The sequence below is a fragment of the Brachypodium distachyon genome, chromosome 3 (assembly GCF_000005505.3).
Source record: "Brachypodium distachyon strain Bd21 chromosome 3, Brachypodium_distachyon_v3.0, whole genome shotgun sequence".
NCBI lineage: Eukaryota > Viridiplantae > Streptophyta > Magnoliopsida > Poales > Poaceae > Brachypodium > Brachypodium distachyon.
This window is the reverse complement of record NC_016133.3, coordinates 2,993,949-3,047,698: the sequence shown is the minus strand read 5'-3', so window position 1 is coordinate 3,047,698 and position 53,750 is coordinate 2,993,949. Positions and strand designations below refer to the sequence as shown.

Genomic DNA, 53,750 nt, shown 5'->3' with positions numbered 1-53,750 from the left:
ATGATATTTGAGGGATATGTGATTTTCCGGAGAAAAAAAATCAACCCGGCTTGTTGTTTTTTAGCGGAACCCGGCTCTCTGGTAGCATTGCGAGACGTGATTTTTGCGGTAGGAGACCATATCGCCGCACACTGAGTTCAGCCTGGACAAGAAAGCAGCCCATAACAAAAAGCCCATGTTCTAACCCTAACCTCACCTGGGCCAAGCCTATTTTCGCTCTGCAGTTTTATCTGAACACCGTTCACAGCCCTAAACGAAAAGGGAGCGTCGGTCCAAACCATTAGAAAAACAGAAACAATTCACCGGGGCGCGGGCTGTGGGGTAGGGCAGGGGGGCTCCCCCGTTTTGAAATGCCGCCCCATTCCACCTCTCAAAGGAGCCGAGGACGAGACTCAGCCGAGCACCCCGTGAGGTTTCCGTTTGCCCACCACTGCTGCTGCTGCCTCTCGCGTCCGCCGCCGCCGAGGCGAGGAGGAAGGAGACCGGGGATGGAGATCGCGGCCGCCGCCGTGGGCTGCTCCAAGGAGCACCAGAAGATCTACGCCGACTGGTTCGCGCTCGCCGACCCAGGTGCGTCCTCTCTTCGCCCCCAAAATCGGAGGATTAGGCGCGACTTGCCTGATGATTTGGTTTGCTGACACTTCGGTTCCCTGCAGATGGAGACGGCCGCGTCACGGGCTCCGACGCCACCAAGTTCTTCGCCATGTCCGGCCTCTCCCGCTCCGACCTCAAGCAGGTGAGCCGCCACTTCCTCGAGTGTTTCCTCCCCCCTGGTTAATGGACTCTAACCCTTTTTTTTGCCGATCGATTCAAGGTTTGGGCGATTGCTGACTCCAAGCGGCAGGGGTACCTCGGTTTCGGCGAGTTCGCCGCCGCGATGCAGGTTTGCCCACACTTCGCCTCCCCTCTTATGCGCGTCGATGTTAGTTCGTTAGTCCGTGCTGCTGATTGGAGAAGATGTGTCTGCGCGATGTTGATTATTTGATTATCTCCACTGTTGCAACCCGCAGCTCGTTTCTCTGGCGCAAGCGGGGAAGGAGATCACCCAGAACAGTCTCAAGCTCGAAGGTTGTTGTTTACCCTGTTATGACGTGCGCTGTGAACTGAGCTTCATCAGTTCGCCTTTTTCTTGTGCGAGCTCATCTCTGTGTGATGTTTGAACTAGATACCCTGTTGTGGTTGTTGCAGATCTGAGTAGCCTAGACCCGCCAGTTATGAAAGGTCTTGATGAACTACTTGCTGTAAGTCTATAGTTATAATCTGCAGCTTGTGATGTGTCGTTTGAGTGCATTTACCACTTGTCACACTAAGACGCTATCTGCAATGGATATTTGTTTTTTTAGAGATCAATGGCGATTGTAAATGTGGTTCGCAAAGAAGAAAATGGTAATACATAAATCCTTGCCCCCTCCGGATTAATATGTTAATAAGTTGTGTATGATGCTAATCATTTCTGATGTGTTCAGATACCCCTCAGGTCCAAGCACCTTTTGCAAACAACTGGTTCGGCTCAAAATCAGCAAAGAAGGTACTAAACTTATGTGCGAGTTTTACATTTTCTGTAATTTTGTTATTACGAAGCAATGAAGCATATAGTTTTGCTCTTTTGGGTATGTAGCTAAACTCCTGTAACTGAATGGCTTTTACCTTTGCTTTGTGCTTTGCAGATGCAAACCCCTCTGACTGCTGTTACTTCTGTAGTTGATGGCTTAAAAAGACTATACGTCGAGAAACTGAAGCCTTTAGAGGTTGCATACCGGTTTAATGATTTCGCTTCCCCATTGCTGGTAAAGAATTGTTCACACCTTAGTTTCATTTTAAGTTACATATGACAATTTTCTCAATTCCATGTTCTTTCATCCTGATTGTGTTCTTGTGTCAGTAGTTGCATGTCATTTCTGTTTATTCTGCCATTTTCCAGACGAACAGTGACTTCGACGCAAAACCAATGGTTATGCTCTTGGGTCAATATTCTACAGGGAAAACAACCTTCATTAAGCACCTGCTGAAAACAAGCTACCCAGGTTTTGGGCTTTGTATAATACGGAAAACCTGAGTTTCAGTGTTGGGCACAGCATCCATTTTGATGGTACTTTTCTCTGATAGTATTTGGAGCTTAACTTCAGTTGGCTTTTCCATTTGCAGGAGCTCATGTCGGACCAGAGCCAACTACTGACAGATTTGTAGTTGTCATGGTAAGAATCACATGAATATTGGAATTGCATGAAGCAGCGATAAGGCATTTGCGAGATAGTTATAACTTTATTACTTGAGCAGATTTATTACGATTAAAAGCTGTTCCATGTTATTGAATTAATTTACGTTGATTGGAAAACATCAGCTCTTTCTTTTGTAAGATATAAAAGGATTGGCTTACTGTACTCACTAATCGGGTAGGCCGCGGGGTACATATATTGACCGATGAAGTGCTATGTCCAGCAGCAGGATAAATGGACAAGGGCTGCTAACAAACTCTTAACACAATAATTACCCACATTTATCATGATTGGGTTGTGTTCTTTGTTTGCTGAAATACCACGGGGCACAAAACACAACTGCTGTTTTACTTAGTGACCAACGATACTAGATTGTTGTGTTCAGCTTTATCAATTTGTAGCATACTTATTTTCAGAAGCTGTCCTATGATGTGAGAATTCGATAACTGTTGTTTCCCTTAGCACAGTAATTATCAAAGAGTTTGAGAAGGATAATTGATTGAGTTGTGATCTTTGTTTGCTGAATACCACGGGGCACAAAACACAGCTGCCGTTCTACTTGTCCCCCCGCCGCCCTCAGATTGTGGCACTATAAGTTTTCATCAAAGTTTCCTTTCAGGTCCAGAGTTCAATGCACACATGTAGAATATTTATTGATGCATTTTTGGTTTGTCAAACACGATTTGCTGGTGATATTTGGCACCACCTAATAATTTTGCTCTATTAACTGCTATTGCTAGTGCCCCTGCAGATTTATTCCATTAATATCTCGGATTTTTTTCCCACATCAGTCAGGACCTGATGAGAGGACTGTTCCTGGCAACACTATTGCTGTTCAAGCCGATATGCCTTTCAATGGTCTCACTACATTTGGGGGCGCATTTCTATCAAAGTTTGAATGCTCTCAGATGCCACATCCAGTAAGCTTTAATTGTGATTCTGATACACGTAATGCATTCATTCCAGAAACTGACAGCTGCCTTGTTTTCTGAAGTTACTGGAGCATATCACGTTTGTTGACACTCCCGGTGTTCTCTCTGGTGAAAAGCAAAGGACCCAACGAAGCTATGATTTCACCGGTGTAACCTCCTGGTTTGCTGCTAAATGTGACCTTATTCTTCTTCTGTTTGATCCTCACAAGCTTGATATCAGTGATGAGTTCAAACGTGTCATTTCATCTTTACGTGGGCATGATGACAAAATACGTGTGGTACTGAACAAGGCAGACCAAGTTGACACTCAGCAGGTATAGGTTTTTGTTGCAATCTAATTGTATTGCCCATTGTGTTCATTGTTGTGGTGTTAATCCTGTCCAAATGATGCTATGAATCACATTTTCTCCTTATGAATGCCACAGCTTATGAGAGTGTATGGTGCACTGATGTGGTCGCTTGGCAAAGTACTGAATACGCCTGAGGTTATGCGTGTTTATATTGGGTAAAATCTGATGTCTTGTATTCTTTTCCATCTCTAATTCTTTAGCATTAGTCAATCTTATTTCTTGACTCTGCAAGTCATACAATTATTGTACATTATCAGTGAAAGGAATTATATATGCAGAATATTTCTAGAAGTCCAAAACAGTTACAGTCTTCTGAACCCTGAACAAATTCGTTAGCCATAAGTAGCTGAGCCCTCCAACTCCCATTTCTTTTGTATCACTATTTGTAAACAATTGATATGTAACAATTTGTGGCTATACTTTAACTTGAGGGCCATTCCATGATAATCGTTACTCTTATATTAAATAAGGTGCAGAGTTATATGCCTTGTATAAGTACCAGAAGTTCAGAACCACCTTAAGTGTAGCCCCATGCTGGATTTTTCTAGGTCGGCACATTATCTTTCAGTTGACTAGAGATTTGGTAGATAATGGCGTCCCCTGAATTTGTCTCCATCTTCTCTTTGCCTAAGCAAATTTGCGAGATTTGACTTTTTTTGAGAGAGCATCTGGATTGTAATCCTGTTACCTTGTTTTGGCTTTTAAAAGTTGTAATTGCTGAAACATATCTCTGATGCAACAGTGAGGAAAGCTTGAGTTTATCAGATCTCAGGTTTGAGAAACCTGTGGTTTATATGCCAAGCTACATCATAAATGATATATTGGTTTGAGGATCTTTGAAGTATATAAGCAAAAATGTATGTATGCAGCGCAAGTTCATGCGTTCTGCAATGTAACCTGAAACTCACTTGGAAATTAATATTTTCAGGTCGTTCAATGACAAACCAGTGAATGAATCAGCTGTTGGGCCAATTGGAAAGGACTTGTTTGAGAAAGAGCAAGAGGATCTCCTTGCTGACCTGAAAGACATACCTAAGAAAGCCTGTGATCGCCGGGTATGTTATCATGCATCGTCTGTCCGAATTTCTTTGCAAAGTGCAGAATTTTCAAATGAATGCCAACATTCGATTTGCAGGTCAATGAGTTTGTCAAGCGTGCTAGAGCTGCCAAGATCCATGCTTACATAATTGGCCATCTGAAGAAGGAGATGCCTGCAGTGATGGGGAAAGCCAAGGCTCAACAGCGACTCATAGACAACCTACAAGATGAGTTTGCAAAGGTACTTAAATGTTAAAAGACAAGCAACCCAAGATAAAATGTTTTAAAATCTTCAATCTCTTCCACCACGAAGTGAAATCATCAAATCAAATGCATTGAACTGCACGATCTTCATGTACTCGCATCTGGCCTCAAACAGTTTCAGTTCCTCTTCTGCTTTCCCTGCAACGTTGTCACTCCACTGACGCCCTGAAATCTGGTGGAAACAGGTCCAGAGGGAATACCATCTTCCAGCCGGCGACTTCCCAGACGCGGAGCATTTCAAGGAGGTGCTGGGCGGGTACAGCATCGACAAGTTCGAGAAGATGAAGCCCAAGATGGTTCAGGCGGTGGACGACATGCTGGCCTACGACATCCCGGAGCTCCTCAAGAACTTGAGCAACCCTTACCAGTGAGCGAGCTTGCTGACCTCTCGTCAGCTGCAAAGTGTCGCCCGGCTGTCGTCCTTCCGGACCCTGGTGGTGATGGTTCTTGAGGGGGCGATAGCCCTCGTGTGCCAAAACATGGACAACGTGTCGCAAAGAGTCGCAATGTTCAGAGATGCATAGGCTGTTTCTCTTCGTCTCCAGCTCTCCGTTGAGACTCTGCTTGTGCTAGGTGTTTGGTAGGGAAGAGTTTTGAATGAATTGTAGGAACCGTCAAGAGTAAAAGAATTTCGAGTTTCGAAAATCTATCGAATTTGTGTAAAAGACCCAGGAGGAATCGCTGCGTTGCAAGCAGACGGTTTTCGACGTCGAAGGTGCGCTGCGATTCCGCAGCGGAATATGCCTCGCGAGTTGTTGACGGTGCGCTGCGATTCCGCACCACGAAACCATCAAAAGAAAAGAAAAGAAAAGAAATCCGTCGGCAGCTGCAGAGGACGCGCGCCGTGCCGAGATGCGACGATGCGAGCCCCCCGACCAGGAGTAGAGGAGCTGACCCGAGCCCGACCCCGGGACGCGGACGGTCGGGGAGCAATAAACAAACCGACGCGACGCCCGGGGTCGTGGTCATGGGGCCCGCGTCGTCAGCCAGCACTGCAGCCGTCCATTCGTGCTGCCGACCAACCAAAACAAAACAGGGGGCGCGGAGCACGGAGTAGTCGCCGAGGACACGAGGAGACACAGAGGCCCAGAAGAAGATCAGGCGGAGACACAGGGCAGGAGAGCGCAGCACGCGATGCGGCGCGCGAGGCCTGGGCCACCTCCGCCGGCGCCGCCGGGGCCGGGGAAGGAGGAGGTGAAGTACCGCGGGGTGAGGCGGCGGCCGTCGGGGCGGTACGCGGCCGAGATCCGCGACCCGAGCAAGAAGACCCCGATCTGGCTCGGCACCTTCGACTCCCCCCAGGACGCCGCGCTCGCCTACGACGCCGCCGCCAGGAACCTCCGCGGCGCCGCAGCCCGCACCAACTTCCCCTCCCCCTCCTCCGCAACTCCGCCCTTGCCCCCTCCTGCCCCGGCGACCGTCGCGGCGGCGGCCACCTCCAGCCACAGCAGCACCGTAGAGACCTGGAGCGGCGGCGGCGGCGTCACCGGATTCCCCGTCCCCTCCGCCGCGATCGGCGCTGCACCGGCCGTCGAGGAGGACTCCCGCAGCTACTGCGGCTCCTCCTCCTCCGCGCTGTGCGAGGAAGGCGCCTCCGCCTCCGCTTCCGCGGCGCCCTCCCCGCCGCAGCTGCCGTTCGATCTGAACCTGCCGTACCCGGCGTCCGCCGCCGACGAGATGGACTGGAGCTGTCCCGACACCCTGCTTCGCCTCTAGGTCTTCACCCCTGCCGGTACTTGGCCGTCGCGCTCACCCCCTGCTCCTTTACTTCTACTCGTGCTAACGCGGCCAACTCTGCCCTGCCTTGCTGCTGCTCCTGCTGCTCCGGGTACTTCTGAATTTCTGATCGATGCTCTTATATGATGATGTGAATAAGCTTTATCGTCATGTAATCCGCGGGTAAAAAAAGGACTGATAGATAGTATTATCGCTGCTGTTATTCTGATAGTTGTACGACCCATTAGATATGTGATGGAATGGAAGAGATCAAGAGGAATTTACGTGTAACTTCTTTAAGCTGCGACATTTGCTTTACTGATTGTTGGCTGCTGCTCACACTTGTGTTTTAGTACTACTACAGTAACATCTGCTGGGCAGAAGAGAGATTTGGCTCTTATAACTGATAAAATTGGGAGTGCAAAGATCTCCATCTTTAGCTACCAAGCTGAACTGAAGAGAACTGAAGCTTGTGGTCTGATTTAATTCGCCGTTCTCCGTCGCAGCATTGTGTATAGCCAGAAGGCATTTTGGCAAGAGCAATCGCTGCCGCATTTTGTGGTCTTCATGTCTACATGATGCTGTTGCACCACCGATCCATCAGTTGATGGATTTCAGTTCACGGATTATTATTTTTAAACGCATCGTACTAGCTAGAATTTTCAGATTGGGGTTCACTTTTTCCTTTTGGTAATGTGATGGCTGTGGGGAAATGGGTATACACTCCTTTGCTTCTAGATTCAGGGGTGTTGGTTGTATGTGATCCTCCTTTCAACTTAGACATGTGCTGGCTGTTCGGAGAGGAGCTAGAGATTGTAGTTCAGGAGGTGTGGGCTTGATGTAGGTGATATGAGTGGCAGTTTAGATTAAGATTAATGAGGAAGAAGTTGAAAGGCTGGAATAGAAATGTAGAAAGTGCTTACAGGAAAGAAAAGCAGGAGCTTTTAGCTTAGATTGATGCCATAGATAAAGCTAGTGAATTCTTTGGGCTTTGTGCTCAGGATTGTGCAGAAGGGGTAATTTAAAAAACATGAGTAAATATCACAAAACCCCTATAAGTGAATGAAGTGTAAAACAAAACTACATCTTTTGCATTTCTTCTTACATAATGCTGACTCCTAGACGAAATTGTATTAGAGAACCCCTAATCTGGCTTCTGCTCGGCTAACAGCGACAGTCATAGTGGGCCCCACATGTCGGCATCAGCAAGAAAATTGGCTTAGCTTTAGGGTTTAGGGTGGCCTTGTTGTTTCATCTTCTGCTAGCCGATTTGGGGAGTGTGGTTTTCGGTGACTTCTTCATTTCATGCCAAATTGCTCTACTTATAGATGCCTCAGGCCGGACCAAACCGGTAGAATACTAGACCAAACTACCTAAACCAAAGCCATTTTTTGCTCTGAGGCCGAAAGGGTGTGACCCACTGTCAGTTTTGATGTTAGGCGAGCAGATAGCCAGGTTAGGAGTTTTTTGATGCACTTTTGTCCAGGAGTCAAGTTTGTGAGAATCCAAAATGTGTATTTGTGTGTTACACTTCGTTCAATTCTACATTTACTCTAAAAACAGAGCTTGAGACACATAATGCAAGGAGATGATGTTAAATGGTGGCATAGGGCTAGGGAACATGATTGTTGTATGGGGATGGGAATACAAGGTATTTTATGGCTAAAGCTAGTATGAGGAGACATAATAGGATTGTTAGGTTGAAAGATGATCAGGTAATCTCTGAAGAATTTTTTTTAACCAAACATATAATTGATTACTATTGTAAACAATTATTTGGTATTGGGGTGAGTTCTAGTCTTGGCATTCGCTTTCATTTTAGTAGATTAGTTAGTTTGGAAAAGAATTAATGGAAGAATTTTCTATGAAGGAAATTGATGAAGTTGTGTTTCTATGGAGAGAGAAAAAAAAGGCATGGGCCCTTATGGATTCCTTGTAGAATTCTATCAAAGGTTCCGGCATATTGTTAAATTCTCACTGAAGAGAGTTTTTGGTGATTTAGTTATTGGTAAATTAGACGTATATAGATTAAATTATGGCACAATTTGGGTCTCGAAGACTCCAAATGCTGAGTTTGTCTATGGGTGTCTAGGACTCCAGATGCTGATTTTGTCCAGAAATTTAGGCCTATTTGTTTGCTGAATGTTAGCTTGGAAATTCTAGCTAAAGACTGGGAACAATAGAATGATTGAATTAACAGATGATGTTATTGATGTAGCTTAAATTGCATTTATTCAGAGGTTTATTCTAAGGGCCTATTCGTTTCGCAGGAAAAATGGAGGAAGAATGTAGGCGTACGATTTTTTTTTTCCTTTGGTGGTACTGTTCATGCATTTGGTTCATAGGAATGCATCATAGGAAAAGTAGATGAAAATTTCCTTTGAGTCCTCTTTTAAGGCCAAAACACATGAATTTTAACGTCCACTCAAACCTTATTTTATATTCCTCTATTTTCAAATCCTCTGCTTTCCAATCTTTTGTTTTGCACATGCTTCCCTATCCTATTCCTATACCTTTTCCTATTCCTATGTTTTGGAATCCTACAAACCGAATAATCCATAAATGGTTTGGTAGTGTTGCATGAAAATTTAAATGAAATGCATAAATCACATATTTCGAGGATAGTGCTTAAGGTAGATTTTGAGAAGGTTGGAACATCCTTACGAAAGTTTTTCTCAAGAGTGGGTTGGTTGTGTTATGGGCTTTGTAAGTGGTGGTAGATTAGTTGTCAAGGTCAATGATAAAACTAAACTTTATTCTAGGACTTATGAGGGGTCAGACAGAAAGATCCCCTTTCTCCTATTTTATTTTACTTAGTTGTAGATGCTTTTGGAGTGTTGGTCAGAAAAGCTCAATGATAGGGTTTAATTAAAGAGTTACCTTCTCATCTAGTTCTTGGGGGTTGTGTCATACTGCAATTCACTACTAGAAATCACAATTTTTCCTAGGGCAAAAATCTTTACCTAGAGTGATTTCTCTTTTCTAGGTAAAGTAAAGGTAGAAACAGTGTAACTCTAGGGAAAGAAAATTTGCATGCAAAAACAAATGTGAAGTAAAACTATACCTAGTAATACTTTTGGCCCTAGGTAAAGAATGTCACCTGGCTGAAAAAAGATGCACATGCGGAGCTGAAATATTTCAGCTAAGTCCTGAGGCACTCCCGCGAGACAGCAACCTCTCGAAAAAAAAAAATCTAGGTCTCTCTTCCCCTCTCGCCATCTCCACGCCGCACCGCGCCTCACCGTCGTACCCGCGCCATGTGCCCCGCCGTGCCCCGTGCCGCCGCCACCTTTCCTGCGAGGAATGCCACCCTACTGAGCTCCCTTCTCTCCCCCTTCTCCCTACCACCCTTTCCCTTCTCTCCCCTTTCTCCTCCCTACCGCCCCCATCTCCCTTTTTCCTCCCTACCTCCGCGGCCACCGCTCCCGGGCCTGCTCACGCCGCGCTCCTCCCCAGATCAGCGGTAGGGGGGATCAGACCCCCTTCCTCTCCACCAGATCCGACCATCCCCGACCCGGATTCGGAGGACTGGGCAGCAAGCAGGTCTTCCCCTGCTGCTAGAGGAGGCCGTCCGCAGGGCGCTGGTGGATCTAGCCATTCCCCTGCTCCGACGCGGTGGTGGTCACGGTCCGCTGCTCCGACGGTCGCCGGCGGCAGATCGCCTCCTTTCGCAAGAGCAGGAGCAGTACCAACGGCAGTATTTGGTCGTCGGCATCTCGATTGATGCATCTGCTAGCAGCGTTTTTGGTTGCTTATGATGGCTTTGGTATTTTCTTTTTGCTTGGGTCTTATTTTTGTTAGGCAAAGATCGAGAAATTTGGCTCAGCCATATGATAGAGTTGAACAGCTCAAGAGCGGTCCCTTAGATGATTACTTATTAGTTATTATCATCATGACTTAATTGTTTGTTTCCCTTAAGCGTTGTAGCTTCAGAAGATGACATGCATGAATCTTGAGTAAAATATGCTATGTAAAGTAGATGGTCTTTGTATCTCCAATCTTTACTACTCTTTAATTTTTTTTAGATGTGAACCTCCGACATTGGTCTTCGTGGAGACAAGGTAAGAGGCTGATTCACTCAGGATTTGGCCCTATGTCCACGGTTTCTAGCAACAGCTATCTTTGGTGATAGCTAGCTCACTGCAATCTTTCGATATCTTTAGACGAATGGGAGATAATAGATGTTCTGAAATTATGTATCTTTTAACACCATCCATTTCTTGTAGATTGTGGCTTGAAGGGAAGGAGCAGAGGTTCGATTACAGTCACAAAGCAAGAAAAAAGAAATATTGCTCCTTATGTATCTCTGCAATTAAATTCTATCTGTCCAGCACATATTTTACTTTCCTATGAATCTGAAGTACTCTTGTTGTACACATATTCCTCTTGTTAGGCATCAGCTATCATAACATTAGCCACTATTCAGTTCTACATAGGCCTGCAATCTGTCCTTAAACTATAGCAAAATTTGTGAGCTTACAAAACTCTTCCCCAAGAGTTAATCGTTTCACCTTTTTGCTTGCTATGTATTTTGGGGAAATCTGTTTTATTACTTACGCAAGTTGCCGTATCGCTGGACATTGCTTACTACTTAAGAAATCAAAGCTTTTTTTTTCCATTTGAATACTTAAGAAATCTGTTTGTTGGTATTATTAGATCTGTATGAATGGTAAATCCAACAATCTAGGAGTTTACTGTTGCATCTTCTGATGGCCAAATTGTTATATTTACAACCATTATGTTGTCCAAATTATGTACATGTATTCATCAAACTCCTAAAAAGTCGTGCAATCTTATTTTCAGGAACACAACGTCACTCAGATGTTTCTGCCCACGAGCCTTCTGCAGATCAAGACGGGTTGTTCGGAGCTTTTCTTCCATGAGTCCGGAACAGCATTTACTTTCTCGTCGCTGCTCACGGGCATAGCAAACTCTAGCCATTTACTTATCGAATACTTAAGCTGCAATGATGATGTTTTTTTGTGTATGAACAACACTTGATATTGGTCATGAACGTGTTATTTGAATGAAGAGCGAGATTGATTGAAACAATTTATGTTTTGTGCAGTTTCTATTGGTTATTAATTCTGCCTCCATTTGAATATATTGGAATTATGGTCATGACAAATTTGAATATGGTCAATATAAATTCATATATGGTCAATACGAATTCGAATATGGTTTCCTAAACTGTATTTTAGATTTTGGTTGGTAAAGTCCTCTAGGGGAAGATGATGATGTGGCATATGCAGTCTTAGAAATTATTTGGGTTCAAAATAAATTTCGAGAAAAGTGATCTATACTATTTGGAGGATGTTCAAAAGATTGCTATCAATCTGGAAGAGATTCCCACTTGCAAGCATGGGACTTTTCCTTTTAGATATTTAGGTGTGCCTTTGCATGTTAAGAGGTAGGTCAACAAAGATTGGAAATCCATAGAAGATATAGTGGACCAGGAGGCTATCTAGTTGGCATGGAAAACTTCTGCCTCGAGGGGATTGTTTAGTGTTGATTAACTCCTGTATGAGTTCTATTCCAAAAGGGTAGTTACAAAGTTGGATGGTTTTATAAAGACTTTTATGGCAAGAAGGGGAAAGACAGAGGAAAATTCATGAGCTGAATTGGCCGGCAATCTGACATCCAAAAGACCCTAGGGGTAGGTGCACTTAGGGATAGCTGATCTTGAAATTTTGAATGTTTGCTTGCTCTGTAAGGGGATCTAGAAGTTTGACAATTCCACTAGTATTTTGCAGAAAATCCAGAGAAAGAAATATTGCAAGGGGAAACGTCTTTCTCATATTTCTTTCAAGAATGGTGACTCAGTTCTGGGCAGGGATTATGGAAGTGAGAGGTGTATTCCTTAGTTTTGCAAACATATTTTAGGAAATGTTAAGAGAACTAGATTCTGGAAAGATGGCTAGATAGGGGATAAACCTCAACCTCTGGCAATTCTATTTCCATGTGTCTATAACTTAACTTTAGTGTTGATATCACAATACACAGAGTATTTACTGAAGGTTGGGGGTATTAGATTTAGAAGAACCAGAACCCTGGTAGGTGAAACTTTTGTATAGTGAGATCAATTAAAGAAGTTGTGCATGTCGGTCACCTTAACCGATAAGAAAGTCAAATTGTACCTGAAATTGGAGACCAACAGGGAAATTTTCAGTTGGTTCTATGTACAGAGCTCTAGAAAGGTCTCATGTTCTTTTTTCTTACAACTATTTTGGGAAAAACTAAGATTCCTCTGAAAATTAGTGTTCCCATAGTTAGATAGCAAGGGGAGCAATCTGACTACAGATGTGCTTAAATCTAGAGGCTAGGAGGGGGATGATATGTGTGGTTTTTGTTCCGGGAAAGAGAGGGAGCCCCTTGCTATATAAATAGGAACCTAAATTCTTCTGTAAGGACTTGAACCTAGGTGGTGGGATTGTACATCCACTCTGCCGAGCAAGTGAGCTAGGCTCACTCCTAATTTTCAGAATCATTTAGATTGCAGAAAGGACATAATTATGATCTTTGTTTGGGTAGTTGCTATTATTTGGATTCTGTGGACGACTAGAAATTATGGTAGCCATAGGAATATCACACTGCATCAATCTTGTGTTGCCGTGTATGCAATTTGTTCTAATGTTGCTTAGTTGGCTGGTTTCCAGAGAGCGGTGGTTGTGGCAGAGTCATGGATGAGGTGTTTCGTTGATCGAAAGGCTCAACTCAAGTGACTCAGAGGTTGACAATCTAAACTTGGATCGACTACTATGGTTGTCTGTATGTCTGTGTTTTGGTCCCATGGCTGGGGATCTTCAGACATTTTAGTTTTGTCAGACATTTTTAGACTTGGTTTCGTGACATATGCATCTTTGTAGTTCTGTGATAGAAGTTCAGTCAGGTGATCCTGGGCTGGACTGTTGATCCCCGGTTGCAATTTGTTTTAATGTTTATCGATGCATGAGATATTGTGGTTTCCTTTAGTGAACTTTGAGGGTGGGAGTTGCCCAAAAGGAAAAAACGCATACCTAGATTCGATAGCTTTACGTTCGCTATCCTGATCATGATTTTCCTACCCTTAGTGTCAGCCCATAGGCAAGGCAAACCGGGCGTCTGTCTGGCCCCCGGCCCATGTAGTTCTATACTAATAGTAGAGATCCCCGTATTGTACCAACAAATGGATTCCAAGAGACCATCGAAGCCCCGTATTGTACCAACAAATGGATTCCAAGAGGCCATCGAAGCTAGTGTTATAGGTTGCAACGTTCGACCTATCGTTTTCATCAACGACTCAGCTCTTGCCTTTCCTTCGCCTCCCAATTCTCCAATCCTCTGCGCGTATGCTATGCATTTTCGAGGTGTGAGCAACCATTAATGGAGATGTGTGCATGCACTTAGCACTAATAAAAAAAGTAAATAGTTGTATGCATCGATCGATACAGACACTAGAGGAGGGGGTTCATTCCTTTTTGAAAAAAAAAGCTATAACCTAAAGGAACACAGAAATCGAGCAAGGGGTGCACAACTCTGCCACAAATATTTCCCTCTCTGTGTTCTGTCCTGTCAGGTTAGAAAGCTACTCCCTCCATTCCATAATTCTTGTCGAAATATTACATGTATTTAGATGTTTTTTAGAAATAGATACATGCATTTTTGAGCAAATTTGAGACAAGAATTATGGAACGGAGGAAGTAACTATTTCATTCGAAAAAAATTGAAGAACCCCCTCAATGGTGCTAATCTGAAGTCTTGAGGTCAGATCATGTAGGCAGGCAGTCTCGTTAATCTTCTTTTACCGTGCTTCAGTTCTATTAATTGAAAGCGAATTGTAACGAACTTCTCAAGACCATGTTCATGTTGTGCTTTCTGAGATATTTTTTTTTTGAAAGTGGTTTTAAATTACTCAGGAACAAAGTTATTACAATCGTACTCCAACAGGCACTCCACGCAGGGAGGCACACCTCTCCTTAAAACACCACCTGAAGAGACACTAAGACAGAATATAGCAATCTCGTGAGCCACACTGTTATTAAGCCTACTAGTAAACTGAAATCTAATTCCAGGAAACAGCAGGGCTAACTGACGGATATCCAGAAGAATAGAACGCAGGGGGGCTCTCGAAGTATCAGAGTCCAAGATCAAAGAAATGAGGCTTTGGCAGTCACCCTCAACCACCAAAGGCAAGTTGCAGAACTGTCTCACCAATTTAATCCCCTCTAAGCAGGCAGTACCTTCCGCCGTCTCCGCATTCGGGCAATGATTGATCAAGTTCCAGGCCGAGACAAGGACACTGCCATTCTCATCCCGGATGATCGCGCCCCAAGCAGCAGCACCAGAACTTGCAAAGAAGCTGGCATCAACATTCAGCTTAATCCAGCCCATCTCAGGTGGTTTCCACTTCGACAATTTTTGCGCCGCCGGCATCAGAGGAGCAGCACTCGTAGCAAAACGAGGAGATTTCCCTTTGAGGTCTAGCAGGGATTCGGTCCTTGAGAGAAGACAGAGCATTTGCGTAGCTAAATAAGAACTGAGCAGAGGCAGTAACAGAAGCGTCACCTTTACTGAAAGATTATTTCATTCCTCAAGTGCCAGGCTCTCCACCAAAGAAGCATCAGTTTTCCCCTACAATCATCATCTACTCTGCTCAGGGATAATAGAACCCAATCTGGCCCAGACCGAAGTAGTTCATTGTCGGGAGGAAGTGTCCAGTTGCTTCTAACAGCTTGACGGAGCGCCCGAGCCTTGGTGCAATTTCCTGTTCTTTGGAACAAATAGAGCACAGGGGAGACACTTTCTTAAGGCGGCGGTGTCTATTAACTTGAACCGCGAGCGTATTTATCGCCAACCTCCACGTGAAAACCTTGACTTTCGGAGGGACAGAAGCCTTCCAGATCAGATCCCAGAGGGTGCGTTGACCATTTGGGGTCGTGCTGCTGCCGATTTCGGAGGTTCAGGCCGAGGCGATATGCACTGCGTACAGAGAAGACGCCGGATTTTTCATGGTGCAGAATATCATCACAAGGCTCGCGTGGGATTCTAATCTTGATGATTTCATATGCGTCGAAAGGATGCATCACTTCACGAATTAAAGGAATATTCCATTCTCTCTCATCTTGCAGCATGAGATCTGAAACTCTTCTAAATCTGGTTCTTGTATTACTTCGTGACACTTGGAGACTTCCCCTAGGTATCCAGTTATCTCTCCAAATCTGAACTTTTGAGCCGCCGCCGATCCGTCATATTAAGCCTTGTTTGAGAAGTTGAAACCCATGCATTATGCCTTGCCAACAAGGGGAAGGGTCTCTGACAAAGGCAGTGTCCCAAAGGTTTCCGGCCGGAAAATATTTGCCCTTCAACACCCTAGCACAGAAAGATTCAGGGGCGGCAAGGTGCCAAGCTAGCAACGCCTGATTAAAGATTCCGAGATCACGGAAACCAATCCCGCCTTGACATTTTGGTTTAATCATTCGTTCCCAACTCATCCAATGCACCTTTAATTAACTTGGGCGCACTAGGTCTGTCAGAGCTGGGTAAAATTAAGCCAGATGCCACATTAGCACATTCCATACGAGTTACACATTCCATACGAACGAGTTGGCACATTCCATATCAACGAGCCTGAGAAGTTCTATATAATCGAGTCCGACGTGGTAGACTGTTTTTTTTTTCGAATACGTGATAGACTGGTACTAGACTACTAGTAGCGGTGTTCTCGTTTGTTCTCGTTAAGCAATTTAGCCCGTGCTAATCCACAAAAGGCCCAGCAACAAGAGTAAGAGATTGAAGAGCCCGATAAGGCCCATCCAGAACAGAGGTAAAGCAAAGGTGAAATCTCTGTGATGGGCCTGCTGGCAATTTATTGAACTTTTCTCGAATTGGATCGATACGCAGCCACGTACGTAAGACGGAAATGGGCTTCGTATCTGTTGCGCTTTCTTGCAGTCGTTCACGCGGCGTCGTGGCGGCTACAGATGTTTGGCTGTTGTTCTTGGTAAAGAAAATGTCTAGCTGCCGTCGGTAAAACTTTTCCTCAGAGTGCCATCTGCAGAGGCTCGCATTGCATGCATGCCCAGCCGTCCGGCCCAGGCCCACGAGCTTTATTTTCTCTGCTGCATTCCCGGCACTGTCTTGCCCTGCTGGCCCGGTCCGGCAAAAAATTACGGCCGCCGTTGTATCTGTGCTGTATACGCGGTGCTCATTGCGGGGTATACTCCAGCCGATCGTTAATTAATGGTCGTATGTTTTTGAGAGATACGGTAATTAATGGTCGTTATTCATTGCGGGGTTTCCTAAATTGAGTGGGCATTAAATGGTTCCTTCCTCTGAATATTTCGCACGCGCCAACTGTGCATTTCAAAACCGAGCTCCAGCACGTCCCCAGCTAATTCCCACCCAAGCAAATCAAAAATACCACGCGGGGAAGGATGCATTGCATGCCAACGGCCAGATTTTTTGTCTTTTTTTCTCAAAAAAATAAATAAATAAAATCCTCGAGTTTCACCGAGGTTCTTCTTGTTCTGATTGGGGAATGCCAGCGCATTTCGCAGTAAGCACACCCGAGCGCCGCCAAAATCGGACGGCCCTGATCGCATCAGAGTCAGAGGCTCGTCTGCGCAAGCGGGCCCCGTTATCCAGCGAGACACGTACAGTGCATCGCCACTTGCCAGTTGCCACCTTCCCCAGGAGACTCTCGGCTAGTATAAAGCCAGCCCATGTCCCCGGCCAGCCAACCCTGCCGTCTCTCTCTCTCCGGCGCACGTTTCTTCCTCCCCCTTGCACCGCGCCGCTTCCTTTCCTCAACACCTCGCGCTCCGGTAATGGCTGCGCCGACGACGAGGAAGCTCAGGGCCGACGCGCGGCCGTACCTCGCTCCCCCCAGGCCGATCCAGCTCTCTCGTCTCCCTCCTCCTCGCATGGCTCCGCGTGCACGGTACCCCGCCGCCAGCGCGCTGCCTTTCCCCGTCGTCCCCGCGACGTACCGCTACTGCGCCCCGGCGTTCCGAGTCGCCGCTAGCGCTCCCCGGCCCGCCGCCTATGGCTTTATTCAGCCGGGGCTTCTCCTCTTCAAGCAACCTGCGAACCTTCTCGCCCTTTCGCCGCCGCCGCCTTTGAAGTTTAGCTCCAACAACAAGGCTGTCGATTCGTCTACATCAACGGCCCAGGCTTCGGGCCCCAACGCTCCCTCTCCGCCGGTCCAGGCTTCGAATTCACTGCCGGTGCGGCCTCTGAGCCCCGAGGCTCTCCCGGTGCCGGACGGATCTTCCCCTCCGCACAAGCTCATCTCCCCCGCGTGCGCCGGCGTGGAGGACGACGCGAAGCAACTGCAGCGGCAGACTGCGGCGGCGTCGGCTTCCGCGAAGCCGCCCATGGTCCGCAGGGGCAGGCAGGTAGTGGGGCCGGGGATCTCGACGCTGCGGGAGAGGTCCCCGGGGCCGGTGTTCACGACGCCGGCGCGGCTGCCGGTGCCCGCGCCGCTGTGGCGCGACCGCCACCTCACCACCGTCATGATCCGTAACATACCCAACAAGCTCACGTAAGCTCTCTCGCTCTCGCTAGCTCTCTCCATGCTTTGATCTCCTTCTTGTAGCAATTAAGCAAGAATAATTCTCAACCTGTGTTTGTTCTGGTTGATTATTCGATTGGTTGAGCTGCTGATGGATATCGTCTTTTTCATTTCAGCCCGGCCGATCTGATTCTCTTGGTAGACGACCACTGCGCCCGCGTCAACAAGAAGAACAAGGAGCGCGGAGCTCCGCTCGCCGCCTACGATTTCCTCTACCTGAGGATGGATTTCAGGTGAGGAATATATGCCGCGACACAGACATGAGCGTGAAATTACTGTGCCCGTATTTGGATCTCTCTCTTGTTTTCTTTGCGGGCGAAACAGCGTTCTTTTCTCCCTGCCGTCCTTCGTTCGGAAACAACACACACATGGGCATGAAATCACTGCCTGTGTTTCTTTTGTTTCTCTGCATCCCCTGAGGAGGGGATCGATCACAGTGAAAATCGGAAGGAAAAGGGTTAACTTTTCCACGAAACGGATCGGAGCCAAAATTTAACTTCTTTTTTTTGTTATCTTGCCCCTTTCGTGCTGTTGGTCTGGGGAAAAAGACGCTAGGTGTTCGCCAGCGATGGACGACAGAAGAGCTAGCCAAGGTTAAACGTTCCCTTTTCTATTGCCGTCCTTCATCTCGAACCAACACGCAGCTGAGCATGAAATTACTGACTGCATCTCCATTCTTATCTTTGTTTTTCTCTGCAAAAGAGTACTGTGAACGTAGGAAGGAACGAAAATTAAGGTTTAAATTTTCAAGAAAATGGATGAAGCGACCGCCCCTTACTAGGTTTCGATCTCTGTGCTTACTGTGCTAGTCCCTGAATCGACTCACTAGCACACACAGTTTCATGATGAAATATACAGAAACAAAGGTCAAAAGTACTTTATTACATCGCATCATTCAGGATTTAAATAGTACTTACAACCTCGAATCACCTCTCGGGCCAGCATAATCAAATACTGTTTCAACATCATAAAACATTGTTTTCAAAAACTGCAGCGGAAAAGGGTAGAACATAAGGGCCTCAACTGCTCCAAGGTGAGAGCATGTTGGCATGTAGGCACATGACCCACAACGAAATGACGAACCTCACTCATCGTCGGTTCCACCTGCATTGTTAATTGCAGTCAATACATTTGAATGTATTGGCAAGTTCGTCAGAGTTATAAAGGACCTACCAAGTACATGCATAATTTGGCTAGGTGGAGTTTGGCCGTTTGCACAAAAACATCATAGTTCAATCCTATCATCTTTAAACAAATAGTTTTGATTTCTATTGGATACGGGGTAGAAACACCCATGCTCCTATTAACCTAGGTACATTGAGTAGAAACATCAATGCTCTTACCCAGTTCAAACCATCAATTTTATTAGGAAATTGGAATGAGTGAGACCTTTCTTACAGTCCCAATATCTAGTTGCTCATAATTATCCGTAACCGGGGACACGGCTAAGTACTTAGTTTGACACTCTCGAGAGGTGGTACACTTTCCCCACAAAAAATCGACGTGTTAATCCCTTGCTGTCCTCAGGGTAGAGTAGCAACGACATCGACTACAGGAATTTTCAGAACATAATCTCCCAGACCACCTGAGGGACGCGCTCCCACCTACACTGCTACATACCGATGTCACCTCAGATTAGGGTTCATATTTCTTACATCCATCCTGGCAGAGCCCATAATACCATGTGGTTGTACTGGAAGCTACTAAACAAGAAACTAGTCCAGTCTCTAGTTACCCCGGGTGGCATTCCTCAATTGCAACGCAGGCGCTCCCATAGAAATGGCGAGACGACTCATAGAAATGGACCTGACGTCGCATAAATCTCGACTTCCTCAAAGCAGCCCACCCAGGACGGTTCATTGAATTACTTGTTTTGCCATACACTAGGAAAAACCATATTGTAATTCAATAGTATCACATTGTAATAATACCACCCTCGTATATTATCATAGCATAGCATTTTACTACTACGATGGCAATTGGTGGTGAGGTCATGGCAAAGGTATCCTATACTACTAGGAGAATCATAGCATAGCATAGATACAATAATAATCCTAACAATGCAACTAATAAAATCTATTGCATAATAAAGTAATAGGTGAATGATCAAAGTGAACTTGCCTTGGTAGTAGTTGGTATTCAAACACTCTTCGCAATCACACAGTTCGCTCTTCGAGAAAACTAATCAAATACAAACATTGCATACATAAACACACAATACAATCAAGAGTAAAAATGTATGCCATGATACAATGTAAAACATGTGCCATGAGCTTGGTTTATTTTATTTGGGTGATCTACTGATCCTAAGCATAAGTAAATTAAAACAAATGCATTAGGGTTTTAAATATAAAGTCAAAGGCTAGGGTTTAAACCCTAAAATAAGGTTTTATTTGCATCTGCAAAGAAATTTAATTCAAAAAAAATAAATTTATTTCTCTGTCCTAATGGACAGAGGATAATAAAATAAAATTTGGGCACTGGTTTCATTCAAAAAGGACTTCTAAATAATTAGTTATGATTTAAAAGGTATTAAACCTTATTCTGTAATTTGAATGTGATTGAAAAATTCAAATTTGAAATTGGACAGTGCCAAAAGATTCTACATTTCCTAAGGATTCCAAAAAGGTGTGGATTATTAAATTTATCCAAACAGATTAAAAGATATGATCTTTTGAAGTTACAGTGGCTTTTCTGCAAAAGTGACATTTCTAATTATTCCAGGAATTAAAAGTAGATTTTCATTTTAATTTTACCGTACCACGTGTCACGTTCTAATAGGCGCGTACCGGTTCGATTAAATTAAAATCTAGGATCTAATCTCGGCCGTGGGATCACGATTGGACGGTTTGGGCGGGCTAGGGTTTACCTCCGCGGCGTCGGCGGCGTCGGAGACGAGGGAGACGGTGGAGCGGGCACGGGCGGGCGGCTTCTCCGGGGAAGCGGACGGCGCGGGGAGGTGCAGGGTCGATGCGGCGCGGCGCGGCGAGGGCGATGGCGGGGTCGGCGCTCCTCGAGGACGTCGACGCACTCGCCTAGGACAAAGACGAGGCGGCGGAGCTCCAGCGAGCTTCAGGCGACGGCTGCGGGCACGAAACGCGACAAGGCGCACGTCAAAAGATGCGCACGGAGATGAAGAAGTAGAGGGAGAAGAAGATGGCGGAGCTAACCCTTAGGGTTGCCGGCGGTGACCAAAACGAGCGGCGGCGTCCGTGCGGCTCCGGCGAGGAATCGGGCGGCGGGGGTGCGAGGATTCGGGTGAACAAGAGAGGGGGAAGAGAGGGGGGACTCTGGGCTTTATAGTGGTGCGCTCGGGCGGTTCTGGGAAGGCCGAAATCGGCGGGGCAGCGAAGGCGCGTGCGAAATCCGGCGCAGACTCGGCGGCGGTCGGGCGGCGCTTTTCTAACGAAGACGAAGCCTGACAGGTGGGCCCCACCTGTCAGCGTCTGCGGGCGCGCGCGCGGACCGGCTCGGTCGGGCGAGGCTTAGCGGGCCGGCCCAGTGGGTCGGTCCCTTCTTTTTTTTTCTTTAGCCTTTTCTTTTTTTTCCTTTTTCTGTAATTCCTTTCTAACTTTTGATTCTGAACTCCAAATTGGTCCAAAAAAATTTCAAAAAATTTATAAAATCATGTTTTATCATGATTCAACTTTTGGGACTAATTTCCCCTCAAAATAAAATATATAAAAATACATTTGCTCTATAAATGCCTTTAGGGCTATATAACTATTTAAATAAAATACTTTTTCAATTCCAAATAAAACCTTAAAAAATTATGAGATAGCTCATATATGCAATAGACCCCATTTATAGTTAAACCCTATTGGTTTGAAGATCCAAGGCTCAAATGGGTGTAAACCCTAGTGTTTAAATTGAAAAAAAAATCTTTTAAAACCTTTTGAGATTCAAATTTGAATTCAAAAATGCAATTATGACATGATGCTCATGGATGCAATGCATATGTATAAGTTGAAATTTTGGGATGTTACAATGGATAGGTGCCAATGCTATTCCTTTTGTTTTATTACCCCCTTTCGTCCTTGCACGGCCTTGAAAAAGCTGAAAAGAACAGCGGGACAAACTAGTCAGGAAAAGAAGGATGTCTTTTAATTTTTGTTTGAGATGGAAAAGAAGGATCTGTAGACAGTAGTCCCTAGGCCAATCAAACAGTGGCTAAACTATTAGTAGTACTGTAGGCAGTACAATTTTTTTTTGGGAACTGTACATTTTCCTAGTCAGTTTAAATTTGCAGTCAAGAATAAGAAAGAGCTCTCTATGACATGCTTGACAGCCTGAAGAGCAGCAACATGGGGTATGCCTTCGTGAACCTGACGACGAAGGAGGCTGACCTCGGGCTGCACCGCGCCCTGCAGGGCGCGACATGGAAGGTGAGAGCCAGCAAGAAGGTCGTCCACATCTGCCCCGCCCATATCCAGGTAAACACCACATACATATCCAAGTAGTATAGCCAGCTCTCCTAGATGATCACATGGTGTTTAATTGGTTTGTTTGGCAGGGAAAGAAGGCGCTGGTGAAGCACTTCAGCCGCTCAGTGTTCCCGTGCCTCACCGCCGAGTTCCTCCCCGCCGTCTTCACGCCGCCGCGCGACGGCGCCGCCGACACGTCCTCCTCTACCTGTTACGTCGGCTACCTCGTCGGTCCACGTCCTCCTCGTACGCCGCGGCCGGCACCGCCGATGCACGTATGGAAGCTCAAGCTAGCTGGCAACAGCGCCCAGGAGCAGGAGGCCGAGAGGCCAGCAGCAAGCGAGCTTCAAGCATGGCCGTGTAGTCAGCTAGCCGTGTGTGGTAGCTGTAAGTGGTTGTGGTCATTGTGCGTTTTTTTTTTACATTCATATTGTGAGAGCGCGGCAGGGTCCAAGTCTGACCATGCTTTCTCCTTCTCATTTGGTACAAGAAACCAAACCAATGCAACAGAATGAGGGGAAGCCTGGGAGACTTTGGACAGTGCATGCTTCTCTATAACATCTCTCTCTACCAATTATTTGCTATACTTGCTTTGCATGCCCTGTGATGCTGTCTGTAGACTGGTGTGTGCTTTTACCAGTTCTTGGCCTGTAATATGGGCTGTGTATTGTGTTAGTAGCATCAGAGCTAGGATCTGAAAACCTGCGATGCCATTTCAAATTTGTGATTTCAAATAAATGTGCTTTTGCTAATTTTATAAATTTTCTTCGTGATCCCTGCCACTGCGTAGCATGTGTGATGTTGTGCTCTCTGCAACGGGAAAATAAAATAAAAATTGTGTTTGTTTTCTTGCAGTACTCCCTTTGCCCAAAATATAAGTCGTATGATTTTTTTTCTTACTATCAAACTTTCTGTATTTTGACCAACCTTTATAACAAAGTACTCCAAACGAATACACTGTAAATATATTTCATGACCAATCTAGCAATATTGATTTTAGACTCTAAAATGTTTATAAACTTTATACGGTTTTATTTTGGAATGGAGCAAGTAGGACACTAATATTGGAGTGGCATCGTTGCTCATGATCTCTGGTTACCTTTCATGCAGGAATAAACTAGGTTTTTTTTTTGCCTCAGTTAACCCCCTAAAATCAGGAATTTAATTTAGCTCTTGTCGAAATTTTGGTTGAACAAAATCGTGGTACCTAAGACAAATGTTAATAAAACAATTAATCTATTGTATATAAGCCATAAACTATACCTATTTTCTAAATTTTGTAGGTGTTATTTGTCTTCACTCTTCCGGTAAATCGCCGTGGGAGTTAAAACGGTCCAAATGTGATGATTTGGAGGATTAAATCTGGCCAAAAATAATTTGAAAGAAAAGTGAGCCAAACCAATATTTTTATGGAAGAAATTGGACTTGGTTCTTATTAAAATCACATGCAATCCAATAATGTAGAACCGAGTAGTTAAGTATTTCTGCACCCCTTTTTTTTATACAACCTACAAACTTAACCATCTAGGAAATACTCGGTCATCTTGTAAGCAGCAAACCCCTGAAACCCGTTAATTATCACTTTGAGATCATGCCTGACTTTGAGATGACCGAGTAGCTCGGAGTATATATGTGGTCGACTCGATCGGAGGTAGGGCGCAAATTTTTGACCCTCAGGTATCCTCTGACCCTCCTTAGTTTAAACAAATGAATTAGTTTTCCAAAAAGTTGTGTCATTGTAAAATTTTAGTACATTTGGTTAAACTAAGGAGGGTCAAAGGGTACCCTCGGAGTCAAAATTTGCAGCTCTAATCCGAGGACGGTTGCTTATTACACTCTACTTCTGTTCTTTGGCCAGCTGACGAAAAATGACAACCCTGCTTTTTCCTTGGTTCTGGTGCTGCCTGCAGCGAGCTTACTCCTGTTCAGCGTGCATGACATGCCGGCCTGCTTCCTACTAGAGTAATGCATGAACAAAATTCGCAAATTCCCCTTCACTGTACTCCGATCCTTTGCACGCATAAAATCTACTGGAGTACTGAACTACCGATGACTGATCTCCATCTACTCATCTAGCATGCATGCATGTATGCTTGCACCCGTTTTTTCCTTGGCACCGTGCATCTACCGGCCGGCCGCTGTGATCAAGCGGACAATGTTTCGGGCTTTCGGCCTAGCTTGCGTCTTTCGTCTTGTTTTGTTTTCAAAACTTGCATAGTTGCTACGTAATTAAAAATATATATTACTCTCTCCGTGTCATATTAAGTGACTCAAATTTGTCTAAAAAACGGACGCATCTATATACTAAAATACGTCTAGATACATTTAATATTTCGGCACTTAATATGAAACAGAAGGAGTACATGTATGAGTTATTTTAAATACTCACGGGTCGTGCTTTCTAATTTTATGCTAAATGAAAATTCTGAAAATATTTATTTAATAAATAGTTATCTCAAAAGTATACATCAAACCAATCAAAAAATCATGAACATAAATGTACTAAATTGAAATGGGTGGCAATCAAGTGACGATCATCTAGCTACGAAGCAGTCCTGGTATAGGGTGAATTGACGACCACAGATCTTTATAAGTAAAGAAAAGACACAGCCAAGCCAAGCAGGAGCATCATCGTATTCACTGTTTACACTCCATCATGCGTAGGTCAGTGCTCTGGTCTCCTTTCATTTTTCGTTTTTCAGGACGTATGAAAAACTTGCTCTGGTCGATCTATTGTTATGTCAGTGGGTCATGGGTCACACTCCCAAGCACAAGGCGTCCATCTCCATATCGATGGAGCCCGATCCCCCGATTTCACCACGATTGGCATGCACTGGACAGGAGCAGACAGAACAGTTGTAGGCGTAGTAGTACAAGACTCGGCAAGTCAATGTGGTGACTGGTGCCTGGTGGTCGTGCAGTCCAGATGATGGGCTTGGTTTGTTTGAAGCGAGAAGCTCCCGATCGATACGTATTTGGGGTGGTCGCGCAGCTCTCATAACTACTGAGAAACGAAAAACTGGGCACTCCCGAAACGTATTTGAAAACACAGTACTAGCAGCGACGACACATATCGGAAGGATTGTTGTGTGGACGCTACACAATCAATCAAATATACTACGACTATGCAAACGGTCAGAGTATTTAAAAACAAAATCGTTGAGTCTTATGATTGGGCAAATGGTGCTCAACCTGTTCTGTTCTGTGGATAGGAAATTTGCAGAAATTGGATGTCATGTTCTGTGGATTACTATAGGAATCTAAAACACACATGAATTACACAATAAAGCTGTTTGGAGTTTTCACAGAAAAGTTTTTTCAAGAGAAAAAAAAAGAGGAGAGACAAAGACACATGTTTCATGGGAGTTCTCAGAGGAAATGAAAACATAAGGTTTGAACAAATGTTTTAATCCTCCAAAATTCGAAAGAAAGGAAACATTCCTACAGAAATTTTCAGTGTCAATCCTACAATCCAAATGAGAACGTAGGCAAATTTCCTGTGAAATTCTTATGATTATCCTTTGTTCCAAATGGGCCCTCAATCACCATCAAGCTCCAACAAATTTTAAAATTTATGCACCCCGATTGGCCGGACGGACCGGTACCTCTTGTTCTTGCGACGAGGGCGTGTGAGCAAGTGGGCCAAAATCGACCCACCACCAAAAAGAGAGGCGGCTCGCTATAAAGCCAGCCAAGAGGCAAGAGCCAACGCTGCCTCCTTCCCCCAATCTCGCCGCTTCCATCCCTCCCACACCTCGTCTAGTCGTCTCCCGTCATGGCCGTGACGAAGCTCAGCGCCGACGCGCCGCCGTACCTCTCCCCCAACCGCCTCCAGCTCTCCCCTCCGCTTCCCCATCCTCCTCCTCCTCTTCACATGGCGATGTCTGCAGCACAGTACCACGCTGCCACGCTGCCTTTCCCTGCCGTCGTCGCGACCTACCCCTACGGCGCCCCGTTCTTCCTCGCCGCTCCCCGACCCGTCGTCCATGGATTTACTCGCCCCCCACCGCCGGCGCGTTTCCTTTTGAAGCCTGCGGCAGTGAACAATCCCTTCCTCTCGCCACTGCCGCCGCCTTTGTGCTCCTCCGAATCTATCCCCTCGCCTACGTCCACGCTGCTGCCTCTTGGCGGCACGGCTCTCTCCTCCTCGCCCTCGCCGCCGACGTCACCACCGGTGCGGGCTTTGAGCCCCGAGGCTGCCCCGTTCGTCCCGCTGCCGTCCGACCCATTCGTCCCGCCGCCGTTCGGCTCCGCTCCGCACAAGCTCATCTCCCTCGCGGGCGCCGGCGGCGTGGAGGCCGAGAAAAAGCTGCAGGCGGAGGGTGCTGAAGCTGCTGCTGCGGCGGCGGCAGGGGCCAAACCCGCGAAGCCGCCGCGGCGCGGAATAACGAAGGGGCCCAGGAGGCGCAGGCAGGCAGCGGAGCCGGCGCCGGTGGTCCCGCGCGCCGCCAAGCCGGCCAGGTCGCCGCCGCCGTTGTTCACGACGAGGCCTCAGACGCCGGTGCCCGCCCCGGAGTGGCGCGACAACCAGGAGCTCACCACCCTCATGATCCGCAACATCCCCAACAGGCTCACGTGAGTTCTCTCGCTCTCGCTCACACCCATATTTCTTCTTTCTTGCGGCAAGCAAAGCAAGGTTCTTCTCCATCTCCCTTCATGGTCCTGATCGTTTCGATTGGTTGAGCTGATGTGGATCTTTTCTTTTCCGACGCTTGCGCTTTCAGGCCCGGCGAGCTGATGCTGTTGCTGGACGACCACTGCGCCCGCGCCAACAAGAAGGAGCGCGGCGGCGGCGCCACGCTAGCTGCCTACGATTTCCTCTACCTGCGGATGGATTTCAGCCGGTGAGGATCAATACTTTTTTTTTTGCGAAGACGGTAAAATCAATACAATGCCGCATAGCCTGTTCTTTATTTTGGGCGAAACAGGGCTGTGAATGTTAATCTAAGGTTAAACTTTTCGTTTTATTTCCCTGCATGAGCATGAACTTACTGCCTGCTTTTTTTTTTATCGGGCGTAAGTTATTTGTGTCTTTGCATCTGTGAGGAATCACAGATAAAGTAGGAAAGAAAAGGGCTAACTTTTCAAGAAACGGATCGGAGCCAAAGTTTAAAACTTTTCTTTTCTTGCCCCCATTTCGTCCTTGGTCTGATCATAGGAGGCACAGTTAAAAGTTTTTCTTCTTGTCTTGTCGTCCTGCGCCTCGAACCAACACACGGATAAGCATGAAATTACTGCTTGCATTTCTACTATTTTCTTCGTTTTTTCCTGCGAAAGAGCACTGTAGAAGTTGGAACGAACCAAAGTGAAACCTTTTCTTTTCTTTTCTCCCCCTTCCGTCCTTCGTCTGGAAAAAGCACCAAAAACAGCGGGACAAGCTAGTCAGGAAAAGAAGGATCTCTGTAGAAATCGTTTTGATCGTTTCTCCGTTAAAATCTGTACTAATCAGATACTCGCTTAACTTTAACTTTTAGAGTAGCAGGACATGCATTTTTTGCCGACCGGTTTAATCGGCAGTCCACATGATAAATTGAATGTGGATCAGAATGCCTCCTTCCTCACATGCATGCCGTGGACAAACATGCAGCATGGGCAGCAGCAACATGGGTTACGCGTTCGTGAACCTGACGACGGCCGAGGCGGCGCAGGGGCTGCAGCACGCCCTGCGCGGCGCCCGATGGACGGTCTTCGCCAGCAAGAAGGTCATCGACATCTGCCCCGCGCGTATCCAGGTAAACAGTAACACAGCAGAGATTCTCGTCTAAGCTTCGCAATGATTCCTTTGCTGCTACCAACTCAGGTCTCTAGCTAGCTACTGCTACTCGTAGATGATCACAGACAAATGGTTTTTGCAGGGAAAGGAGGCGCTGGTGAGGCACTTCAGCCGCGCCAGGTTCGCGTGCAGCACCGCCGCGTTCCTCCCCGCCTTCTTCTCGCCGCCGCGCGACGGCGCCGCCGCCGGCGCCCCGTCCGCCGTCACCTGTTACGTCGGCAGCCTCGTCGCTCCGTTTCTTCCTCCGCGGCCGCGGCCGCGGCCTGCTGCAGCTCGGCCGGACCGCGGCACAACATGGAAGCCCAAGCCCAAGCCCATTCGCATCGTCCAGAAGGAGGAGGAGGAGCCCAGCATGGCCGCGTCGTCAGTGTAGCTGTTTAACTGTGGACTTCACGGTCAAACGATGCGTGTGGGACGATCGTGTCTCCTGCGAGCGAGTTTGTGTTGCTCGGTCGTTACTGTGGGAGCGCGGCAGGGTCAGATCCCAAGTCTGGCAACGCCTTCTCCTTTCTCATTTTGGTGCAAACAAACGAAACCCAACGGGAGGAGGGGAAGGCTGCGAGACTTTGGATCATAGCTTAGCACTGCCCTGCGTCTCTCTCTCTAGCTAGCTATCTCTACCTCCCTCTTTACTTGCTAGGCATGTCTGTATGTACTCGTATGCTGTTGTACCAGTATTCTTGCCCTGTGTTGGCTGTGTATTGTGTTCTCTCGTAGCATGCGTATTATGTTCTGCTCCCTTCGAGGGGAAAATCAAACTTTGCTGTTGCTCTTTGCTTTTCTCCTAGCAGCAGTGGTTTGTTGTAATTTTCGTGCTCGATCGAGATCTCTGGCTCTAGCTACCTGCATACCCTGGAAGAAGCCAAGGTGTTTTTCGAGCTCTTTTATGAGTTTTGGCATTGCTTTCGCCAAAGGTATTTCAGAAATAAATTCCAGACATAATCCAACAGTTTATGGAAGAAATAGATCGGACTTAGTTCTATTTAAAATCACATGCAATGCGATAGTGTGTGGCTGTGTGCTAGTAGAACCGAGCAGTTAAGTATTTCTACACATTTTTTTACAACTAGACACTTAAACCGTCTTAGAAATACAGTTTCTCGGTCGTTTTAGAAGCAGCCAGGACACTCGCTATCACTTTGATCGATCAGGTATTCAGGTTGCTTACTTCGTTCTATGGCCAGGTTGGTGAAAATGATACACGGCCCTTCTTACCTTTTTGTTCTGCTGCTGCCTACAGCACACTCCTGTTCAGCGCCCATGCAGTGCCTGCCTGCCTGCGTCCTATCCCCTAGGGTTTCAGATGTGGTAGCAGCAGCCAGCAAGAGCAATCGGCCTGGCATTCGCTTGCTAGGATTGGGGTTTTACGGCGAGCAAGCAAGAAATCCTTTTTCCACAGGGTAGTCGATCGAGTGGTCTGATGGCCTGATCGGGTGGAAGTCGCTGTACAGCGGTAGAGCCCGTAGACTCCGGGCGCTTTGGTGTTTTTATCTAAAAGAAGGGAATGCATTTATTGAGAGCAGTAAATGCTGGATCGACGGAAAATCTACGGGAGCAAAGCAATAAATGTCTTTTTTATGCTCCAATTTGGCAATGTCCTACGTTCAGAGATCTCTCCCTCTCTCTTGATTTTACCTCATCCTCTACGGGTTTTGTCAAAGGCGAGAGCGAGAGAAGATCTATACTTCACACAGCCCACTTGATCGAGCATGCTCGGTGTTGCATGCTGCATGATCCAAGACTACAGCAATCTATCCAATGTGATGCTAGTATGACTTAGGGCAAGCGGCAAAGACATCGATCAGGATGGCACGATGATGGAGCACAACATCACCTCATGAGCCTCCCGTCGCACATCGGCCCACGTGTCAGCTACATTGATATAGCATATCCGCTACAGTGTTTCCAACGCTGCAAGTACTGCAACGAGTGACGCTTTGGACCAGACGTACCACAGCAGAAAATGCAATCTTAACCGGTCGAGAGTAGCTAGCCGTTGGCATGTACTCCTCCGTCCCAATATACGAGGGACGCACGCATCTCAAGATCGTCAATTTAACTAACAAAAAATAAATTATATGACGTAGAAAATATATCATTAGAAAGCTCATTGATTACGAATCTAATGATATTTTTTTTATGAAATATAATTTATATTTTGCTAGTTAAATTTGAAACCTTAGGATGCGTGCGTGCCTCATATATTGAGACGGAGGTAATACTACTCACTCATCCAGCCCTAGCTAGCTGGTCGGTCAGTCTCACGTGGCAAGCTGGAGCGGCCAGCGTGGATTTGCGGGACCCGCCGGTCAGACAGCTTGTTAACGAGGTCAAACGAGGATTAGAACCTTCACGCAATAGATTAGACGTTGAGTGGAGGGTGTTTTTTGCAAAAATATCGTCGAGTGGGTGTTTGGTGAAACGGGCCTCCAAAAAATGAGTGGAATTAGTGCAACGACACTCCTAAAGAAATAATGGATGCACTGGTTACAGCAGTTTTGCTCGCATGTTTGTATGATTAGCGATCAGGTCGGGGCAGAGCCAGAGATCAGAGAATATACATGCATGTGTACCGATCTGTCTGGTCGTTCGCCGAGGAAGCGTGCCTTTGCGTGGCGGAGTCGCTGAAGCGAAGCGCAATGATGATTTTAGCCTCTGCCGTTTTGATTTGATTTGAGGTGTGGTAATCGACTGATTTGACCGGAGCGATTTGACGGCTCGAGCTCGATCGAACGTACCGCTGCAGGTCCATGGAAAAGGCGATCCAATGAGGTGATCGACTTATATTACGCGCGTGTCCGGTTCAAGCGTCGTAGATCGCGCTGGACTTATCCACGCACAGCTAGTCTACGTACCAAACTTAGATGCTAGTGCTCCGTAGTATCTCGTGGAGTGGAGCAGTTTCTTGTTGCTTGGAAGTATAGCAGGAGACCGATCGGTCCCTCATCTTGTAGAAGTCAAACGATGCAAGCGCTGCTGGGGCGCGTTTGTTCCCTTGCCCGTTCGCGGCGATGCGGCACACGGTCCATTCGGAGTCTGGCCACGCTTTCGCTTTCTCATTTTTGGTGCAGCTGGGAAGGCTGCTGGGCTTTGGACATTAGCGTAGAACTGAGGCACGTGCTGAGCACCTATCCCCCCGCGCGCTCTCTCTCTCTCTCCCCCCTAGGAAATTTGCAGATCTTCGTAGCATCATTCTCGCTTCTAGCGCCCGATGCATGTATACCAAGTATCAACCTCCTTAGCTTGTCTGTGCCGCCGATGCATTATGCTCCTCTTGCGTTCTGTCCATGAAAAAGTTAAAAAGAGAGTCTTATTTGTTGTCCAGGCGTACGTACCAGCACCAGTGTCACCAGGCTTTGTATTTGCGCGGATTGGAACAAGAAGCCTCCTCGGTGGTCCTCTCGCAATGTTGCATGCAGCTCGATTGGTCTGGACTCTGGAACACATGCATGCATGCTGTGTGCCCCATCGGTTCGGTTTGTACCGGTAGAATCTCTGCGCTTCTGTCTGCGTGCTTGATCCCATGGCCTGGCCCTGTCGCCATTAAATAGGGGCAAGCAAAAACGCACGGCGCAACAGGAGCAGCGACCTCACCCCCCTCTGTCTCTCTCTCTCTCTCAACTCGTCCTGAATGAACAGCAGCAGCTGCATGGCCGGGCATGTTTGTCTGTTTGTCCCTCTGTCTTTGTTGCACCGCATGTGTTGCACTGTACTACGTACAAACATTACACGGTGCAAGTAGTAGTACTACCTGTTTGCTTTTGCATGCACAACCGTCTGCACCTGCGCAGCCTTGGCATGGGCAGGGAGGGCTTCCGGGTAGGGTCGATCTGCCTGCAGCTTTGCCTCCTGAACCCCCTGGTGCCTGCCTGCGCTCCTACGGCCTAGGGATCAGGTAGCAGCAGAGTAGGGAACTATCGGGAAGTTTTGGTACTGACTGCGTCTTCAACAGTTCATGGATTGCTTTGGTCCTAAAGTCCTACTCGTACTGCCCTGCGACAGACCGGTTTTTCTTCCACGGGAGCAATGGAGTGGGGGTGTTTTGCAGTTCCACTTATCAACGTCACAACGCTCAGTATTATTCTAGAAAAAACTACTCACGGGAGTCCAGAAAAATATCTTTAAAACACAACGCTCAGTATTTTTGAGAATAGAATGTACATTTCAGTTTTTCTCATTATCACTTTATCAGCTTATTGAAGGGGCAAAGACGTCATTAAGTAATTCCTCAAAATACTGCATCTGAGTTCTGAGAGGCTACATGTCAGTGAGTCATGGATCGCACACACGCACAAGGCGTCCATCAACTACGGTCCATCAATCCATCCATGGGCGATGTTGCGATGGAGATACCAATCACCGGCCCTCTATAGCCTACAAAACTTTCAGCTAGTACTCCACGGCTCCATGTCTCGACTGATGCACAGATGCACCGTCTTGTCAAACTTCAAATAAACCAGCATTGGCTACTGGCTTTACGTACGTAGGTGCATTACCAGGCAGCGCGAGCAGACAGAAGGACAGCTCGGGGGGCGGCCGAGCCATGTCATTTTCACCAACGCGATTCAAAGTCCCCGTGTCCCCAGCCCGATCAACCGTATCAGGGAAACAAAAAAGAGGCTGCAGCTCTAGCTTGGACGGGGAATGCACCAACACCCAACCTGCTTTCCAAGACTCGCCCTTGTTGCATGCAAAAGAAATTAACGGCAGGACTACTAGTACCAGTACCTTAAGTTTGCCATGCCCGTAACATTCCGTTATTAATGACAAGTGATCACCCACTGGCACTACCTTAAGTTTGCCATGCCTGCCCGTGGCTGCATGATAAGCTGCTGCAAAAAAAAAGCCCGTACGTGACAAAGCGACAAACGTGCTGCTGCAGTTGCAGGATTGTATGCATCTGCTGCAGAGATCGTCCGGCCAGCCATTATCATCGGCTAGACGCTGCACGTCAACTTTCCGGAGCCTGCCGGGGCTTGATTTTCACGGAAGAGGCAACTGCTTGACAAACGCTTTTGCTTGGCCCCTCTTAATGGCTGCCACAAAAATCAGAAGTTGCATGCATGCGATGCACAGAGATTCGATCCCATTGGTACTACACACAGAGCGCTTGCATCGCATCCGTGCTATGCTAGCAAACTGCAAAGGAACCACAGGCTATTCGTTTCTAGTTCCAATGCAAAAGGAAGCAATGCCACACCCCCAATGCCATCCATTGCCTACCTAGAGCTAGAGTAAATGGGGAGCTAGCTCAACAAGACGCCAATGTTTTCTTCTCCCGGTTTCGCTACATTTCTCACTAAAACACAGACAGAAGAAGCCACGCACAAGAAGACACACGATTGTACGAACACGTTACAGTTTAGAAAGCCGTAGAATGGATAGAAGAGACCGGTTGGACTAGACAGTAGCAGTAGATAGTACTCCATTTCCCTTCCTTTGCCGTTGCACCGAAGGAGAAGAGGAAGGCATGGCCAGACTCCGGATTTTCTAGTTGAGCCCTCTTCCTATTTGACTACTACACGAGCCTTTCCTGCCATTATATTGGGCGGAGGAGGAACACGGAGGCCGACGGGCCTGGGCTTGCTGGCGAGGCGCGGCCCGCCGTGGCGGGGCGGGGAGAAGACGGCGGGGAGGTACTCGTCGGAGTGGCACACGAAGGTGGACACGCTGAAGTGCCTCGCCAGCCTCTCCTTGCCCTGCGTGCACCGGTCGATCGCCCATCAACGGTCAGGAGGATACACATGTTGACACGTGACATCAACTAACAGCAGCCCACACGCTTGTCATATTACCTGGATACGCGCGGCGTCGACGCGGATGATCTTGTCGCTGCGGAGCGAGGGGTCCCAGCGGCAGCCGTGGAGCGCGCGGTAGAGCCCGGCCGCCGCGTCGGCCGTCGTCAGGTTCACGAAGGCGTAGCCCTTGTTGCTGCTTCGCTGCCTGCTGCACATGCTGTACACAAGAAACGTGTGCGTTCCTTCACTAGTGAAACAAACAAATTGTTGGTTTAAAATTGATCTGTGGACTCTTCATTTTTTTCTTCTTCCTGACATGATTTGTCTCTTTGCCCTTTAGCTTTGCTATGTGCAGGTGAAGGAATAAGGACAGCAAAAGAGAGAATGAAAAGTTAAAGGACGATCGTCAACACCCCTTTGAATTGTTCAAAGCAATTTTGTCCCACTTATCGTACTACTAGTACTGCTACTTTGTTTCGCACAAGAAATGCAGGCAGGAAATCACTAGCTAGGTCTACTAGTCATGGTGAAGAATCACCTGAAATCCATGGGCAAGTAGAGGAAATCGTAGGCGGCGGTCACGGCGCCGCGGCGGCGGCGGCCGTTCTCGCCGGCGCAGTGGTCGTCGAGGAGCTCCATCATCCCGGCGCGCCTGCATGCGCACACGATATCAGACGCGAAAGATTAAACCCGTTTTGCACGGATAGTACGGGCCCCGCGAGAGAGATTATCGACCATCCGTTTGTTTTCACCTACGTGAGCTTGCTGGGGATGTTGCGGATCATGACGGTGGACACCCACCCGAGCCACTCCGGCAGTGGCGTCCGGAGCGTCGTCGGCGGCGACGCCGGCCTCATCGTCAACGCCGGCGACCTCGCCGGCCAGGCCCAGGCCCATGCCCGCGCGACGGCCTGCTGGTGCATCCGCAGCCCACACGGCTGGGCCGCGGCCGGCCCACGTCGACGGCGGGTGGCCGCGTCCGGTAAAGCACGCGCCTTGGCCAGCGCCTTCCGGTACAGCTTCTCGACGACGAAGGCGCCCCTGGAGAACACGAGCGCGCGCGGCGGCGGCGAGGGGCGCCCCTGCTGCTGCTTGCCGTCGCAGAGGAATGGAGGAGGCGGGGGCAGCGGCAGGCGTGGGCGTGGCCAGCGGAAGCCGCCTTCGCTGAGGAAAAGCGGCGGCGGCGGCAGGGGATAGCGGTGGTCATCGTACTCCGGGAACCTGCAGGCGGCACCGGCGTGGTACGGGGCGTACGGCGCCGTGACGGAACGAGGAGGCGGCGGAGTACGGAGGTGGAGGCGGGTCGAGAGCTTGGTAGGGTGGAACGGCGGCGCGTCCGCGTTGAGCTTCATGAAGGCCATGGCTGAGGAGGAGGAGGAGGCTTGCACGTTGGGTCGGCGGCGAGGCAGCGCTCGCTCCCTGGCCGGGAACAAGAAGGACAGCAGGTCTTTTTTCTTTTCAGAAAACGACAGGGTCACAGGGCGGCTGGTCTTTTTCAGGGGTGGGTGGGTACTGGGGTGTGTGCAACACCCTCCTCCTCGTTACTGTTCCATGGTTTCGCAACACCCTCCTCCTCCTTACATTTCTATTGTTTCTTCCTGATCATCGTAGTGTTGCTCAGCACACCATCAACAGTTCCATCAGGATGCTGAAATTCGTGAAAGCATTTTTTCTAATTTCACAGCTTGTCTAGTAAATGTGTGTATACCTAACCATGGCGGTGCGTTAGACGATTTTAGGTTTCCATTTTTGACGTGGCTGGCTCATGCATTTTTTTCAAACCCTATGAGGTCAATCCATCTTTTGTAAGGTTGGTGTTCTACAATTTTGTCATACCACATGAAGGGACATCTTTTATGGGAGATATAAGAGACATTGATTTCGAAAGACTATTGTAAGCTTTTGGTTTTATCCAGGATCCTCCGTGTTTCTAATCGAGGGATAGTCCAATCCGAATGTGACGGAATTATCTTTATATGAGTAAACTGCTAAAAGTTAGTGTCACATTCACCAGTGTGGTATAATATAGTATTGATTCTATGTCAATCTTTTTTTTGTTTACCCATGTAATTTCGAACAAGAATAATCTAGACCCTTTTTTTGTTACAATCCCATTCCCCACCTTTTTGTTTACGTTCTTTTTCCGTTGATGCCAATGATGGTTAGGAGGCTTAAAAACCAAAAATAAATAAAAATATGTAGGACAAACTTTTATTTTTCTTCTCGGCTCTAAGTTTGTTGGAAAATTGTAATTTTTGAAAACCATAGTTGCACATATGTAACTTTGATGTTAGCAATGTGCAGATGTAACAATATACAGGCCGGGAGCATTGGTGTGTTACCATAAAAAAAACATAACGAAGAAAAATATGATAGATGCATGTTTACTGAGAACATTCCTTCACATACAACGGATTTAATACGACTACCATGCAATACAACAGACATTAATTAGATCTCTATCATTGCTAGTCACCGTGTTGAGGTCGTTCCACTATATTAAAATCATATGTGATGTAATTCGATTTATCCATTTGTTTTCTGTGTGTTCAAGACCTGCCTTCCTTGCAACATGTCGTGAAGAAAATATTGTTGATGTATACTTTGTCGAACCGCTTCTCTTTAGTTAATACTATATATTTTGAAGTTTCAACAAACACTAGCGCCTTTCACACTTGTTCTAAACTTAATACCAAATTGATTTGAATGTTTATGTTTATGATTACAATGATTTGATTTCTATGTAGTATCTCCATACACATCTGAATTGAATATTTATAATCACACTTGCGGCAAGTTTTAAATGTACGAGGACTTTCCGAAATAATTGAGGTATCCGTCAATTCAATTACATGGCGGTTTTGCTATCGAAAAATTGACCGCTTTTTTACGACAATACGTGAGAGAGGTAAGAGTGGAGATGACACCCAGTAGTTCTTAATTCAACTATTCTTATACGTTGACTGAAATTTAAACCTTTTACATAAAAAAAACGATTTGCGATACGTCCACACCCTATTAAAACTGCGGGGCCTGGACACATTTGGATATTTTTCTCAGAAAGAATTGTCAAGAGGGTTTATTGTCTCGGAACAAATAATGCGAAGGTGCCAACGGTTACGGGCGAGTGGCAACCAAGCATCCACGGCGTCTGTGGATAGACAGACGGCGGCAAGGCGCCTTGCGGCCCAGAAGCTCGAGCGCTTCACCACCTTGCCTTGCTTCCTCCCATGGCGGCCACAACCGCCGCCGCCGTCTACCGCTTCGCGGTCCTCGCGCCGGTACCGTCGCCGCTCTCGTCAGGGCGCCGCCGACCTGCCGCGCCCTTCTCCCGCCCGCGCGGTATCTCCGCCACTCCCCGCGGCCGCGTCCTCTGCCTCGCCGCCTCCGCGCCCGCCTCCTCCACCGACGCCGGCCAGGACCGCCTCCAGAAGGTGAGTTCTTCCGCCTCCGTCGCGCAGCGCAACACCTTGAGCTTCCTTGAGCTTTGTGTTCGTTAGTACTCCAGTTTTTTGCGGCGTGCTATTTGCCTGGAGATTTGGCGCGCCCTGAAATTTAACAATGTGGTTTGTTCTGGTAGGTCCCCATTACCAACATCAGGAACTTCTGCATCATCGCGCATATCGACCATGGCAAGTCGACACTGGCGGATAAGCTGCTCGAGATGACCGGGACAGTGCAGAAGAGGGAAATGAAACAGCAGTTCCTGGACAACATGGACCTGGAGAGGGAGAGGGGGATCACCATCAAGTTGCAGGTATGTGAGACGATGCTGCAGTAGGCTAGTAGCTGGTTGAATTATGTGAAATCATGCTATATCTTCTCATAATTTAGCCAAATAGAGAGAATGGAGGCCGGATACTTGATTTAGCTGCTTGCCACATGAATGTTGTTGTGATTTCGTTAGGGTACGCCGTCAGTTTGCTAGCATTTGACTCTTATCTGGAACGAAGTTTCATTGTACCACTTGATGATTTTGATGTGAATGCTCTTGGTTTTGTGCCATCGTTCTAATCATGTTTATTTTAGGCAGCTCGGATGCGTTACGTCATGAACAATGAGCCTTACTGCCTGAATTTAATTGATACACCTGGTCATGTCGATTTCTCATACGAGGTATATAATATTATGCTGATGCCAGGCAGCAAAGATAAGTTTCTCAAAATAAAGACTGACATATTACTATATTAGGATTACATGAAAATCTATCTCCACTGAATTTTATAAGGTCTTTTAGTGTGTCTCAGATAAATTCTGGCATGCATTTAAGATATGGAGTTGATTGAAACATCTTGTGAAGTGTTTGACTGATTGCTAGGTCTCCCGTTCTCTTGCTGCTTGTGAGGGCGCACTGCTGGTTGTTGATGCTTCTCAGGTGCAATATATATTTCCTTCCTGTAAGTTCATAACTATGTATTTGAAGACATTTACCATCTGCCCTCCAGTGCTCCAGAGAGCTAGCTAAATGTTCTCACCAACTTCCGGTACATCTTTTCCAAGATAGTAAAGGATATCTGATGTGATAATGCAGGGCGTTGAAGCTCAGACTTTAGCAAATGTTTATCTCGCGTTGGAAAGCAACCTTGAAATCATACCGGTCAGTTTTATTGTCATTTTCTTTGCAATAAGGATTTTAATTTAAGTTTAGCTGTTAAGCAATCCATATATATATTTATGTTTTGGCTGAGCCTTTGAGATAGTTTCTCATTTTTGACTGATGACTTTGTATTCTAGTTTAGGTTCTAAACAAAATTGATCTTCCTGGTGCTGAACCTGACCGTATCGCACAAGAGATTGAAGAGGTATATTCTTAGAATTGTTTTCTAATAGTATCCTGCCGAAAACATTTCTTTCGTTTCAATTCTATGTTACGCCCATTGGTTCTTACTAGTCAAACTCATCCTTGGCTTTTCTATTCTCAGATAATTGGGTTGGATTGCAGTAATGCAATTAGGTGTTCAGCAAAGGTTGGTTTTCATTGCCTTACTGTTCCTTTTGTTCAGAGTTACTTATGCAGAGTTGCATGGAAACACATAATTCTCCTTTTGCAAACAGATACAATTTGTTAGGTTCTGCAATCTGTTTATTGTTGTCTTCATGTGTTTGTAGGAGGGTATAGGCATCACTGAGATACTAGATGCCATCGTGACCAAGGTCCCCCCACCACAGGATACTTTAAAAAATCCTCTCAGGGCTCTTATATTTGACAGGTGCTCTTTTAATGACTTGGTCCACTTAGAATTTTCTCAATGAATTATCCGAGTGCTAAAATTGCACAGACGGACAACAATAACTGATCTACATAAATTTCTGCATCTAGCTGAACTTTGTTTCAAATTTGCCTATGTCATTTCAGCTATTATGATCCGTACAGAGGCGTTATAGTGTATTTTCGAGTTATTGATGGCAGTATAAAGAAAGGGGACAAGATATGTTTTATGGCCAACAAAAAGGTAACTAAAGCAAACTTGATATCTTTACCGCACTGCTGTGTTGTTTATCTATGATTACAGTAGTTTTGGGAAACAGCTCCATTGCACTGTACAATAACCATATATGTAAAAGTAACATCCAACGTTTCCATCCTATTGTACCACAAAAGGCGCTATTAGTTTGTTGCCACTTCCATGAGACATTTCTCAGTTATTATATCATTATATAATTATTTCCGCAGAACCTTGTGCAGGACTGCAGTATGTAGAATGTTATACTGAGTATATTGTCAAATAAACAGGAATACCTTGCTGATGAAATTGGTGTACTATCTCCCAATCAGATGCAAGCTGATGAACTGCATGCTGGCGAGGTAACGTTGGTGTAGTTTATGTTTGCTAGTTTGCTGTTTGTCTGTCTTGGTATCACCTTACTTAGTTACTAAATGGATCCAAGCTTTCCTGAACAAGAACAAGAAGAACTCCTCTACCATATATCATACCAGACTATTGGTCTAGCTGGCTGAATATGCCATCTATACAGCATTAAGCCCCCCGCCCCCCCCCGCCCCCCCCCTGGATTGAAGTACTTCCATAGGAATTTTCCTTCTGAATTTTCTATAAAAAATCTTTCAATCCAAGAGTCTCTAAACGGTGTTTCACACGTTCTAGACTGTACCTCATCTGAGTTTCTGTTCCACTGGGACTTGGGTGAGAATGATGAAGATGCCACCAATTAAGGCGCGTGCAACAACTTCCAAATCTTCCGCATTAAGGTCCCCTTTGTATCGATGGGTTTTTCATAGGAATTTTGTAGGATCTCCGTCGATCGGAATTTTTCCTGTAAGGCCCTGCGGATCATAGGAATTAGGCCATGAAAATTCCTACTGATTGCTTTTCTACACCCTAATTTCATAGGATTCCAAGCAGGAGGTTAAACTTCATGAAAAATATCCTTTACGAATTATAGTAAGAGGTTAGACTTCTTGGAAATTTCCTTTTGTGTCTTGCATGTACTCCCCTCCCTCCCTCCCTCCCTCCGAATTCCTGTGGAGCATCCAAAGAGCGAGTTTTGCAAAATCCTGTGTTGTTTCCTGCAAGATTCAGTACACCAAGATATCCCAATCCTAAGTTTTTCGAATTCATGCAATTTTAGGATCCTGCATTCCGAAGAGGCCCTAATTCTAGCTGTACTGTAATAACTATGTCGAACCAAAAAAAAATTATGTCTTGACTACTCCTTCACAGGTTGGATATCTCTCTGCTTCCATAAGATCAGTAGCTGATGCTAGGGTTGGTGATACAATTACTCATTATTCAAAAGGAGCAGAATGTGCCTTGCCAGGATATTCAGAAGCTACACCAATGGTTTTCTGCGGCCTGTTTCCTTTGGAGGCAGATCAGTACTGTACTTTTTCCTTGAAACGAATTTTATTGTTCTCTGCAGTAGCATAGTTCTTCTTGTATTGAACATTGCAATTGGCGAACAGGTTTGAGGAGTTGCGGGAGGCATTGGGAAAACTTCAGCTGAATGATGCTGCACTAAAGGTGGGATTCATATCATGCCTATCCATGCAAGACCATCAGAAGAGCATGATGCGTTCTTTTCTTGACCCATATACTGATATTGCAGTGCGTCCGTAGGAACCTTCAAAGAGAAAAATGATCTAATATAATCCATACCAGCTGCATCATGAAAGTGCACCATGATTATTCTCTATGTGTTTATAATAGCACAAGCTTGCAATTTTTTTGCCCTACAGAAAGCTGTAGAAGTTATTCTGAAATTTATGACAACTAAATAAACAAGGATTATTATGTTTATACTTTATACATTATTCAAAAGTTTAATGGCGCACAAGATCACTGTATTGATGTGATCAATTGAAAACATAGGTTGTGTTTATACATTCAACAGTCAGCTGAATGTCAATGCTGTAACTGGAACCTGGATTCTGTAAAAGAGAAAGACTTAACAATGATAATTAATCAAGGCAGTGTATTCATTTACAAACAGCTGATCAATGTTCCATTTCTACTTGGTAAGATGTGTTAGATTTCTAATCTCATCTTTACAGCATTAACTTAAGCACGGAGTGAAGAAAGGGATTGTAGAAAAAACATAACAAGTTGCAATGCAATTATTCTCTTGGGCTCCTGTAATCTGTGATATTGATTGTTGATCACCCATTAGCATTTTGTATCACATTCCTTAGCTTTGTTTTCATAAGGACATACCTTGGTTATTGGTGCAGTTTGAACCAGAATCTTCAAGTGCTATGGGGTTTGGCTTCAGATGTGGGTTCCTTGGTCTTCTTCATATGGAAATTGTCCAGGTTCTTACAATCTACTTGGTTCTTGCCAATGCAGTACACATTACAGCCATGGTGACCTGAAATTTCTACAATATAATGTTCTCTATTTTCAGGAAAGGCTTGAGAGAGAGTACAATTTGAACTTAATAATTACTGCACCCAGTGTGGTTTACCGTGTCAACTGTGCCAATAATGAAACCGTAAGTTCTATGATAATGACCTTTATTTGGGATCCATCTAGTGCTTACTTTTTATATGGAAGTTAACTCTATTATTTACTGTTTAGATTATTACCTGTTGGCGATCACAGGAAACCATTTCCAGCCACTTTCGATGTTTCTATCCTTTTCTTGCTTACTGCTGAAGGGTTCTTAAATGCTACATGTGCTAAGCCATTGCAGCGCATAAAAACTTGGCCATGGTTGCTAAATTTGACATCCTTTTAGTAAAGAAAACCAAACATCTATTGATCCACCTTTTGACTCGTATACATGCCCGCTTTATTTATTTGGCATTGGAGTGTTAATGTACAAACATGCTCATGTAAAGATGTCATGCAGGTTGAATGTTCAAACCCATCCTTGCTTCCAGAAGCTGGGAAACGGAGGTCCATTGAAGAACCTTATGTAAAGGTGGTTGTTATATAAAGTCTTCCACCACCCATTTCCATTCATGTATTATTTTTTGCTGAACTTTGGAAATATTGTATTCTATGCATGTTTGATTCTCCTATTTGGTGTCTGCTCTTTTCTGTTTCAGATCGAATTACTTACACCGAAGGATTATATTGGCCCAATAATGGAGCTGGGTCAAGAGAGAAGAGGTGAATTCAAGGAAATGAACTACATTACAGAAAACAGGGCCAAGCTTATTTATATGCTACCACTTGCAGAGGTATGAAACCATTCTTTTGACCAAAAACATATAATTTTTTGACTCATTATAACTTGTCAATTGTAAATATTTGCTGAAGAGAATGAAATAAAAAACTATGAGTAGTAATCAGATGCATACCTCGATGTATCGGCAAAATACACAAAAACACTATTCAAAGAAGAGTTTCAGTAGAGATGATATAATTATTTTATAAATGCCGTTAATGCCGTTTAGGTCAATTGGAATATCCTGATACTTCTCAATAATCATATTGTGAGCATCACATTCACCTTTATCTATTCTGCATTTTCCTTCTCAACCCGATTCTGCACTTGATGCATTTTATTTTCACTTTTACCTTTATTTCTAAAAATTATTTTACCATATAGTAATCCAACCTGCCAACCCGATTTTGCATTTATGCACCTCTCCAAGTAATTGTTGCTGCTTCTTTAACGCTGTTCCTTTGTGTTTGACTTTGCGAAAGATTCTTCGGAAGTATATTCCTTGACTCACTGTGTTCACCAATGCTAGCATACCAATAAGCCTAGTCTACTCTGGTGAATATACATGCACTGTACTTAAGGCAGACTTGCTTGGTTTTTCTATTTAAGAAATCGACCCAGTTACTTGGTGAATTTTCTAACAATTTTTATTTCTAACCATTATGCAGATGGTTGGTGATTTCTTTGATCAACTGAAATCTCGAAGCAAAGGATATGCTAGCATGGAATATGCAGTTGTTGGGTACGTATGGAAACCTCTCCTCCACCCCCCCACCCCACAAAATCTCTCTCCTATTTCCCTATAACAACACAAGGTTATTTTGTAACATTCTTATAACAACACAAGGTTACTTTGTAACATTCTTATAACAGCACAAGGTTACTTTGTAACATACTCCCTCCTTTTCTCAATACATGGCACATTAGGTTTTGTTAAGACAATGCTTTGACCAATAATTACTTCATTAATATGTGCTTTATATGAGAGATTAATTTAGTGATATTAATTTTATGTCATAAAAAGCAGATATTACCTTCTATGTATTGAGAAAAGGAGGGAGTACTACGCTAGCTTTTAGTCCAGGGCACTGGATCACGATTCATGATGTACCGGTTTCTCATATGAATAGAAACCTCTAGTTTAGTACATCATGAATCGTGATCATGATGCAGCAGTTGCTCGTGTGAATAGAAATCTCTAGTACTGACAATTAAGATAAGGAGTTCAACATTAGACATTTCTTGATAAACGATGTATATACTAGCAGTTAGGAAGGCTTGTACTGATATCATTATTTTTAGCTGTACTGCAGGTCATAAAAGAAGTTTCTACTTAACCGTGGTTACTCCTATATTGATCTACACTTTATCCATCTGTTCATGCTCAAGTGCTCACTAGTTCCCTGTGCAAAATCAGCTGAAATATTCTTTGCCTAATTACAGGTACAGGGTAAGTGACCTAGTAAAGCTGGACATACAAATCAATGGTGAACCTGTGGAAGCATTGTCAACAATTGTACACAGAGATAAGGTGCTTTACCTTGTAAAGTCACTTGCTTACTAGCTAGTACAACTGTACTCATATGACTGTGTTACTTCCATGAATATTTCAAAGTGATGCCCTTGGACCTATGCACAATCACATTGTTGAAATATATAGCTCTAAAACCAGATAGGTATTTTATGTTGTCCAGAAATCAGAAACACCATTGGTATGAATATACTTATGACAAACTGCGAAAGGATAGTAAGAACTTGGAGATACACATGCATCAGTATGAAACCACACTACTGTTAAGGATGTAATTGTGTTAGTTTAGGATTAATCCTTTTATTTGTGTTCCTTTTGTACTGTCATGTGAATGTATACTCTATACTAATCACTAATTCCGTGGGACAATAGTTATACATCGTGTTTAACTCAAATCCTAATACCTAAATATGCGTATTTACAGTTCACTCTGTGCTTGTGCAGTTAGCTGTAGTTCATTCCAATGGTTTCTCTTGTGTACTTAATTTGGCTGTTATGCAATATTTTCTCGAGCTAATCTGATTCGTGGAGTATTTTTCTAGGCATACTCTGTTGGGAGAGCGCTTACTGAAAAGCTCAAAGAACTTATCCCTCGGCAAATGTTTAAGATACCTATTCAAGTGAGATTTATCTATCTATCTTATTCTTGCATTTCTTTGTAATATATCTGCATGGCAAAGCTGGGGAAATCAACAATTGGAGATTATAAGTTGTGGTCAGGGGTACCTAAGATGTTTCAATTCAACCTAGTTTTGGCAACCTATATCAAGAAATAGCAGCAGTTAATTTTTTAGTTATCGGTTTGATCTTGCATTTTAACCACAAACTGTGAAGTAGCAGTTGGCACCATCTCTACCTTGGCTTAGGTCTTAGGAGGACCTAGGTCAGTTCTCTTAACCAGAAAAGTGTTTAACAATTTGGTGGAAAATAGGAGCAGCCATAGCTATTTGTTTATGAAGAATCATAACAACTCAACTGGTACTCCTTTTTAATAGCAATAAGATGCTGATTTGCACCTTGACAGGCATGTATAGGTGCATAGGTCAGTGCGAGCAGCCATAGCTATTTGTTTATGAAGAATCAGAACAACTCAACTGGTACTCCTTTTTAATAGCAATAAGATGCTGATTTGCACCTTGACAGGCATGTATAGGTGCAAAGGTCATCGCAAGTGAAGCCCTATCAGCCATCAGGAAGGATGTCTTGTCGAAATGCTACGGTAAAGAGATACTAAAAGTCTAAAACGTGCATCAGAGAGTATCGTAAAGCCAATCAAATTCTGTTTTTCTTGTCTCGTGTTTTTTAATCCCATGTGCACTTGTCTAATACTAGCTTGTACCAACAGTTACAATGATGTATTTTTAAAATAAAAGATTGCTACATTTTCTCCAAACAACTTTGCAAGATTAATCACACCGCTATTTTCGTTCACTTGCAGGAGGTGATATATCAAGGAAAAAGAAGTTGCTGAAAAAACAGGTTTTTTTTTGTTAGCGGCTGTCTTAGTCTGTCAAAACTTAGATCTGGCAAATTTATTGTTTGCGCTCAATAGAAGTTAATTTCCCAAATTTTATGAGCGACCATTCCTGTATAGATAAGATAATATGTTCTTCAACATTGGCTAACAGGCGGAAGGAAAGAAAAGAATGAAATCAATCGGAAGGGTGGAAGTTCCTCAAGAGGCATTTATGGCTGTGCTGAAACTGGAAAAGGAGGTGCTGTGAATTGTGAATGATCTCCAGGTTCTGTGAAGATCTTCATTTGGGCACGAGCTGGCTAGGCTACCTGGAAGTTTTAGAGTCCGAGACAAGAAAGCAGGTCATTATTTTCAACTTGCCAATCACCAGGCCAAAAGAACCAACAGATGTGTACAGACCAGTCCAAGAACGTGAGCAAAATTTTCGTTTTTGTTTCAATGAGGCCAGAAGATGATACGCGACCCACTGACTGAAGTTATCTCCGGCTTGCACATATTTGTTCCAGTTGGTGACCACAGAAAAATGACAATTGTGGCAGGATTTTGGCTACATCATTTTGTTCGAGTTCTGCCAAGTATAGCTCCAAACCAGTAGTATCCTGTACAGGAGGAATACTGAACATATCAAAAGATTGTTACACCAAAGACGCCCCAAAGTTAATCCTATAAATCACCAGGTTTTGTATGCATGTTGGGTACTAACTCCATGATCACCATGCAGCCACCATTCCGTTCTTAGTATTCCGTAATTCTTAGTAACGAACACCTTCATGTTCTTCCCCCTCTAATTGGCGCATCAACTTGCATGATTAAGGGTTCAAGACTAAAATTCATGGGTTGCCCGCTTGCAGAAATACCTTAACCTTTTGTAAATTCAGGAAGTCATTGTGCGCCTTAGAGCTGTTTTTCTTTTTTTTTTCTCGAACACGCGGAGCCGACGTGTCATTTCATTAAGAAGAAAACCCAAGAAGGACGAGTACAAACAAAGGGAACAAAAAAGAGACCCAATGCTCGACCTCTCCTACAACCATTGCAGTGGCCACAACAGTCTCACTGGGACTGTCCCAGATGAGTCCATGTCATCGAGGAGCCCGTCCGCCTGCTGCCCCTCCTCTGACGGCAAGTTATCCCAGAAATCATCGACCTGGACGCCGCCTGGGATAATGAAGCAATCCGAGAGGAAGTAAGGCGGCGACAGCTCCAGGACGTCGTTGAGGAGGTCCATGGACGACGACTCTATGCCGCCATGGCGCCATTGGCAGCGGCCGTGGGTCGTTGTTGCTCGAAGTTTGTGACAGTGCTAGCGCAGTTACAGCCTGACGGCGGCCTCATGGTACGCCCCGGCAGCCTCCTCGGCGGTTCTGATATCACGAAATTCTATTTACCACTAATTGGAAAATTCTATTTCAAATATCTACCAAAAAATGGAAAATTCTGATATCACGAAATTATTTTTTGAAACAAATGTTCAGTTTTAAGTTCATAAATATAAAGCTAATGGGTAAATGTTTACCTAGAAGAATTTGGGTAAAACAGTTTCTAATTTCCTATATCTGGAGCACACATCAGGCCATAATAAAGCCAGATCAATCATAAAAGGAAAACCATCAAGTCCTGAGATAACTATACCAGAGCAAGGTTTTGGCTGCCGACTGAACATTTTTTATCGAGGGCCAGAATTCTTGGTTACCACGGTTACCGAAAAATACTGGATGGTGATCAGGCGGAATTTCAAATTAAATTTTGAATTAAAAATCCAAAATATTTTGAAATTCCGGTAACCCCTCGGTAACCACGGAATTACCGTGAAGTCTCAAGAGAATATAAAAAATACAAATGAGCCTTAAATAATTTGCATAGTGGACCTATTTAACGTGGGGGACGGTAAACACTGTTACCGTGTGTTAACCAAAATTACCGACCATTAACAAAAACATGACTAGATGTCAAGGTTATGACTCCATACAGGGTGGGCACCCTAGAAACCTAGAAGGTAGTTTCAATCTGAAATTACTAATGTTGTTTCACCAATTAATTTCTCTTCATCTAGACCAACTCAGCACCCACGGCGCGCCAAAATTAGGCATGTTCGTGCAAGATGTTGGCCATGATGGCGTCCCTGCTAGCCTGAGGAATCAGAATTTCCTGCTGAATTCATCAGCAGAAACCTAAGACCTTGTAATGGTAAACTAATTAAACATTACAGCTGTACTAGGACCTAAATACCAAGTTGGATATTTGGCATCCAATTGCATTAACACGACGCTCGATTTGTTCGTATATTATAATTGATTAAACTGCTATACTCAGTGATGGAAAATGCTTAGTCAATACTCCCTTACCTAGACTTGATAATAACAAAGCATAATCAGGTCATAGACATACATTCACTATCAAACTATGACCATTGATAATAGCAAGCATAATAGTAGTTAAAAAACAGCATAGTCAATTCTCCTATATAGACTTGATAATAACAAAGCAGAATCAGGTCACAGAGATACATCATCCGCTAGCGCTGTGAAACTAGGATCAAAGATAATAGCAAGCATAGTTTTGTCTGAACTTTTTCTTGCATATATGGATGTGCAATCACTGACTATGTGGAAACATAGCATCCCCTAAAGCTAACATTACAGCTGAATGCAATATTCATGGTTCCTTGTAACCACCAAAAACATAAGACGATTTTTTATCACCAGTGCAATTCTCAGCCCAATCAAAATTGGCCGCAATTCCCTTCTCTTCCCCCCATTTTACGGCAGACAAGCACAAAAAAAGGCAGAGTATTTCCCCCACACCTGTTAATTAAGCCACCACATAGTCGGTGAAGCCCATGTCATGGAGGAGCTCGTGGACCTGCCGCTGCCACTCCGCCGGCGGCAAGTAAGTCAAGAGGTCGTCGACCTGCGGGCCTGGGATGAGGCTTTCCGAGAAGACTGGCGCGGTCAGCTCCGGGAAGTCGTTGAGGAGTTCCATGGGCGGAGACATCTCCGCGCCGTCATTGGCCGCGGCCTTGGGGGGTGGTTGCTCGAAGTTGGTGATCGCCCTCGCGCCGTAGAGACTGACGGCCGCCGCGTCGTAGGCTTCGGCGGCCTCCTCAGCCGCCTCGAAGGTCCCGAGCCATCGCCCAGCTCGCTGGACCGGATCCCATATCCGCGCATTGTACCTGCTCCCACTGAAATTCTGGTACACGCCGCGGAACCCGGAGCGAGAGATCGGCCTAGCCCGCGCCGCCGCCTTCCCCCCGCCCTGAACGCCGCTCTTCGAGCTCATCACCGCCACCGGCGCCTTGATCTTCTTCTTCTTCAGGCCGATCTCGTGCACGTGCGCGTCGGTGTCCTCATCGGCAAGGGGAGCATCTGTCGCCGCCTCCTCCCTCCTGTGCTGAACGCGCTTCGAATTCATCACCGCCGCCTCCTCCTCCTCCTCCTTCTTCTTCTTCTTCGGGGCGATCTCGTGCCCGTGCGCGTCGATGTCGTCATCGGCAAGAGGAGCCGCCGCCACCGCCGCGGGACCCTTGAAGTTGATTTTGGCCGCCGCGCCGTGCAGTGCGATGGCCGCCGCATCGTAGGCCCTGGCGGCGTCCTCGGCGGCGCCGAAGCATCCGAGCGACATCATGGTTTGGCCCTTGGGGTCCCAGATCTGCGCCCTGTACCTGCCGCCCTGCCGCCGCACACCGCGGAACTCCGTCCGGGCATCGGCAGGATCCTTCTTCGCCGTCTTCTTCTTCTTCTTGCTGGGAACCGAAGGCACGGACTGGGACTCGCGGCCGTCGTCGTCTTCGTCGTCGTGCTCCACCGCCATCTCACCGCGCCGAGAGGAAGCACGTACGGTGGCTTCTTCTTGGGGTTTTGGGAGGAGGATGAGGGGGAGGAAGAGGACACCGCCTAGCCTAGTGCTGCCGTGTGTTCTGGGACATGGAGGCTCTTCCCTAGGTGTAGCCAGCAGTCCAGCGGTCAGCAGGAACATCTTTTTTTTTTTTTACTCTCTATGCTCCTGTTCACGAAACAGAAAAACATTTTCTCTCGAAAAGCCCGATCTCTGAAAAGGTTTGCTTTGGAAGTTGCAGCAGAGGACCCCTTTGGAACGCAGCCTAGAAAAACAGAGAGACAGGAAAACACAGAAATTGAAATGACATGTCTCAAAGATCCTGTGTAAAAGTACAGAAATAAAAAAGATTTTAGCCATTTGGAATACTACTGGATAGGAGAAGTATAGGAAACGTTTTGAGTTTCAAAATACTCCTTATTATCTAGTTCTCCGTCATCAACCCTCCTGCTGAAAATTGTTCTCTTCATTAGGCCTTATAATTCTCTGACCAAGCTCCAGATCAACCATTGGGAAGCCATGGCACGTTCAAGCTTACTAGATCAGCCATCTAAACAATCAAAAAGGTTTCAAATCAATTTGGTCTCTTGTTATCTGGAAAGCAAAGCTCCTCCGGAAGATTAAAATTTTTGTTTGGTTTGGGTGCAATTCTTACCAAAGATGTTATGAAGCATAAAACTGGTTTGGGAGTCCAAAATGTTTTTTCTGTCACAAAGATGAGCCCATTTTGCATCAGTTTTTTGACTATGCTGTGGTCAAAGTGGTTTGGGATTGTGTTTCCATTACCTGGGCCGTGAGGAGATTCCTAGAAACCACTGACAATTCTTCATTTGGTCTGGGCGTCTTTTGCATTTTAACGACCTTTGTTTTACTAAAGTTTTGGCCGCTGTTTCTTGAGCTATATGGAAAACTCGGAATGAGGTGTGTTTTGAGAAAAAGAATCTACAACACCATGAATATGTGATCTTCTCTTTGTGTGCACTGTTACAGTACTGGGCAGGGTTACAAAACGAACTACGGTGTCACCAAATGAAGGATGGGGCGTGTGGATTGCTGCGAGCGACGGTGACACTGCTAGGCTCATTGATGGGTCAGCTCGCTCAAGGAAGCTGCTACTAGTCCGTCTGTGTTCTGGCCTCTGTTTAGGTCTGTAACGAAGTTAAATTCTGGACAGTTTTGCCTCTTTTGTGACGCTGGGATGGTTGTTTTTCCTTTTGTTAGCTTTAGCGCGGCAGGTTTTTGTCTCACGGCAGTAAGCGAGTTTCCAGCTGGTTTAGGTCCTCTTTTTCCCCCCACTTTCCCTCTGCTCTTGCTCTGTAATGACAAAACTTGGTGTTTCCGTTGAATGGCAATGGAAAATGGGGTAGCCCAGGTTGAAAAATACTAAACAAGAAAATCTGGCTAATCTCACGAACGACACAAAGAGCAAATTAAATCTAAGATGCTAGCCGGACGCAAGAAATCTAGGAATGAAACCGGATCGGATTTTGACGGATAATACTTCTACGGTATCCTATTCCACATTTTTTTATCGGATTCGGAAACTATTCGGGTTCGGGTTCGGATGTGGAAACGGCTATGGAATATACCGGAATTTGTCGGAAACAGATATGGTACGGTAAGGGATAGGTGTCGGACCGGAAACAGATAAGAGCAAGCATAGTATAGGAGTTAAAAAAAAACAGCGCAGTCAATTCTCTTATATAGAATTGATAATAACAAAGCATAATCGGGAGATACGTCATACTCGTCCACTATGAGAATCAGATCACAGATAATAGGCAAGCATGGTTTTGTCCGAACCTTTTCTTGCATATATGGATGTGCAATCATTGACTATGTGGAAACACAACATCTCTTATGGCTAACATTAGAACTGAATGTAGTATGAGTAAAATACATCAGAGGTCCTAATTATTTGGTAAAGGTCCCAAGTTAGTCCTACTTCTTTGAAACTGCACGTTTTAGTTCTAATAGTTTCATAAGTGATTCAACACCGGTTCTATTGTGGTTCCGGCGTGTGCCCCTTGCCGACGTGGTTATTTGGGCCACATGTCAGGTGTCAAGGTGTACAATTTTTTTGCAAAAACACCCTTGCTGACGTGGTCATTTTACTCATGTAACATTAATGCTTCCTTGTAATCACAAAAAACATAAGACGATTTTGATCACCTGTGCAATTCTCGGCCCCAACAAAATTGGCTGCAACTCATCTTCCCCAATTGTACGGCAGACAACACAAAAGAAGGCAGAGTTTTTTGCTCCCAGACCTGTTACTTCCCCAATTGTACGGCAGACAACACAAAAAAAGGCAGTTTTTTGCTCCCACACCTGTTACTTAAGCCACCATATCCATGCCATGGAGGAGCTCGTGGACCTGCTGCTGCCACTCCTCCGGCGGCAAGTCGGTCAAGAGATCGTGGTCCTGCGGGCCTGGGATGAGGCTTTCCAAGAAGTCTGGCGCCGTCAGCTCCGGGAAGTCGTTGAGCAGGTGCATGGGCGACGGCTCTTCCGCGCCGCCATTGGCAGCGGCCGTGGGCGGTGGTTGCTCAAAGTTGGTGATAGCCCTCGCGCCGTAGAGCCCGACGGCCGCCTCGTCGTAGGCTCCGGCGGCCTCCAAGGCTGCGTCGAAGGTGCCGAGCCATCGCTCGGCTCGCAGAACCGGGTCCCATATCCGCGCATTCTACTTGCTCCCACTGGAACTCTGGTACACGCCGCGGAACCCAGAGCGAGGGGTCGACTTAGCCGGCCTCGGCGCCGCCGCCGCCTCCCTCCCGCCCTGGACGCTCTTCGAGTCCATCACTGGCACCGGCGCCTCCTTCTTCGGGCCGATCCCGTGCACGTGCGCGTCGATGTCGGCATCGGCAAGAGGAGCAGCCGGCGCCGCTGCCGCTGCCGCGGGACTCTTGAAGTTGGTCATGGCCGCAGCCGCCGCGGCGCCGTGCAGCGCGATGGCCGCCGCGTCGTAGGCCCTGGCGGCCTCCTCGGCGGTGTCGAAGCTTCCGAGCCACGCCGTGGTTTGGCACTTGCCGTCCCAGATCTGCGCCCTGTACTTGCCGCCCCGTCGCCGCACGCCGCGGTACGCCGTCCGGACCTCGGCAAGCCCCTTCTTCTTCGTCGTCGTCTTCTTCTTCTTCCTCTTCCTGGTAACCGAAGCCACGGACTGGGACTTGTCGTCGTCGTCGCGCTCCACGGCCATCTCACCGCACCGAGAGGAAAGCACGATCGCACGGGAGCTCTTCTTGGGGTTTTGGGGAAGAAGAAGCGCAGAGCTCTTACGGGAGGAGATTCCCAGTGGGTGCCGTGTGTTGTGAAACTTGGAGGTTCTTCAGTCTTCACTGTTGCCAGGCGCCAGCAGTCCAGCGGTCAGGACTCACGAGTCACGACAGGTTCACTTTTTTGACTATTTTTATCAAAAAAAAAAGTAAAATCACCACTCCTGTATTTTTTTTTGACTATCACCAGTTCACCACTCATGTTCACGAAAATCTGTTGTTTTTTTCCTTTCGAAAAGCCCGAACTCTGAAAAGGTTTGCTTTGGAAGTTGCAGCAGACGACCGTTCCCTTGTACAGCGGCACAGCAATTCGCTTTGCTCCATGCCACAACAATCCGAATTTTGTCGCAACAAGGCTTCACGTTGGGATGGGATTTAATTCGAACACAGTGCAGGGAAATCACATGGCAGAAAAATACAGGATTTTAGACGACATGTCTTACGGATCTTGAAAACGCGGTAATAAAAGATTAGCCATGGAATACATGATAGGAAAAGTATAGGAAACGTTTTGAATTTCGAAATAGTCATTTTATGTGTTTTCGATCATCGCCCCTCCTGTTGATTTTTTTTTTCCCGAGAAGGTCAAGGCTATATATTAAAATCAACCAAACTGTTTCTTAAAGTAAAAGAAAATTACGCGCAAGTTCTCGTTGTTGTCTTTCTCCTGCACTCGCCGGTGACGCGCTGTGAGCGAAGCTCGATGCTGCTTCTGGACCTCCGAGTCAGGAAATTGTTGTTGACAAAGCAGCCGGGAAGTCGCCGATCGGAGCCAGAAGATGTCGGGCGACAGTGATCCGAGAAACAGACCACCGTCCCGGAGAAGAAAACGACGAAGAGGGTTGGATGACCATCTCAGATCTAGCCAGATGGATCCGAGAAGACATGGTCGTACTAACTCTACAATGAGGTCGATCAAAACTGGCCGAGTCTTATCGATCGAAAAAGAAAACAACAAATCGATACGCGTAGACGACCTGCAAAGCACAAACACATAACTAGATCC

The 53,750-nt window shown here is 45.8% G+C and overlaps 8 protein-coding genes across 10 annotated transcripts; 5 read left to right on the top strand and 3 right to left on the bottom strand.

Annotated features, from left to right (window-relative positions):
- Positions 1–352: 352 nt before the first annotated feature.
- Positions 353–5,449, top strand: LOC100826262 (EH domain-containing protein 1). Its single transcript, XM_003574716.3, has 16 exons — positions 353–570; positions 657–736; positions 815–883; positions 1,011–1,068; positions 1,189–1,241; positions 1,344–1,386; positions 1,467–1,528; positions 1,668–1,787; positions 1,922–2,024; positions 2,146–2,195; positions 3,008–3,136; positions 3,211–3,462; positions 3,574–3,653; positions 4,427–4,553; positions 4,634–4,777; positions 4,986–5,449. The coding sequence occupies exons 1-16, from the start codon at positions 489–491 to the stop codon at positions 5,169–5,171; spliced, it is 1,638 nt and encodes a 545-aa protein (XP_003574764.1). The 5' UTR covers positions 353–488; the 3' UTR covers positions 5,172–5,449.
- Positions 5,450–5,686: 237 nt separating this feature from the next.
- LOC100837711 (ethylene-responsive transcription factor 3) lies at positions 5,687–6,953 on the top strand. Its single transcript, XM_003574996.4, has one exon. The coding sequence runs from the start codon at positions 5,935–5,937 to the stop codon at positions 6,514–6,516; it is 582 nt and encodes a 193-aa protein (XP_003575044.1). The 5' UTR covers positions 5,687–5,934; the 3' UTR covers positions 6,517–6,953.
- A 10,368-nt stretch (positions 6,954–17,321) lies between these two features.
- On the top strand, positions 17,322–23,145 carry LOC112271510 (protein MEI2-like 7). The gene is made up of 5 exons (XM_024460711.1): positions 17,322–18,037; positions 18,184–18,300; positions 22,356–22,500; positions 22,581–22,878; positions 23,132–23,145. The coding sequence occupies exons 1-5, from the start codon at positions 17,322–17,324 to the stop codon at positions 23,143–23,145; spliced, it is 1,290 nt and encodes a 429-aa protein (XP_024316479.1).
- A 3,121-nt stretch (positions 23,146–26,266) lies between these two features.
- LOC104583938 (protein MEI2-like 7) lies at positions 26,267–27,339 on the top strand. The gene is made up of 2 exons (XM_014900416.1): positions 26,267–27,066; positions 27,216–27,339. Exons 1-2 carry the CDS (start codon positions 26,267–26,269, stop codon positions 27,337–27,339), a joined length of 924 nt encoding a protein of 307 aa, XP_014755902.1.
- A 5,986-nt stretch (positions 27,340–33,325) lies between these two features.
- LOC104583937 (protein MEI2-like 7) lies at positions 33,326–35,543 on the bottom strand. The gene is made up of 4 exons (XM_010237972.2): positions 34,759–35,543; positions 34,541–34,654; positions 34,060–34,219; positions 33,326–33,963 (listed from the first exon to the last, which is right to left on the bottom strand). Exons 1-4 carry the CDS (start codon positions 35,361–35,363, stop codon positions 33,772–33,774), a joined length of 1,071 nt encoding a protein of 356 aa, XP_010236274.1. The 5' UTR covers positions 35,364–35,543; the 3' UTR covers positions 33,326–33,771.
- A 1,581-nt stretch (positions 35,544–37,124) lies between these two features.
- On the top strand, positions 37,125–46,327 carry LOC100822659 (translation factor GUF1 homolog, chloroplastic). 3 transcript variants are annotated; one of them, XM_003574704.4, is made up of 22 exons: positions 37,127–37,436; positions 37,583–37,759; positions 38,032–38,118; positions 38,321–38,377; positions 38,534–38,599; positions 38,742–38,804; positions 38,925–38,969; positions 39,112–39,212; positions 39,359–39,455; positions 39,737–39,808; positions 40,683–40,837; positions 40,925–40,982; positions 41,690–41,770; positions 41,863–41,949; positions 42,310–42,381; positions 42,509–42,643; positions 43,299–43,372; positions 44,074–44,161; positions 44,704–44,781; positions 45,305–45,380; positions 45,600–45,640; positions 45,790–46,327. In XM_003574704.4, the coding sequence occupies exons 1-22, from the start codon at positions 37,233–37,235 to the stop codon at positions 45,883–45,885; spliced, it is 2,010 nt and encodes a 669-aa protein (XP_003574752.1). In that variant the 5' UTR covers positions 37,127–37,232; the 3' UTR covers positions 45,886–46,327. The 3 variants fall into 3 exon arrangements, with proteins under 3 accessions (XP_024317340.1, XP_024317339.1, XP_003574752.1); XM_024461571.1 differs by lacking the exon at positions 38,032–38,118 and having other exon boundaries at positions 37,126–37,436; XM_024461572.1 differs by lacking the exons at positions 45,305–45,380; positions 45,600–45,640; positions 45,790–46,327 and adding an exon at positions 45,186–45,255 and having other exon boundaries at positions 37,125–37,436.
- Positions 46,328–48,446: 2,119 nt separating this feature from the next.
- LOC104583936 (AP2-like ethylene-responsive transcription factor AIL1) lies at positions 48,447–49,445 on the bottom strand. The gene has a single exon (XM_024460710.1). It carries the CDS (start codon positions 49,443–49,445, stop codon positions 48,447–48,449), a length of 999 nt encoding a protein of 332 aa, XP_024316478.1.
- Positions 49,446–51,807: 2,362 nt separating this feature from the next.
- LOC104583935 (ethylene-responsive transcription factor ABI4) lies at positions 51,808–52,668 on the bottom strand. The gene is made up of 2 exons (XM_010237970.1): positions 52,167–52,668; positions 51,808–52,121 (listed from the first exon to the last, which is right to left on the bottom strand). Exons 1-2 carry the CDS (start codon positions 52,666–52,668, stop codon positions 51,808–51,810), a joined length of 816 nt encoding a protein of 271 aa, XP_010236272.1.
- Positions 52,669–53,750: the final 1,082 nt, after the last annotated feature.

Excerpts from the sequence above, each read along its gene's own strand:
- LOC100826262 (XM_003574716.3), top strand. The coding sequence starts at position 489 with ATGGAGATCGCGGCCGCCGCCGTGGGCTGCTCCAAGGAGCACCAGAAG. Across the intron at positions 571-656 it reads GTTCGCGCTCGCCGACCCAG|ATGGAGACGGCCGCGTCACG; the intron begins GTGCGTCCTCTC and ends GGTTCCCTGCAG. Across the intron at positions 2,196-3,007 it reads ACAGATTTGTAGTTGTCATG|TCAGGACCTGATGAGAGGAC; the intron begins GTAAGAATCACA and ends TTCCCACATCAG.
- LOC104583935 (XM_010237970.1), bottom strand. The coding sequence starts at position 52,668 with ATGGCCGTGGAGCGCGACGACGACGACAAGTCCCAGTCCGTGGCTTCG. Across the intron at positions 52,122-52,166 it reads CGGCGTGTACCAGAGTTCCA|CCGAGCGATGGCTCGGCACC; the intron begins GTGGGAGCAAGT and ends CGGTTCTGCGAG.
- LOC104583938 (XM_014900416.1), top strand. The coding sequence starts at position 26,267 with ATGGCCGTGACGAAGCTCAGCGCCGACGCGCCGCCGTACCTCTCCCCC. Across the intron at positions 27,067-27,215 it reads AACATCCCCAACAGGCTCAC|GCCCGGCGAGCTGATGCTGT; the intron begins GTGAGTTCTCTC and ends TTGCGCTTTCAG.
- LOC104583936 (XM_024460710.1), bottom strand. The coding sequence starts at position 49,445 with ATGGCGGTGGAGCACGACGACGAAGACGACGACGGCCGCGAGTCCCAG.
- LOC112271510 (XM_024460711.1), top strand. The coding sequence starts at position 17,322 with ATGGCTGCGCCGACGACGAGGAAGCTCAGGGCCGACGCGCGGCCGTAC. Across the intron at positions 18,301-22,355 it reads TACCTGAGGATGGATTTCAG|CCTGAAGAGCAGCAACATGG; the intron begins GTGAGGAATATA and ends CATGCTTGACAG. Across the intron at positions 22,501-22,580 it reads TCTGCCCCGCCCATATCCAG|GGAAAGAAGGCGCTGGTGAA; the intron begins GTAAACACCACA and ends TTTGTTTGGCAG.
- LOC100837711 (XM_003574996.4), top strand. The coding sequence starts at position 5,935 with ATGCGGCGCGCGAGGCCTGGGCCACCTCCGCCGGCGCCGCCGGGGCCG.
- LOC104583937 (XM_010237972.2), bottom strand. The coding sequence starts at position 35,363 with ATGGCCTTCATGAAGCTCAACGCGGACGCGCCGCCGTTCCACCCTACC. Across the intron at positions 34,220-34,540 it reads TACTTGCCCATGGATTTCAG|CATGTGCAGCAGGCAGCGAA; the intron begins GTGATTCTTCAC and ends TCTTGTGTACAG. Across the intron at positions 33,964-34,059 it reads TCGACGCCGCGCGTATCCAG|GGCAAGGAGAGGCTGGCGAG; the intron begins GTAATATGACAA and ends CGGTGCACGCAG.
- LOC100822659 (XM_003574704.4), top strand. The coding sequence starts at position 37,233 with ATGGCGGCCACAACCGCCGCCGCCGTCTACCGCTTCGCGGTCCTCGCG. Across the intron at positions 38,805-38,924 it reads TCGCACAAGAGATTGAAGAG|ATAATTGGGTTGGATTGCAG; the intron begins GTATATTCTTAG and ends TTCTATTCTCAG. Across the intron at positions 40,838-40,924 it reads TTTCCTTTGGAGGCAGATCA|GTTTGAGGAGTTGCGGGAGG; the intron begins GTACTGTACTTT and ends ATTGGCGAACAG.